Below are 71458 nucleotides of genomic sequence, written 5' to 3'. Positions count from 1 at the left end.
ATTCATAGGTGAGTTGGCTCAAAGTTATGATTTTGATTTTTGAGTTTAATTGCTATTAAACTTTCTAATAAGATGTGGCATGGGTACCACATCCAGCATGGTGGACTGTACACAACACACTGCAAAATAAAACTCCTGCTGGGGTCCACACGGTAAGAGGTTAAACACATTACAGCAGAATGTAAAATCTTTCTCTGATCTTCACATCTGATCACAATTTAACTTTTTACTGTTTTCATCAGATTGAGACAGTTTCTCATGTTTGGGACACACAGCTGCTGTTTCCATGGTTTCCTGACAAACTATGCAAATGCATCAAAATGCAGTTGGTGATTATTGATATTTCCCAGTATAAATAAGAATATTACCCCCAGCATTCAGTATACAGACAGTAATAATACATAATGAGAGTATTTAAAGGGTTAAATTGTGAAAAGGACATCAGAGCGACTCTAAATGTGTGTGTGTGTGTGTGTGTGTGTGTGTGTGTGTGTGTGTGTGTGTGTGTGTGTGTCCAGCTGGAGGCGGCTCTGAGGGAGCTCAGGTATGTGAGCAGGGAGACGGATGTGGAGCTCCGCCCCCACGCCGCTCGACTCTTCACCTGCAGCAGAGATGACATCACACAGAGCTACCTGAGCATGGTGTTCTGTTAAAAATAGGATGAAATAGATATATCATTATCTATCTATATATATATATATATATATATATATATATATACCTATATATGTATATATATAATATATATATATATATATATTATATATATATATATATACATATATATTTATATAGATATATATATATAATATATAATATAATATATATATATATCTATTATATATATATATATATATATATATATATATATATATATATATATATCTATATATATCAGTAAGTACCAGTATAACGTTCTGGACAGTGATTTGATAGAATACAGGATTTCTACTGTTCGAGCTGTCGAGTTGATGTTGTTCAATAACAGGAGGATCTGCAGAGTGTTAATGTCAGGAAGGAGCTGCCAGGTTTGTGTACAGAGTTCTGGTGTTTCTGAAGTTCACAACTGTGTCTCATGAGTGAAGATAATCTACTGTGTCATCACATATTATTGCAGTTTAACAGAGTGACTCCCTCTGGTGGATGTTATGGAGTATTGTATTGTCTTTGCTCCAATGGCTTGTGCAGAGTTCTGGTGTTTCCTGTCACTGTGGGCTGCAGAGCACAGTAGTACACAGCAGAGTCTGTCACTGCAGCAGAGGAGATCTGCAGATCCACACGACGCTTTTCTTCAGACAGTTCAGTAAAGAACCTGGTGTCCCATTTTAGAGACTTTGCTTTTTTGGTAAAGTTAAGTCCTGAGATAAACAAGATGAACTCTGGTGGTTTTCCTGGATATTGTCGATACCAGAAGAAATAATCACTAGATGACAGTTTGGAGTATTTGTAGGAGAGAGTAACAGAGCTGCCTTCTAAACTGTACTCTTCTTTCTTGTCAGCAGTCAGTTCTTCACAGCTGACACCTAAAGGAAGAAATAACTCTGTTACACCATTTTACAAAACTCATTTACTCAAAACATTCAGAAAACATTGGAATGAAACTTTTCTTAATGCAGAATCCAACAAACCTTTAAGAAGAAGTAGAAACATGAGAGAAGACACACAATGATGCAGTGACAGCATGTTGAATGAAGGTAATGTTGATGGTTTGTGTGTTGAACTCTGTTGAATATAGAAGTTCCTCTCTCTTCTATAGTTCAGTAACATCTGAGCTCCTCCCTGAATCTCTCCGTCTCCTCTTAGATCTGTATTTTCACTTCTCTCAGTTACACTTCCTCCTGGTTAACAGACTGGTAGCAGCATTGTGTACCAGCTGGAGGTCAGAAGGTTTTCTTTATGTGGATTCCTTTGTCACCTAACTGTTGAAAGGTATGGACATTGATGTTGTATTAAAAAAATATTTGATCCAAAGACATAATGAGAGGACCTAGGATTGAACCAGAGAACAGAGAAACTTATTTTATAAAGAAAAGAACAAAACAAGCAACACCTGAGTCTGTGATTGTAAGGGTTCCTGCTGTCTGTTAAATGTTTATTGTTGTTTGTACTTCCTGTTTTATTTTGTCGTTTACCTGTTCTCTCTCGTTTCAGTTGTGTCTACTTCCTGCCTCAATCTGTTCGTTAGTGTCCCCACCTGTGTCTTGTTACCCCGCCCACTTCCTGGTGTATATAGTCTGTGTGTTTTGTTCCCCTTTGTGCTTCCTGTTCCTGTTCCCTGCGGTGGTACCAGTTCAAGAGGATGTTCCTCCTGTCGACGTCGTCCAGATGTCTTCACACCCGGCTCTAAACCTCTCCAGGCCTGCGCGTTTTTCTGGGGACTTGGAGAACTGTAGGGCTTTTCTGACCCAGTGTGGATTACATTTTGAATTACAGGCAGCCTCCTTTCCCACGGAGCGTGCTAAAGTAGCCTATGTAATATCCTATCTATCGGGCAGAGTGGAGGCATGGGCTACGGCTGAATGGGCCAGGGATTCTTCTATCTGCTACTCCCTGGAGACCTTTACAAATACTCATGGGGGGATTTTTGATCACACAGCTCCAGGTCGTGAGGCTACCAGATCGTCAGGGGAAACGGCCTGTTTCTGACTATGCGCTGGAATTCCGGATCTTGGCTGCTGATAGTGGTTGGAACGCCAAGTCTCTTTTTGATGCCTTTTTACATGGACTCGCTGACCCCATTAAGGACCTATTGGCTCCACTCGAGCTTCCGTCAGGTTTTGATCCTCTTATCGCCATGTCCATTCGCATCGACAACCGTATCCGAGAGACAGAATGGGAGAAGACTGGGAACAAGGGTTCTTCGTTCGGGCAGTGGGCCGAGTCAAGATCACTCCATTCCTCCTCGGGGCACTCTGTCCGCCAACAATCTCCATTACTGGTTTCTCCTACGCCGACAGCTGGATTAGAGGAGTCGATGTAGCTTGGCAAGACCAGGCTGTCTCCTGAGGAGCGACAGCGGCGGTTACGTGAAGGCAGATGCATTTACTGTTCAGAGTTGGGTCATTTCATCTCTAGATGTCCGGTAAAAGGCAGGGCTCACCAGTAAGGAAGAGGGTACTGGTGAGCCGAACAATCTCTGCTAGCAGTCCCTCTCACACCCGCTCAGCTAGTATCTCCATGTGGAGCTCTCTGCCATCCTGCGTTAGTGGATTCCGGAGCGGAGGCGAGCTTTATGGATTGGGGACTAGCTTGGAGATTGGGTCTGAAGTTGATTCCTCTACCCCAAGTATTAGAGGCGAAGGCTTTAGACGGTTGATTGTTGTGCCGAGTTTCTCATCGCACACAGCCGATGTGCTCCTCGTCCTCTGTTTTCCCTGTGTGTCACGGTGGAGAAAAGGTGAGGACCCAACAACAAAAACAACAACACAAGGTTTTAAGTAAAGGTTATTTTAAAAAGAAAGGTTTTTAGGCCCTTCTTGAAGGAGTCGGTGGAGCCCTCAGGTGTTCTGGGAGGGAATTCCACAGGAGCGGTGAGGAGGAGCGGCTGAACAGGAGGCCCGATCCCCCATGGTGCGGAGCTTGGTCCTGGAGGGGTGGAGCAAAGTTTTTTTTTTTTAGAGGAGCGGAGGTTGTGTGTGGAGGTTTGTTGGGGGAGGAGTTCCTTGAGGTACGGAGGAGCATTTCCATGTATGCACTGATGGGTGAGGAGGGAGATTTTGTATTCGATCCTGAATGAGACAGGAAGCCAGTGGAGGGAGTGGAGAATGGGTGTGATGTGATTATATTTTCACACCCTCATCAGGATCCTAGTGGCGCTGTTTTGGAGATTTTGAAGGCTCCCGCTTGGAGTCCCGATGAAGAGAGCATTGCAGTAGTACAAACTTGAGGAGACAAAGACGAGTTGTTCAGCATCTGACAGGGAGAGTGTGGGACGGAGCTCTGCAATGTTCCTGAGGTGGTAGAAGGAGGTCTTGCACAGATGTTTGATGTGGGTGTCAAAGGTCAGATGAGGGTCAAATCTTACACCTAGGTTGGTAACTGATGGTGATAGGGGGATGTTTTGACCAGAAAAAGTGATATGGGTTATGTGGTAGACTGGACCTGGTGTGGTATGCCAACTAAAATAGCCTCTGTTTTGGAGCTATTCAATTGAAGGAAGTTTTCTTTCATCCAAGCTTTTATTTCCTCAAGGCAGGTGTTTAATGATGTTGATGAAGGTGATGATGAAGATGTCGACAGTGAGGTTGCATGTGGCATAGGGTCGGTTTTTATATATAGCTGTGTGTCATCAGCGTAGCAATGGAATGGTATTCCATGCTGGCTGATGACACGGCCAAGGGGCAGAGTGTAGAGGGTGAACAGAGTGGGGTCGAGAACCGACCCTTGAGGGACACCACAGGTCACTGGGTGTATCTGGGAACTTGTAACTCCCAAGGATACGTACTCTGTTCTTCCAGAAAGGTAGGACTGGAACCAGCTCAGGGTGGAGTCAGAGAGTACGATGGTGTAGTGGAGGTGCTGAAGGAGGATCTGATGGTCGACCGTGTCGAATGCAGCAGTCAGATACAGGAAGATGGGGAGCCAGCGTCAGCCACCATCAGCAGGTCCTTTGTGACCCTGACCAGAGCTGTTTCGGTGCTGTGGGCGGAACGGAAACCGGACTGGAATTTTTCAAAGAGGCAATTGGCTTTGAGATGGTCCTGTAGCTGGGCTGCAAATACTTTTTCCAATACCTTGAATAAAAATGGCAGGTTGGAAATGGGCCTCTAGTTGGTGAGGACATCCGGGTCTAAGGTGGGTTTTTTAAGAAGTGGTCTTGGAGAAAGGCAAAGACGCAACGGCAGGGTGAATGGACACAGGAGGATCAAATCAACAATTATAGGGGGAGGGAAACACACAAGGACAGGAAGTAAAACAAGACATGACACAAGGGGCCAGTGAACATTTCAAAATAAAACAGGAAACAGAAAATCAAGATCATGACACCGTGCCAAATTTCAAGCGGCTCAGGATGAATTTGGGGCTGTTGTTTTCATCCTGTTTGTACCAGAAGAGATAATCATTTGATGAAGTGCTGTTACAATGACAGGTGAGTGTTACTGCCTGCCCTTCAGTAGCAGTCTCTTCTCCTTTTGGTTGCAGCACGTTGTCTTTTTGTGCTCTGCATTCTGCAAAACGGCAACAAACAGTATCAGGGTGCATTTAAAGAATCACGTCCATGTTGGATTCATATCAAAGAGACAGAGTTGTGTTCATACTAAGGCTCATAGTAGCCAGCAACACTGAGATGAACATTGGGGTCATATCTGCAGCGTTGAGTAACTCTGAGCTACATCTAGTATAAAGCCACAGGGTGCAAAGAGGATTTAATAAGTGTCAGTGTCTATTTATTTCTTGTCATGGTGTCTTGTGTTTGAACCCTCCTACAGTTGGTTTGTCATTGTTGTGGATGTGCTGCTCATGTGAATCCTCCCACAGTGTTTCATTAGTAGCTGTAAGCACAGTGACTCCATCTGATATGAAGCTGTGGTTTGAATCCCACTTCCCTCCTCTTTGAAGAGCGGTCACATATCTGTGTTGAGCTTTTTGTACAGCCTCTTCTACACTTTGTATCACTGTGTTGCTAGAGCACAGTAGTAGAGACCTGTGTCTGCCAGGGTTAGTCTCCATATGGTCACTTTAGTTGTCTTCTCTGTGGTTGTGGATTCATATCGATGATCAGGAACATATTCATTTGGGTTATCTCTTGCTCCTTTCCAGAGTATAAACTGAGGTGCCTGAAGGTCAGAATGATGTCTGTACCAATAAAGGTAAACTTGCTTTGAATCCGTCTCATATTCACATGTGAGTGTGACAGATTCTCCTTCTCTTTCAGTGACTTCATCTTCTACCGGAGAGATTCTGACTCCAGCTATTAGTCCTGGAAAAAGACAATGAATCCATTAGACTAACATTGTTCATGAGGCTGAGAGGAGAAGACAGTGGGAAATATCAACTGTACAGAGTGACTGTGTGCACAGAAAAAGCTCAACTGTTCAGACATTTCTGCTCTGAACTCCAGTTTATATAAATCTTTAGAAAAGAATAAAAACATGTTGTTTGTATGTTACCAAAGAAAAGAGCAGCAAGAATAATCCACAGCCAATGTTCCATCTGTACAACAAAGTTTAAATCAACAGGAGAAACTATCTGATGTTCAACATTCAGTCTGAGAATTGTGCTCTTCACAGCAGCACTTATTATTCACTGGATGGTTGAACACAGTGCAGAAGTAGTGCACCGCCTACTTGATAATGTGGCCCTCTAGTGGAGGGAAGAAGTTCAGATCTGCCATGTTGTGTTGTGTTGTCTTTGCTCCAAAGGTTTTGTACAGAGTTCTGGTGTTTCCTGTCACTGTGGGCTGCAGAGCACAGTAGTACACAGCAGAGTCTTTAGCTGAGATGATCTCCAGATCAACACGTTTCTGTGTCTTGTCAATGTGAGCTGAGAAATCAGAAACAGTTGAATGAATCAATCCTCCCTCTGTGATGTAGAGCAGGAACTCTGGTCTGGATCTCTGGTATTGTCGGTACCACTGGATACTGTAGATAGTACCATCATATCTACAGGTCAGGTTGATGTTTCTGCCCTCTGCAACAAGTTCTTCACTACTCTCTGGCTTTATGCTGTCCATGGAGCCCAGGGCTGCAAAATGAGAATAATTCATGTCAGTCAGTCTGCAGGAGATTCTAACATCAAGAGACTCAACAAGGGTCTTCACTTTTTCTTTCATCTCATTGTGAAATAAAACATGACCAAATGTCTTTTTCTATCATATAAATTGTTGTCTTACATAGATAAACCTCTAGTTACGAACTATCTGGTTAATACAGCCGGTTAAATGAGACTTTATCTCTGTTCTAACACTCACCTATAAAGTGAGAGAAAAGTAAAAAGAGGTAAAGCAACATGTCTTTGGAGTTGTTAAAGCCAAACAGCCACAGATGAGCAAAGTTATTCCACTGCAGTAGAAAGAAACAGTAAAGTGCCTTTCTGCTGCACAGGCCTTCTCCTCAACATCAAGCTGATTGTGCTTCTCGTTCCTCAAACATTTCTGCTCTGCAGACAGAACTCATCTCATTGGTTGACAGACATCAGTGGGCGGGGCCAGAGAATCACCTTTTGCTCACTTTGATGGTGATTGAGTTGTTTGAGCATTAACCGTGATCGTCTTAAAGTTTAACAGAGTGACTCCCTCTGGTGGAATTTGTGGAGTATTGTGATGTGTGTCTTTGCTTCAAAGGTTTGTGTACAGAGTTCTGGTGTTTCCTGTCACTGTGGGCCTCACAGCACAGTAGTACACAGCAGAGTGTGTCACTGCAGCAGAGGAGATCTGCATCAGGATTCTGGTTTTATCTTCACTCACTTCAACAGACAGTCCAGAAATTTGATCATTTAGTTTTACTCCACTTCCTAAATAAGAGATGATGAACTCTGGTGGTTTTCCTGGATATTGTCGATACCAGAAGAAATAATCACTAGATGACAGTTTGGAGTATTTGTAGGAGAGAGTAACAGAGCTGCCTTCTAAACTGTACTCTTCTTTCTTGTCAGCAGTCAGTTCTTCACAGCTGACACCTAAAGGAAGAAATAACTCTGTTACACCATTTTACAAAACTCATTTACTCAACACATTCAGAAAACATTGGAATGAAACTTTCCATAATGCAGAATCCAACAAACCTTTTAGAAGAAGTAGAAATATGAGAGAAGACACACAATGATGCAGTGACAGCATGTTGAATGAAGGTAATGTTGATGGTTTGTGTGTTGAACTCTGTTGAATATAGAAGTTCCTCTCTCTTCTATAGTTCAGTAACATCTGAGCTCCTCCCTGAATCTCTCCGTCTCCTCTTAGATCTGTATTTTCACTTCTCTCAGTTACACTTCCTCCTGGTTAACAGACTGGTAGCAGCATTGTGTACCAGCTGGAGGTCAGAAGGTTTTCTTTGGTGATTCTTTTATCACTAATTGATTCAAAGTGTTTGATCTGTCATTAGAAGAGTTAAATATAACAGTACCATATTGTTCTGATATTAAATATTTAGTTCGCATCATTAAAATTGTTTCTTATTTAGGCAGCTATGCATTTGTAAGGGTGTCACCATTCTGGCCTTGTGTTTCCTGTTTTATTTTGTAAAGTTCACTCCCCTCTCAAAATGACTTCATGAAAAAAAGGGAAAGGAAAGGAGAGACCCTGCCCGGAGGAAGCCCGGGGCCCCCATCTGGAGCCAGGCCCAGAGGGAAGGCCCGACAGTGACCGCCTGGTGGCCGGGTTTGCCACGGAGCCCGGTCGGGCACAGGCCGAAGAAGCTACGTGGTGCCTCCCATCCATCCATCCTGTGGGCCCACCACTCATGGGAAAAACCGCTGGGGTCGGGTGCGCTGTCACACGGGTGGCAGTGATGGTCAGGGACCTCGACGGACCAGACCCTGGCAGCAGAGGCTGGCTCTGGGGACGTGGAACGTCACCTCTCTGTGGGGGAAGGAGCCGGAACTAGTGCGAGAGGTGGAGCGCTACCAGTTGGATCTGCTGGGGCTTACCTCCACGCACAGTCTTGGCTCTGGAACCGTACTCCTGGAGAGGGGTTGGACTCTATTAGTTTCCAGTGTTGCCCAAGGTGTGAGGCGTCGGGTGGGTGTGGGGATACTCACAAGTCCCCGGCTGAGCGCCGCTACGTTGGAGTTCACCCCTGTGGACGAGAGGGTCGCCTCCCTACGCCTTCGGGTTATGGGAGGGAAAACTCTTACTGTTGGTTGTGCCTATGCCCCATACTCGGCAGTAAGTCGGACTCGTTCCCAGTGAATGTTGGCCTCCGCCAGGGCTGCGCTTTATCACCAGCCCTGTTTGTAATTTTCATGGACAGGATATCGAGGCGTAGTCGTGGAGGAGAGGGGTTGCAGTTCGGTGACCTGAGGATCTCATCGCTGCTCTTTGCAGATGATGTGGTCCTGATGGCATCATCGGTCTGTGACCTTCAGCAGTCACTAGATCGGTTCGCAGCCGAGTGTGAAGCGGTTGGGATGAGGATCAGCACCTCAAAATCTGAGGCCATGGCTCTCAGCAGGAAACCGGTGGATTGCCTACTCCGGGTAAGGAATGAGCCATTACCCCAAGTGAAGGAGTTCAAGTACCTCGGAATCTTGTTCGCGAGTGATGGGACGATGGAGCGAGAGATTGGCCGGAGAATCGGAGCAGCGGGGGCGGTACTGCAGTCGCTTTACCGCACCGTTGTGACGAAAACAGAGCTGAGCCAGAAGGCAAAGCTCTCAATCTACCGGTCGATCTTCGTTCCTACCCTCACCTATGGTCATGAAGGCTGGGTCTTCACCAAAAGAACGAGATCACGGGTACAAGCAGCCGAAATGGGTTTTCTCAGATGGGTGGCTGGCGTCTCCCTTAGAGATAGGGTGAGAAGCTCAGCCATCAGGAGAGAAACGGAGTAGAGCCGCTGCTTTACGTTGAAAGGAGCCAGTTGAGGTGGTTCGGGCATCTAGTAAGGATGCCACCTGGGCGCCTCCCTAGGGAGGTGTTCCAGGAACGTCCAGCTGGGAGGAGACCCCGGGGAAGACCCAGGACTCGGTGGAGAGATTATATCTCCTCACTGGCCTGGGAACGCCTCGGGATTCCCCAGTCGGAGCTGGAGGATGTGGCCCGGAGAAGGGAAGATTGGGGTTCCTTACTGGAGCTGCTGCCCCCGCGACCCGACCCCGGATAAGCGGTAGACGATGGATGGACTCCCCTTGTGTCATGTCTAGATGTACTTACTGTCTGTGTGTTGTTGATTTGATCCTCCTGTGTCCATTTACCCTGCCTTTGTGTCTTTGCCTTTCTACCCAGCTGTGTCTCATTTCCTCGTGTTGTGTCTGTGTGTATATATATATCACTGCATGTCTCATTGTTCCTTGTCGTTACTTCACCCTTGTTCATTGATGTTACCTGGTATGCTTTCTCGTGTCTTCCTCGCGTCTTCCCTGGTTTCTTCCGTTCAGTTTACTTTGTACCTTGTTTTGTTGTATTTTAAGCTTTTTATGAATAAAGCTCTACTTTGTTAAACCTCTCGTCTGGCGTGCTGCATTTTGGTTCTTCCCTGTACCACCCCGTGACAAAGGGAGTGCTTCACAAAGATAATTCACCATCAAAGTTTAATCTTAGGTCTATAAGATGTGAAAGTATTTGATGTTACACTCAGTTATCATTCAAGGATAATTTATTGTCATTCTGAAACACAGGCTTGCAAAATAGAATTATGTTGTTTCCTAGTCCATTAATGCTACGTTCATTTTTGGGATAATAAATAATTTATTCATACTTAATGATGACATTGTCAAAAATAGTTTAACATTTAGGCAGTTATGAACATGTTTGAGAGTTCATCACAAAAACAATTGACCTACAGAGTTGAATTTGAGGAGGACTGGCTGTTACATTCAGTTATGATGAGGCATTATTACATATAGTCAAATTGTGTCACTATATTTATCGTTATATTTAACTACACTATTGACCAATCACACAATTTGAATCAAGTATCTCCATAAACATGTTGGTATTACAGGCTCAGATGTTTAATGCTTTTCTTCTTTTCATTAGAAAATAGGTTTCTGTGTTCTGTCAGGTTGTGATTTCTTGTGGTGTACCACAGGGTTCAATCCTAGGTCCTCTCATTTTATATTTACATGCTGTCTTTTCTAACACACAAGCTTCCATATTTTTTTATATGTTACTTAAATATATTCAATGCATTGTTGAAATGGTATCATAGTTTAACAGAGTGACTCCCTCTGGTGGATGATGTGGAGTATTGTGTTGTCTTTGCTCCAAAGGTTTGTGTACAGAGTTCTGGTGTTTCCTGTCACTGTGGGCCTCACAGCACAGTAGTACACAGAAGAGTCTGTCACTGCAGCAGAGGAGATCTGCAGATCGACTCGATTTCTCTCCTCATTCAGTTCAGCAGTCAGTCGAGGGTGTGGAGGTTTTGCTTCCACCACTGAAGGCTGTTTTGTATCAGTGATCAGGAGAAGGAACTGAGGAGCTGATCCAGGATCTTGTCTATACCACTGGAGATTATTGGCTTTAACTGAATATTGACAGGACAGATTAACAGTCTGGCCCTCTGATGAAAACTCTTCAGTTCTGCTGGCAGTAATATCATCTTCCAAGGTGTTACCTAGTGAGGAAAACAACATGTTATATTTGCAGTTCTGTTCCAAAGGGACAAATCCACCAGTTTATCCATCATTTAATGACATTTCTTCGTGAAAACAAATGATGCAGTTATTAGGATACATGTATATTTCAGGTCCTATTGTTAAAGACAAACGTACCTACGAGAGTTGAAAAGAGCAGAATGGCAGCGAGTTTTTCCATGTTTGCAGAGATGAAATGCTGTAATTGAATGTTCGGTATGAATAAGGTTTGTGAGTTGTGTTTGGTCTGATGCTCACTGCTGGAATCAAACAGTTCTGTCATGAAGCCATCTCTGCAGTCAGTAGGAGGAGACTCAAATGTCCAAATAGTTTCATTTCTGAAGTCAACTGTGTCTCATGAGTGAAAATAATCTACTGTGTCATCACATATTATTGCAGTTTAACAGAGTGACTCCCTCTGGTGGATGTTATGGAGTATTGTGTTGTCTTTGCTCCAAAGGTTTGTGTACAGAGTTCTGGTGTTTCCTGTCACTGTGGGCTGCAGAGCACAGTAGTACACAGCAGAGTCAGACAGCTGAAGCTTCTGGATCTTCAGAGGAACTGATGTCTTGTTGATTGTAGCATCAAATCTGTCTTTCTTGAACTCAGCAGCATTATCTTCTGTTTTTGAGTAACGCTTCAGAATGTACTTTGGGAAATCATTTACTTCTTGCTTGTACCAGAACAGATAGGGATATGTGTCACTGGTCTCAAATGTGCAGCCAAGTGTAACTGTGTGTCCTTCAGTAGCGATGACATCTCCTGTTGGCTGGTTCACTTTGTCTTCTCCTTTACACTCTGGGAAGAAGAGGACATGCAGAGGAAGAGATGAATCAATAAAGATGATTGATTAAAGCAGAACAATCAGTAGCTGTAAAGAGTTACCTAGACAGAGAGTCAGACACACACATGTAGAATAGTCTGGATTCTCACTGGCTGCTGTCTGATGTCAGATTTAAGTTATTTAGAAAGTTCTAGATACCAACAGAAATGATCTGTTTTACTTTTCTTTATGATGAACATTAAAAGATCTCACAGCTCAGTTATTTGTGAAATGTGTTGAAAGAGGAAACATATTGTTTGTATGTTACCAAAGAAAAGAGCAGCAAGAATAATCCACAGCCAATGTTCCATCTGTACAACAAGGTTTAAATCAACAGGAGAAACTATCTGATGTTCAACATTCAGTCTGAGAATTGTGCTCTTCACAGCAGCACTTATTATTCACTGGATGGTTGAACACAGTGCAGAAGTAGTGCACCGCCTACTTGATAAGGTGGCCCTCTAGTGGAGGGAAGAAGTTCAGATCTGCCATGTTGTGTTGTGTTGTCTTTGCTCCAAAGGTTTTTGTACAGAGTTCTGGTGTTTCCTGTCACTGTGGGCCTCACAGCACAGTAGTACACAGCAGAGTCTGTCACTGCAGCAGAGGAGATCTGCATCAGGATTTGCTTTTGCGCCACTTCAATCTTCAGTCCAGGGATCATACGATTCATTATTGTTCCTGTACCAACATGAGAGATGATGAACTCTGGTGGTTTTCCTGGATATTGTCGATACCAGAAGAAATTATCACCACCAGCTGCAGTTCTGGAGTATTTGTAGGACAGAGTAACAGAGCTGCCTTCTAAACTGTACTCTTCTTTCTTGTCAGCAGTCAGTTCTTCACAGCTGACACCTAAAGGAAGAAATAACTCTGTTACACCATTTTACAAAACTCATTTACTCAACACATTCAGAAAACATTGGAATGAAACTTTCCTTAATGCAGAATCCAACAAACCTTTTAGAAGAAGTAGAAACATGAGAGAAGACACACAATGATGCAGTGACAGCATGTTGAATGAAGGTAATGTTGATGGTTTGTGTGTTGAACTCTGTTGAATATAGAAGTTCCTCTCTCTTCTACAGTTCAGTAACATCTGAGCTCCTCCCTGAATCTCTCCATCTCCTCTTAGATCTGTATTTTCACTTCTCTCAGTTACACTTCCTCCTGGTTAACAGACTGGTAGCAGCATTGTGTACCAGCTGGAGGTCAGAAGGTTTTCTTGGTGATTCTTTTATCATTTAATGGTGGAAATGTCTGGAACACTTTACAAGTAATAAAACAGCTGCTATATTTCCTGAATTATACCGGACTTTATAATAAATTATTGTCAGTAGAACATTGGACATTTATTTAAAAAATAATGTGATCCAAAGACAACATGTAAATATAAAATGAGAGGACCTAGGACTGAACCCTGTGGTACACCACAAGAAATCACAGCCTGACAGAACAACAGAAACTTCTTTTATAAAGAAAAGACCAAAAACAATCAACACCTGAGTCTGTGATGCCAACATGTTTATGGAGATAATTGATTCAAATTTCGTGATCTTTCAAATGTGGAGTTATTTGTAACTGAAAATATAATCAAAAACTATCATATATGATTATCGAATTTCTTATTTTTTAAAATATTTTATTCAAATATATTATTTGCATTATAGAAATGGTTTACATTTAGTCAGTTATTGATATGAGTTCCTCACAAAATATTTGTCCTATAGAGTTGAATTCTACTAGATGTCAGAGGAATTGCTTTTAAACTCCATTATGATGATATTGGTCATATAAATTATATCTCACAACACCTCATTATTATCAGAGTATGTGACCTATGTTGTTTTATCAGCACTATAAATAAAATAGACCAGAGGTTTTCAACAGGGGGTCGTGACATTTTTGGCTAATTAGATTAGATTTAGATTAGATTTTCTTTTTTTAAACTAATTTTTTTCCCCACAAATTTAAATGTCTTTAAATAAACATTAACATGAATCCAACATATTGTAGCGAACGGATAAATGGAGGCAGAAGACGTTATCTTTCAGTCAGCAACGCACACATTCAGTATTAGTTAAATAGCTTAGTATTGAATGCACAATAACAGGGTAGCTATGTGTATACACGGCACTAGGCCCAGTTTAACATAAAACACAAGTTTAAACAATATATATACAGTTATGTCCATAAATATTTGGACATTGACACAATTTTGATCATTTTGGTTCTGTACACGACCACAATGGACTTGAAATTAAACAATCAATATGTGCTTTAAGTGCAGACTTTGATCTTTTAATTTGAAGGTATTTAAATCCAAATCGGATGAATGGTGGAGGAATTGCAACACATTTTATACGTGGTATCCCCTTTTTAAGGGACCAAAAGTAACAATTTACTGCTCAGCTGTTCCATGGCCAGGTGTGTGTTGCTTCCTCGTTAGCTCATTGACAAGGAGCAGATAAAAGGTCTAGAGTTCATTTCAAGTGTGGTATCTGCTTTTGGAATTTGTTGAGGTCAACTCTCAATATGAAGTCTAAAGAGCTGTCACTATCAGTGAAGCAAGACATCATTAGGCTGAACCATCAAAACAAACCCATCAGAGAAATAACAAAAACATTAGGTGTGGCCAAATCAGCTGTTTGGTACATTCTTAAAAAGAAAGAACACACTGGTGAGCTCAGCAACACCAAAAGACCTGGAAGACCACGGAAGACAACTGTGGTGGATGACAGAAGAATTATTTTCCTTCACAACAGTTCAGATCAAGAACATCTCTCCAGGAGGTACAGTGGGTGTATCTGTGTCAAAGTGAACAATCAAGAGAAGACTTCACCAGAGTAAATACAGAGGGTTCACCACACCATGTCAACCATTGGTGAGCCTCAACAACAGGAAGACCAGATTAGAGTTTGCTAAAACGCATCTAAAAAAGCCTGTAAAGTTCTGGAACAACATCCTGTGGACAGATGAGACAAAGATCAACTTGTACCAGAATGATGGGAAGAGAAGAGTATGGAGAAGGGAAGGAACTGCTCATGATCCAGAGCACACCACCTCATCAGTGAAACATGATGGTGGTAGTGTTATGGCGTGGACATGTATGGCTGCCAATGGAACTGGTTCCCGTGTATTTATTGATGATGTGACTGCTGATAAAAGCAGCAGGATGAACTCTAAAGTATTTCTGGAAATATTATCTGCTCATATTCAGCCAAATGCTTCAGAACTCATTGGACGGCGCTTCACAGTGCAGATGGACAATGACCCAAAGCATACTGCGAAAGCCACCAAAGAGTTTTTTAAGGCAAAGAAGTGGAATGTTCTGCAACAGCCAAGTCAATCACCTGACCTGAATCCAATTGAGCATTTCACTTGCTGAAGACAGAACTGAAGGGAAACTGCCTAAAGAACAAGCAGGAAGTGAAGACAGCTGCAGTCGAGGCCTGGCAGAGCATCACCAGGGACCAAACCCAGCGTCTGCTGATGTCTATGGGTTCCAGACTTCAGGCTGTCATTGACTGCAAAGGATTTGCAACCAAATATTAAAACTGACTTATGTGATTTATGATTATGTTACTTTGTCCAATTACTTTTGGTCCTTTAAAAAGGGGATACCACGTATACAATGTGTTGTAATTTCCACCGTTCATCTGATCTGGATGTAAATACTTTCAAATTAAAAGATCAAAGTCTGCACTTAAAGCACATATTGATTGTTTAATTTCAAGTCCATTGTGGTCGTGTACAGAGCGAAAATTATGAAAATTGTGTCAATGTCCAAATATTTATGGACCTAACTGTAGTAGGGGGTCCCTGCTCCATCTCTCCATCAGTTTGGTGGTCCTTGCCCTGAAAAACATTGAAGACCCCTGATCTACAATGTGTCAGCACATATTATTGCAGTTTAACAGAGTGACTCCCTCTGGTGGATGTTATGGAGTATTGTGTTGTCTTTGCTCCAAAGGTTTGTGTACAGAGTTCTGGTGTTTCCTGTCACTGTGGGCCTCATAGCACAGTAGTACACAGCAGAGTCAGACAGCTGAAGCTTCTGGATCTTCAGAGGAACTGATGTCTTGTTGATTGTAGCATCAAATCTGTCTTTCTTGAACTCGGCAGCATTATCTTCTGTTTTTAAGTAACGCTTCAGAATGTACTTTGGGAAATCATTTACTTCTTGCTTGTACCAGAACAGATAGGGATATGTGCCACTGGTCTCAAATGTGCAGCCAAGTGTAACTGTGTGTCCTTCAGCAGCGATGACATCTCCTGTTGGCTGGTTCACTTTGTCTTCTCCTTTACACTCTGGGAAGAAGAGGACATGCAGAGGAAGAGATGAATCAATAAAGATGATTGATTAAAGCAGAACAATCAGTAGCTGTAAAGAGTTACCTAGACAGAGAGTCAGACACACACATGTAGAATAGTCTGGATTCTCACTGGCTGCTGTCTGATGTCAGATTTAAGTTATTTAGAAAGTTCTAGATACCAACAGAAATGATCTGTTTTACTTTTCTTTATGATGAACATTAAAAGATCTCACAGCTCAGTTATTTGTGAAAAGTGTTGAAAGAGGAAACATGTTGTTTGTATGTTACCAAAGAAAAGAGCAGCAAGAATAATCCACAGCCAATGTTCCATCTGTACAACAAGGTTTAAATCAACAGGAGAAACTATCTGATGTTCAACATTCAGTCTGAGAATTGTGCTCTTCACAGCAGCACTTATTATTCACTGGATGGTTGAACACAGTGCAGAAGTAGTGCACCGCCTACTTGATAAGGTGGCCCTCTAGTGGAGGGAAGAAGTTCAGATCTGCCATGTTGTGTTGTCTTTGCTCCAAAGGTTTGTGTACAGAGTTCTGGTGTTTCCTGTCACTGTGGGCCTCACAGCACAGTAGTACACAGCAGAGTCTGTCACTGCAGCAGAGGAGATCTGCATCAGGATTTGCTTTTGCGCCACTTCAATCTTCAGTCCAGGGATTTGGTAATTTCCAACTGCTCCTGAAGCAGAGTGAGAGATGATGAACTCTGGTGGTTTTGCTGGATATTGTCGATACCAGAAGAAATAATCATTAGATGACAGTTTGGAGTATCTGTAGGAGAGAGTAACAGAGCTGCCTTCTAAACTGTACTCTTCTTTCTTGTCAGCAGTGAGTTCTTCTCCGCAGACACCTAAAAGAAGAGAAATATGTTTTGTTTTTTGTTGCAAATCTCAGTAAAATAGTAACATTTAAAAATAACTTAAGTTACGGTTTTATGAAATTCAGAATGTAACAAACCTTTTAGAAGAAGTAGAAACATGAGAGAAGACACACAATGATGCAGTGACAGCATGTTGAAATGAAGGTAATGTTGATGGTTTGTATGTTGAACTCTGTTGAATATAGAAGTTCCTCTCTCTTCTACAGTTCTATAACATCTGAGCTCCTCCCTGAATCTCTCCATCTCCTCTTAGATCTGTATTTTCACTTCTCTCAGTTACACTTCCTCCTGGTTAACAGACTGGTAGCAGCATTGTGTACCAGCTGGAGGTCAGAAGGTTTTTTTTGATTCTTTTATCATTTAATGGTGGAAATGTCTGGAACACTTTACAAGTAATAAACCAGCTGCTATATTTCCTGAATTATACCGGACTTTATAATCATTATTGTCAGTAAAATAATGGAAATTGATTTTAAAAATAATGTGATCCAAAGACAACATGTAAATATAAAATGAGAGGACCTAGGATTGAACCCTGTGGTACACCACAAGAAATCACAGCCTGACAGAACAACAGAAACTTATTTTATAAAGAAAAGACCAAAAACAATCAACACCTGAGTCTGTGATGCCAACATGTTTATGGAGATAATTGATTCAAAGTGTTTGATCTGTCAATAGAAGAGTTAAATATAACAGTACCATATTGTTCTGATATCAAATATTTTGTTCGCATCATTAAAGATCAGCTATGCATTTGTAAGGGTGTCACCATTCTGGCTTTGTGTTTCCTGTTTTATTTTGTTAAGTTCACTCCCCTTGTGTCATGTCTAGATGTACTTACTGTCTGTGTGTTGTTGATTTGATCCTCCTGTGTCCATTTACCCTGCCTTTGTGTCTTTGCCTTTCTACCCAGCTGTGTCTCATTTCCTCGTGTTGTGTCTGTGTGTATATATATCACTGCATGTCTCATTGTTCCTTGTCGGTACTTCACCCTTGTCCATTGATGTTACCTGGTATGCTTTCTCGTGTCTTCCTCGCGTCTTCACTGGTTTCTTCCGTTCAGTTTACTTTGTACCTTGTTTTGTTGTATTTTAAGCTTTTTATGAATAAAGCTCTACTTTGTTAAACCTTCTCGGCTGGCGTGCTGCATTTGGGTCCTTCCCTGTACCACCCCGTGACAGAAAAACCGACCAGGTATGGACCCAGCAGATATTTTGGACAGTGAACTCTATGATCTGTCCTACACTCTAGTGTGTATCCATGTTTAATGGAAAAGAGCCCCCTCTTCATGGACTCAACAGGATGCTCTAGGGTTGGCTCAAGAGGAAATGGCTAAGAAGCCCGGGTTAAAGGATCTTTTGCCTGAGTGGCTTCAAGACTTTTTGAATCTTCCTCATTACCCGCCTTGTCCTCAGTCAACATCCGGGCCGCGAGAGATCCGGTTTCTTACTGCCAGGATGCGACAGACCCCCGTTCCTGCTGCTGGGCCATGACAGACTCATGTTTTTGCTGCCACCGGACCTCTGCAGACCCCAGTTCCCGTGTTCCCCCTGACTCTCGGGCCTCCAGTTCCAGTGTTACCCCCGGCCTCTCGAGACCCCAGTGACTCTAGCCCGGCCTCCAGAGCGTCTTCAACGGCCTTTCCGCTGGCCTCCAGCCAGGACTCCTGATTGGCTCCGCCCGCCTCCACTCCGATCTCTCCGCCTGCCTCAGCCCGGCCTCCTGAGCAACCTCATCTTTCTCCAGAGCGGCTCCGCCTGCCTCCAGCCAGGCCTCCTGAGTGGCTCCGCCCGTCTCGTCTGCCTCCAGAACGGCCCTGCCCGCTTTGACGGCCTTAAGTCCCGTCTCACCAGCCTCCTGCTCGGCCTCCCCCGTCCAGCTGCCCCATTCTTAGTTCCCTGGCCATGTTTGACCCCTCCATGTTTAATGGAAAAGAGCCCCCTCTTCATGGACTCAACAGGATGCTCTAGGGTTGGCTCAAGAGGAAATGGCTAAGAAGCCCGGGCTAAAGGGTCTTTTGCCTGAGTGGCTTCAAGACTTTTTGTATCTTCCTCATTACCCCGCCTTGTCCTCAGCCAACATCCGGGCCCCGAGAGATCCCGTTTTTTACTGACAGGATGCGACAGACCCCCGTTCCTGCTGCTGGGCCACGACAGACTCATGTTTTTGCTGCCGCCAGACCTCTGCAGATCTCAGTTCTTTCTGCTGCCGGACCGCTGCAAACACCTGTTCCCGCTGCTGCCGGACCTCTGCAGACCCCCAGTGCTCCCCCTGTGCCTCGAGACCCCAACTGTCCCCCTGCTACCTCTTGAGACCCCCGTATTCCCCCTGAGTCTCTGGACTCATTCACTATGCACAGGCAACACAACATAAGTTCCAATAAAGTTCCAGAGTTACCCCGTCCTCTCGAGACCCCAGTGACTCTGGCCCAGCTTCCTGAGCGGTTCCTCCCGCCTCCAGCCTGGCCTCTCCACCGGCCTCTTCCCTGGCCTCTCCCCTGGCCTCCTGAACGGCTCTGCCTGCCTCCACACCGGCTTCCTGAGTGGCTCCGCCTGCCTACAGCCAGGCCTCCTGAGTGGCCCCGCCCGTCTCGTCTGCTTCCAGAGTGGCCCTGCCCGCTTTGACGGCCTCAAGTCCCGTCTCACCAGCCTCCTGCTCGGCCTCCCCCATCTAGCTACCCATTCTTAGTTCCCTGGCTATGTTTGCCCACTCCTGTGTCCATTCACCCTGCCCTTGTGTCTTTGCCTTTCTCCCCCAGCTGTGTCTCTTTCCCTCGTTTACTGTCTGTGTGTATATATCCCTGCCTGTCTCATTGTTCCATGTCAGTTCTTCACCCTTGTTCATTGATGTTACCTGGTATGCTTCCTCGTGTCTTCCCTGGTTTGTTCCGTTCAGTTTACTTTGTACCTTGTTTTGTCGTATTTTTTGCTTTTTAGGAATAAAGCTCCACTTTGTTAAACCCACTGGTCTGGCGTGCTGCATTTGGGTCCTTCCCTGTACCACCCCGTGACAAAGGGAGTGCTTCACAAAGATAATTCACCATCAAAGTTTAATCTTAGGTCTATAAGATGTGAAAGTATTTGAGGTTACACTCAGTTGTCATTCAAGGATCATTTATTGTCATTCTGTAAACAGGCTTGCAAAATAAAATTATGTTGTTTCCTAGTCCATTAATGCTACGTTCTTTTTTGGGATAATAAATAATTTATTCAAACTTAATGATCATATTGTCAAAAATAGTTTAACATTTAGGCAGTTATGAACAAGTTTGAGAGTTCATCACAAAAACAATTGACCTACAGAGTTGAATTTGAGGAGGACTGGCTGTTACATTCAGTTATGATGAGGCATTATTACATATAGTCAAATTGTGTCACTATATTTATCGTTATATTTAACTACACTATTGACCAATCTCACAATTTGAATCAAGTATCTCCATAAACATGTTGGTATTACAGGCTCAGATGTTTAATGCTTTTCTTCTTTTCGTTAGAAAATAAGTTTCTCTGTTCTGTCAGGTTGTGATTTCTTGTGGTGTACCACAGGGTTCAATCCTAGGTCCTCTCATTTTATATTTACATGCTGTCTTTTCCAACACACAAGCTTCCATATTTTTCTGGATTTTTTACATGTTACTCAAATATATTATTTGCATTGTTAAAATGGTATCATAGTTTAACAGAGTGACTCCCTCTGGTGGATGATGTGGAGTATTGTGTTGTCTTTGCTCCAAAGGTTTGTGTACAGAGTTCTGGTGGTTCCTGTCACTGTTGGCTGCAGAGCACAGTAGTACACAGAAGAGTCTGTCACTGCAGCAGAGGAGATCTGCAGATCGACTCGATTTCTCTCCTCATTCAGTTCAGCAGTCAGTCGAGGGTGTGGAGGTTTTGCTTCCACCACTGAAGGCTGTTTTGTATCAGTGATCAGGAGAAGGAACTGAGGAGCTGATCCAGGATCTTGTCTATACCACTGGAGATTATTGGCTTTAACTGAATATTGACAGGACAGATTAACAGTCTGGCCCTCTGATGAAAACTCTTCAGTTCTGCTGGCAGTAATATCATCTTCCAAGGTGTTACCTAGTGAGGAAAACAACATGTTATATTTGCAGTTCTGTTCCAAAGGGACGAATCCACCAGTTTATCCATCATTTAATGACATGTCTTAGTGAAAACAAATGATGCAGTTATTAGGATACATGTATATTTCAGGTCCTATTGTTAAAGACAAACGTACCTACGAGAGTTGAAAAGAGCAGAATGGCAGCGAGTTTTTCCATGTTTGCAGAGATGAAATGCTGTAATTGAATGTTCGGTATGAATAAGGTTTGTGAGTTGTGTTTGGTCTGATGCTCACTGCTGGAATCAAACAGTTCTGTCATGAAGCCATCTCTGTAGTCAGTAGGAGGAGACTGTCCAAATAGTTTCATTTCTGAAGTCAACTGTGTCTCATGAGTGAAAATAATCTACTGTGTCATCACATATTATTGCAGTTTAACAAAGTGACTCCCTCTGGTAGATGTTGTGGAGTATTGTGTTGTCTTTGCTCTAAAGGTTTGTGTACAGAGTTCTGGTGTTTCCTGTCACTGTGGGCCTCACAGCACAGTAGTACACAGCAGAGTCAGACAGCTGAAGCTTCTGGATCTTTAGAGGAACTGATGTCTTGTTGATTGTAGCATCAAATCTGTCTTTCTTGAACTCGGCAGCATTATCTTCTGTTTTTAAGTAACGCTTCAGAATGTACTTTGGGAAATCATTTACTTCTTGCTTGTACCAGAACAGATAGGGATATGTGTCACTGGTCTCAAATGTGCAGCCAAGTGTAACTGTGTGTCCTTCAGTAGCGATGACATCTCCTGTTGGCTGGTTCACTTTGTCTTCTCCTTTACACTCTGGGAAGAAGAGGACATGCAGAGGAAGAGATGAATCAATAAAGATGATTGATTAAAGCAGAACAATCAGTAGCTGTAAAGAGTTACCTAGACAGAGAGTCAGACACACACATGTAGAATAGTCTGGATTCTCACTGGCTGCTGTCTGATGTCAGATTTAAGTTATTTAGAAAGTTCTAGATACCAACAGAAATGATCTGTTTTACTTTTCTTTATGATGAACATTAAAAGATCTCACAGCTCAGTTATTTGTGAAAAGTGTTGAAAGAGGAAACATGTTGTTTGTATGTTACCAAAGAAAAGAGCAGCAAGAATAATCCACAGCCAATGTTCCATCTGTACAACAAGGTTTAAATCAACAGGAGAAACTATCTGATGTTCAACATTCAGTCTGAGAATTGTGCTCTTCACAGCAGCACTTATTATTCACTGGATGGTTGAACACAGTGCAGAAGTAGTGCACCGCCTACTTGATAAGGTGGCCCTCTAGTGGAGGGAAGAAGTTCAGATCTGCCATGTTGTGTTGTGTTGTCTTTGCTCCAAAGGTTTTGTACAGAGTTCTGGTGTTTCCTGTCACTGTGGGCTGCAGAGCACAGTAGTACACATCAGAGTCTTTAGCTGAGATGATCTCCAGATCAACACGTTTCTGTGTCTTGTCAATGTGAGCTGAGAAATCAGAAACAGTTGAATGAATCAATCCTCCCTCTGTGATGTAGAGCAGGAACTCTGGTCTGGATCTCTGGTATTGTCGGTACCACTGGATACTGTAGATAGTACCATCATATCTACAGGTCAGGTTGATGTTTCTGCCCTCTGCAACATGTTCTACACTACTCTCTGGCTTTATGCTGTCCATGGAGCCCAGGGCTGCAAAATGAGAATAATTCATGTCAGTCAGTCTGCAGGAGATTCTAACATCAAGAGACTCAACAAGGGTCTTCACTTTTTCTTTCATCTCATTGTGAAATAAAACATGGCCAAATGTCTTTTTCTATCATATAAATTGTTGCCTTACATAGATAAACCTCTAGTTACGAACTATCTGGTTAATACAGCCGGTTAAATGAGACTTTATCTCTGTTCTAACACTCACCTATAAAGTGAGAGAAAAGTAAAAAGAGGTAAAGCAACATGTCTTTGGAGTTGTTAAAGCCAAACAGCCACAGATGAGCAAAGTTCTTCCACTGCAATAGAAAGAAACAGTAAAGCGCCTTTCTGCTGCACAGGCCTTCTCCTCAACATCAAGCTGATTGTGCTTCTCGTTCCTCAAACATTTCTGCTCTGCAGACAGAACTCATCTCATTGGTTGACAGACATCAGTGGGCGGGGTCAGAGAATCACCTTTTGCTCACATTGAACCTTCAATGTTCAGGTCACTGAAAGGAATTTTCCCCCAAATGTAATGTCATTTAATAATGTCTTAAACCTTAGGCTAAGTGATCACGTACCAGTAAAATCATTATGTATTGTATTTGTTCAATAACTGGGAAACATTGTCAACTAACCCAGAAGCACATTAAGTGTCAGTAAAAGTAATTAGGTTCATTATATGTCTTGTAATGTGTCCTCTGGATCAAACTGTCAGGTCGTGAGAATCAGTATACAGAAAGAGAACCTTTACTGGAAGCTTCTCTGATGGTGATTGAGTTGTTTGAGCATTAACCGTGATCGTCTTAAAGTTTAACACAGTGACTCCCTCTGGTGGATGTTGTGGAGTATTGTTTTGTCTTTGCTTCAAAGGTTTTTGTACAGAGTTCTGGTGTTTCCTGTCACTGTGGGCCTCACAGCACAGTAGTACACAGCAGAGTCTGTCACTGCAGCAGAGGAGATCTGCATCAGGATTTGCTTTTGCGCCACTTCAATCTTCAGTCCAGGGATCAGACTATTCATTATTGTTCCTGTACCAACATGAGAGATGATTAACTCTGGTGGTCTTCCTGGATATTGTCGATACCAGAAGAAATAATCACCACCAGCTGCAGTTCTGGAGTATTTGTAGGACAGAGTAACAGAGCTGCCTTCTAAACTGTACTCTTCTTTCTTGTCAGCAGTCAGTTCTTCACAGCTGACACCTAAAGGAAGAAATAACTCTGTTACACCATTTTACAAAACTCATTTACTCAACACATTCAGAAAACATTGGAATGAAACTTTCCTTAATGCAGAATCCAACAAACCTTTTAGAAGAAGTAGAAACATGAGAGAAGACACACAATGATGCAGTGACAGCATGTTGAATGAAGGTAATGTTGATGGTTTGTGTGTTGAACTCTGTTGAATATAGAAGTTCCTCTCTCTTCTACAGTTCTATAACATCTGAGCTCCTCCCTGAATCTCTCCGTCTCCTCTTAGATCTGTATTTTCACTTCTCTCAGTTACACTTCCTCCTGGTTAACAGACTGGTAGCAGCATTGTGTACCAGCTGGAGGTCAGAAGGTTTTCTTGGTGATTCTTTTATCATTTAATGGTGGAAATGTCTGGAACACTTTACAAGTAATAAACCAGCTGCTATATTTCCTGAATTATACAGGACTTTATAATCATTATTGTCAGTAAAATAATGAAAATTGATTTTAAAAATAATGTGATCCAAAGACAACATGTAAATATAAAATGAGAGGACCTAGGATTGAACCCTGTGGTATACCACAAGAAATCACAGCCTGACAGAACAACAGAAACTTATTTTATAAAGAAAAGACCAAAAACAATCAACACCTGAGTCTGTGATGCCAACATGTTTATGGAGATAATTGATTCAAAGTGTTTGATCTGTCAATAGAAGAGTTAAATATAACAGTACCATATTGTTCTGATATCAAATATTTTGTTCGCATCATTAAAGATCAGCTATGCATTTGTAAGGGTGTCACCATTCTGGCTTTGTGTTTCCTGTTTTATTTTGTAAAGTTCACTCCCCTTGTGTCATGTCTAGATGTACTTACTGTCTGTGTGTTGTTGATTTGATCATCCTGTGTTCATTTACCCTGCCTTTGTGTCTTTGCCTTTCTACCCAGCTGTGTCTCATTTCCTCGTGTTGTGTCTGTGTGTATATATATCACTGCATGTCTCATTGTTCCTTGTCGGTACTTCACCCTTGTTCATTGATGTTACCTGGTATGCTTTCTCGTGTCTTCCTCATGTCTTCCCTGGTTTCTTCCGTTCAGTTTACTTTGTACCTTGTTTTCTTGTATTTTAAGCTTTTTATGAATAAAGCTCTACTTTGTTAAACCCTCTCGTCTGGCGTGCTGCATTTGGGTCCTTCCCTGTACCACCCCGTGACAGAAGAACGGACCAGGTATGGACCCAGAAGATATTTTGGACAGTGAACTTTATGATCTCTCCTACACTCTAGTGCAGTGGTCTTCACTATTTTTTACGCGAGAGCCAAATTGATAGGACAAAGTCAATAGGAGAGACACTTTTACCGCAAAGTATGAAAAGCTACATCCAGTCATAAAAAGCATGTCTGCTCATCCCACCCAGAACATACAATATGCAATGCCGCCAATAATGCATTCAATAAAAGCAGGATTATCTTAATACTGGGATGAGGTTGTCAAACTCTGCAAACAATATTTCTGTTGAAGCCACAAAGCAGTTTCACAATGTTTGAGTCTGAGAAGGTTTTTTTGTCCGAGCCAAAATCCATGAGATCTCAAAGGATGCCTCAGTGAATCGTTCAGCTGTATTAGTTGTCCTGTGTTTGAGCCTTTGTTGTCCAGAAACAGAAGAAAGCGGCTCTATTTTTTTATTTAATTTTTAGTAATTTCTCTTCCGGTTGCGTAAGTTTCGTTGAATTTTGGATGCGTCGTTTGGAAATGCGGCTCCAAATGACTTCGCTTGAAACCAGAGCCGGTTTGTTTGCATATGAAGCACGAAGGGTTCGACTCGTGGAGGACAAATACAAATTCCTCTGTCCACTTGTCTTGAATGTTCCTTTACTCGTCTTGTATGAGCCATATGTATGAGTACCTTTCTTTTTTAACGGGAGCAGCTGTTGTCTGTCCACAAACCACATCTCCAGCATCTTCCTCTCGACTCCGCTGTGGTTTGATGCTCCAAAGACGAAGCTTAATTTTCCTCGTTTGTCACGCTTTGTTTCTGTCCACCTGTTGTATAACTCTTTAATAAGAAATGGATCCATTGTCCATCTGTAGAAAGACACGCTAACTAGCACGTAATGGTGAAACGAGTGGACCGGAGCCAAACTAACGCGAGTATGAAGTGCCAGGTTGGTCGTAGCATCGTCCAATTTAAATGTTCAAATTTAGCGATATAAATATTTTTTTAGAAAATGTCCATATTCGTAAGCATGCTTATGTTAACATATTGTTAATGAGCTTAAGTTTATTTATTTCTATACTAGCCCACCACGTATCTACCCGTCCAAGAGCACATTCACCATGTAGCGCTGATAGACCGCCAGAACTGGCAGCTCCGCAGTGAGTCAGTGTTCCGCTGAGCAGGTTTAAAGATCTTGTTTCTGTCTATATTTGCATCTTTTATCAATTATTATTATTATTATTATTATTATTATTATTATTATTATTATTATTATTATTATTATTATTATTATTATTATTTGTAGGCTAATAGAGCAGACACTGTGTTTTAATGGGTTGTATGTAATAGCCCTGCTTGTGTTTATGAAACATCTGTATTGACTGCATAATCATATCTATCACACCTTTATTTAGCCCACTGCCACGCGAGCCACCAATTAAAGCTTGGCGAGCCGCAGGAGGCTCGTGAGCCGCACAATGAGTAACACTGCTCTAGTGTGTATCCATGTTTAATGGAAAAGAGCCACCTCTTCATGGACTCAACAGGCTGCTTTAGGGTTGGCTCAAGAGGAAATTTCTAAGAAGCCCCGGCTAAAGGGTCTTTTGCCTGAGTGGCTTCAAGACTTTTTGAATCTTCCTCATTACCCGCCTTGTCCCCAGCCAACATCCGGGCCACGAGAGATCCCATTTTTTACTGCCAGGATGCGACAGACCCCCGTTCCTGCTGCTGGGTCGCGATAGACTCATGTTTTTCCTGCCGCCGGACCTCTGCAGACCCCCAGTGCACTCCCTGTGCCTCGAGACCCCAGCTGTCCCCCTGCTACCTCTAGAGACCCCAGTGTTCCCCCTGACTCTCGGAACCCCAGTTCCCGTGTTCCCCCTGACTCTCTGGACTCCAGTTCGAGTGTTACCCCATCCTCTCGAGACCCCAGTGACTCTGGCCCGGCCTCCTGAGCGGTTCCTCCCGCCTCCAGCCTGGCCTCTCCACCGGCCTCTCCCCTGGCCTCCTGAATGGCTCTGCCTGCCTCCAGCCCGGCCTCCTGAGCGGCCTCTCAACCGGTCTCCTGAGCGGCTCCGCCTGCCTACAGCCAGGCCTCCTGAGTGGCTCCGCCCGTCTCGTCTACTTCCAGAGCGGTCCCTGCCCGCTTTGGCGGCCTCAAGTCCCGTCTCACCAGCCTCCTGATCGGCCTCCCCCATCCAGCTATCCCATTCTTAGTTCCCTGGCCATGTTTGCCCACTCCTGTGTCCATTCACCTTGCCCGTGTGTATTTGCCTTTCTCCCCCAGCTGTGTCTCTTTCCCTCGTTTACTGTCTGTGTGTATATATCCCTGCATGTCTCATTGTTCCATGTCAGTTCTTAATCCTTGTTCATTGATGTTACCTGGTATGCTTCCTCGTGTCTTCCCTGGTTTGTTCCGTTCAGTTTACTTTCTACTCTGTTTTGTAGTATTTAGTAGACAAAGGGAGTGCTTCACAAAGATAATTCACCATCAAAGTTTAATCTTAGGTCTATAAGATGTGAAAGTATTTGAGGTTACACTCAGTTATCATTCAAGGATCATATATTGTCATTCTGAAACACAGGCTTGCAAAATAAAATTATGTTGTTTCCTAGTCCATTAATGCTACGTTCTTTTTTGGGGTAATACATAATTTATTCATACTTAATGATGACATTGTCAAAAATAGTTTAACATTTAGGCAGTTATGAACATGTTTGAGAGTTTATCACAAAAACAATTGACCTACAGAGTTGAATTTGAGGAGGACTGGCTGTTACAGTCAGTTATGATGAGGCATTATTACATATAGTCAAATTGTGTCACTATATTTACCGTTATATTTAACTACACTATTGACAAATCACACAATTTGAATCAAGTATCTCCATAAACATGTTGGTATTACAGGCTCAGATGTTTAATGCTTTTCTTCTTTTCATTAGAAAATAGGTTTCTCTGTTCTGTCAGCTTGTGATTTCTTGTGGTGTACCACAGGGTTCAATCCTAGGTCCTCTCATTTTATATTTACATGCTGTCTTTTCCAACACACAAGCTTCCATATTTTTCCGGATTTTTTATATGTTACTCAAATATATTCAATGCATTGTTAAAATGGTATCATAGTTTAACAGAGTGACTCCCTCTGGTGGATGATGTGGAGTATTGTGTTGTCTTTGCTCCAAAGGTTTGTGTACAGGGTTCTGGTGTTTCCTGTCACTGTGGGCCTCACAGCACAGTAGTACACAGCAGAGTCTGTCACTGCAGCAGAGGAGATCTGCAGATCCATTCTGGTTTTATCCTCGCTCACTTCAACAGATAGTCCAGAAACTGGATTTGCTAGTATTTTTCCTGATTCCAGATGAGAGATGATGAACTCTGGTGGTTTTCCTGGATATTGTCGATACCAGAAGAAATAATCTGTAGCACCTTTGGAGTATTTGTAGGACAGAGTAACAGAGCTGCCTTCTAAACTGTACCCTTCTCTTTTGACTGGAGTGAGTACGTCACAGCTGACACCTGAAATAAAAAAATAACTACGTTATTTCATTTTGCAAAAGATTGAACAAATTATTCACCTTCAGATGTTACTGGAATTAAACTTTTTCATGCTGAAAACAAAAATATGTTTTGTTTTGTGTTGCAAATCTCAGGAAAATAGTAAAATCTTAAAAGCATTTGAGTTACAGTTTTAAGAAATTCAGAATCTAACAAACCTTTTAGAAGAAGTAGAAACATGAGAGAAGACACACAATGATGCAGTGACAGCATGTTGAATGAAGGTAATGTTGATGGTTTGTATGTTGAACTCTGTTGAATATAGAAGTTCCTCTCTCTTCTACAGTTCTATAACATCTGAGCTCCTCCCTGAATCTCTCCATCTCCTCTTAGATCTGTATTTTCACTTCTCTCAGTTACACTTCCTCCTGGTTAACAGACTGGTAGCAGCATTGTGTACCAGCTGGAGGTCAGAAGGTTTTCTTTGGTGATTCCTTTATCATTTAATGGTGGAAATGTCTGGAACACTTTACAAGTAATAAACCAGCTGATATATTTCCTGAATTATACCGGACTTTATAATCATTATTGTCAGTAAAATAATGGAAATTGATTTAAAAAAATAATCTGATCCAAAGACAACATGTAAATATAAAATGAGAGGACCTAGGATTGAACCCTGTGGTACACCACAAGAAATCACAGCCTGACAGGACAACATAAACTTCTTTTATAAAGAAAATAACAAAAACAATCAACACCTGAGTCTGTGATGCCAACATGTTTATGGAGATAATTGATTCAAATTGTGTGATCTTTCAAATGTGGAGTTATTTGTAACTGGAAATATAATCGAAAACTATCATATATGATCATCAAATTTCTTATTTTCTAAATATTTTATTCAAATTTATCATTTGCATTATAGAAATGGTTTCACATTTAGTCAGTTATTGATATGAGTTCCTCACAAAATATTTGTCCTATAGAGTTGAACTCTACTAGATGTCAGAGGAATTGCTTTTAGACTCCATTATGATGATATTGGTCATATAAATTATATCCCACAACACCTCATTATTATCAGAGTATGTGACCTATGTCGTTTTATCAGCACTATAAATAAAATAGACCAGAGGTTTTCAACAGGGGGTCGTGACATTTTTGACTAATTCTTTTTTTAAACCAATTTTTTTCCCGACAAATTTAAATGTCTTTAAATAAACATTAACATGAATCCAACATATTGTAGCGAACGGATAAATGGAGGCAGAAGACGTTATCTTTCAGTCAGCAACGCACACATTCTGTATTAGTTAAATAGCTTAGTATTGAATGCACAATAACAGGGTAGCTATGTGTATACACGGCACTAGGCCCAGTTTAACATAAAACACAAGTTTAAACAATATATATACAGTTATGTCCATACATATTTGGACATTGACACAATTTTGATCATTTTGGTTCTGTACACGACCACAATGGACTTGAAATTAAACAATCAATATGTGCTTTAAGTGCAGACTTTGATCTTTTAATTTGAAGGTATTTAAATCCAAATCGGATGAATGGTGGAGGAATTGCAACACATTTTATACGTGGTATCCCCTTTTTAAGGGACCAAAAGTAACAATTTACTGCTCAGCTGTTCCATGGCCAGGTGTGTGTTGCTTCCTCGTTAGTTCATTGACAAGGAGCAGATAAAAGGTCTAGAGTTCATTTCAAGTGTGGTATCTGCTTTTGGAATTTGTTGAGGTCAACTCTCAATATGAAGTCTAAAGAGCTGTCACTATCAGTGAAGCAAGACATCATTAGGCTGAACCATCAAAACAAACCCATCAGAGAAATAACAAAAACATTAGGTGTGGCCAAATCAGCTGTTTGGTACATTCTTAAAAAGAAAGAACACACTGGTGAGCTCAGCAACACCAAAAGACCTGGAAAACCACGGAAGACAACTGTGGTGGATGACAGAAGAATTCTTCTCCTTCACAACAGTTCAGATCAAGAACTCTCTCCAGGAGGTACAGTGGGTGTATCTGTGTCAAAGTGAACAATCAAGAGAAGACTTCACCAGAGTAAATACAGAGGGTTCCCCACACCATGTCAACCATTGGTGAGCCTCAACAACAGGAAGACCAGATTAGAGTTTGCTAAAACGCATCTAAAAAAGCCTGTAAAGTTCTGGAACAACATCCTGTGGACAGATGAGACAAAGATCAACTTGTACCAGAATGTTAGGAAGAGAAGAGTATGGAGAAGGGAAGGAACTGCTCATGATCCAAAGCACACCACCTCATCAGTGAAACATGATGGTGGTAGTGTTATGGCGTGGACATGTATGGCTGCCAATGGAACTGGTTCCATTGTATTTATTGATGATGTGACTGCTGATAAAAGCAGCAGGATGAACTCTAAAGTATTTCTGGAAATATTATCTGCTCATATTCAGCCAAATGCTTCAGAACTCAGAGTGACTCCCTCTGGTGGATGTTGTGGAGTATTGTGTTGTCTTTGCTCCAAAGGTTTGTGTACAGAGTTCTGGTGTTTCCTGTCACTGTGGGCTGCAGAGCACAGTAGTACACAGCAGAGTCAGACAGCTGAAGCTTCTGGATCTTCAGAGGAACTGATGTCTTGTTGATTGTAGCATCAAATCTGTCTTTCTTGAACTCGGCAGCATTATCTTCTGTTTTTAAGTAACGCTTCAGAATGTACTTTGGGAAATCATTTACTTCTTGCTTGTACCAGAACAGATAGGCATATGTGCCACTGGTCTCAAATGTGCAGCCAAGTGTAACTGTGTGTCCTTCAGCAGCGATGACATCTCCTGTTGGCTGGTTCACTTTGTCTTCTCCTTTACACTCTGGGAAGAAGAGGACATACAGAGGAAGAGATGAATCAATAAAGATGATTGATTAAAGCAGAACAATCAGTAGCTGTAAAGAGTTACCTAGACAGAGAGTCAGACACACACATGTAGAATAGTCTGGATTCTCACTGGCTGCTGTCTGATGTCAGATTTAAGTTATTTAGAAAGTTCTAGATACCAACAGAAATGATCTGTTTTACTTTTCTTTATGATGAACATTAAAAGATCTCACAGCTCAGTTATTTGTGAAAAGTGTTGAAAGAGGAAACATGTTGTTTGTATGTTACCAAAGAAAAGAGCAGCAAGAATAATCCACAGCCAATGTTCCATCTGTACAACAAGGTTTAAATCAACAGGAGAAACTATCTGATGTTCAACATTCAGTCTGAGAATTGTGCTCTTCACAGCAGCACTTATTATTCACTGGATGGTTGAACACAGTGCAGAAGTAGTGCACCGCCTACTTGATAAGGTGGCCCTCTAGTGGAGGGAAGAAGTTCAGATCTGCCATGTTGTGTTGTCTTTGCTCCAAAGGTTTTGTACAGAGTTCTGGTGTGTCCTGTCACTGTGGGCTGCAGAGCACAGTAGTACACAGCAGAGTCTTTAGCTGAGATGATCTCCAGATCAACACGTTTCTGTGTCTTGTCAATGTGAGCTGAGAAATCAGAAACAGTTGAATGAATCAATCCTCCCTCTGTGATGTAGAGCAGGAACTCTGGTCTGGATCTCTGGTATTGTCGGTACCACTGGATACTGTAGATAGTACCCTCATATCTACAGGTCAGGTTGATGTTTCTGCCCTCTGCAACATGTTCTTCACTACTCTCTGGCTTTATGCTGTCCATGGAGCCCAGGGCTGCAAAATGAGAATAATTCATGTCAGTCAGTCTGCAGGAGATTCTAACATCAAGAGACTCAACAAGGGTCTTCACTTTTTCTTTCATCTCATTGTGAGATAAAACATGGCCAAATGTCTTTTTCTATCATATAAATTGTTGCCTTACATAGATAAACCTCTAGTTACGAACTATCTGGTTAATACAGCCGGTTAAATGAGACTTTATCTCTGTTCTAACACTCACCTATAAAGTGAGAGAAAAGTAAAAAGAGGTAAAGCAACATGTCTTTGGAGTTGTTAAAGCCAAACAGCCACAGATGAGCAAAGTTCTTCCACTGCAGTAGAAAGAAACAGTAAAGTGCCTTTCTGCTGCACAGGCCTTCTCCTCAACATCAAGCTGATTGTGCTTCTAGTTCCTCAAACATTTCTGCTCTGCAGACAGAACTCATCTCATTGGTTGAGTCAGACATCAGTGGGCGGGGCCAGAGAATCACCTTTTGCTGACTTTGAACCTTCAATGTTCAGGTCACTGAAAATCATTTTTTAATAATGTCTTAAACCTTAGGCTAAGTGATCACATACCAGTAAAATCATTATGTATTGTATTTGTTCAATAACTGGGAAACATTGTCAACTAACCCAGAAGCACATTAAGTGTCAGTAAAAGTAATTAGGTTCATTATATGTCTTGTAATGTGTCCTCTGGATCAAACTGTCAGGTCGTGAGAATCAGTGGACTGAAAGAGAACCTTTACTGGAAGCTTCTCCGATGGTGATTGAGTTGTTTGAGCATCAACTGTGATCGTCTTAAAGTTTAACAGAGTGACTCCCTCTGGTGGATGTTGTGGAGTATTGTTTTGTCTTTGCTTCAAAGGTTTGTGTACAGTGTTCTGGTGTTTCCTGTCACTGTGGGCCCCACAGCACAGTAGTACACAGCAGAGTCTGTCACTGCAGCAGAGGAGATCTGCATCAGGATTTGCTTTTGCGCCACTTCAATCTTCAGTCCAGGGATTTGGTAATTTCCAACTGCTCCTGAAGCAGAGTGAGAGATGATGAACTCTGGTGGTTTTGCTGGATATTGTCGATACCAGAAGAAATAATCACTAGATGACAGTTTGGAGTATTTGTAGGAGAGAGTAACAGAGCTGCCTTCTAAACTGTACTCTTCTTTCTTGTCAGCAGTCAATTCTTCACAGCTGACACCTAAAGGAAGAAATAACTCTGTTACACCATTTTACAAAGCTCATTTACTCAAAACATTCAGAAAACATTGGAATGAAACTTTTCTTAATGCAGAATCCAACAAACCTTTTAGAAGAAGTAGAAACATGAGAGAAGACACACAATGATGCAGTGACAGCATGTTGAATGAAGGTAATGTTGATGGTTTGTATGTTGAACTCTGTTGAATATAGAAGTTCCTCTCTCTTCTACAGTTCTATAACATCTGAGCTCCTCCCTGAATCTCTCCGTCTCCTCTTAGATCTGTATTTTCACTTCTCTCAGTTACACTTCCTCCTGGTTAACAGACTGGTAGCAGCATTGTGTACCAGCTGGAGGTCAGAAGGTTTTCTTGGTGATTCTTTTATCATTTAATGGTGGAAATGTCTGGAACACTTTACAAGTAATAAACCAGCTGCTATATTTCCTGAATTATACAGGACTTTATAATCAATTATTGTCAGTAAAATAATGGAAATTGATTTTAAAAATAATGTGATCCAAAGACAACATGTAAATATAAAATGAGAGGACCTAGGATTGAACCCTGTGGTACACCACAAGAAATCACAGCCTGACAGAACAACAGAAATTTCTTTTATAAAGAAAATAACAAAAACAATCAACACCTGAGTCTGTGATGCCAACATGTTTATGGAGATAATTGATTCAAAGTGTTTGATCTGTCAATAGAAGAGTTAAATATAACAGTACCATATTGTTCTGATATCAAATATTTTGATCGCATCATTAAAGATCAGCTATGCATTTGTAAGGGTGTCACCATTCTGGCTTTGTGTTTCCTGTTTTATTTTGTTAAGTTCACTCCCCTTGTGTCATGTCTAGATGTACTTACTGTCTGTGTGTTGTTGATTTGATCCTCCTGTGTCCATTTACCCTGCCTTTGTGTCTTTGCCTTTCTACCCAGCTGTGTCTCATTTCCTCATGTAGTGTCTGTGTGTATATATATCACTGCATGTCTCATTGTTCCTTGTCGGTACTTCACCCTTGTCCATTGATGTTACCTGGTATGCTTTCTCGTGTCTTCCTCATGTCTTCCCTGGTTTGTTCCGTTCAGTTTACTTTGTACCTTGTTTTGTTGTATTTTAAGCTTTTTATGAATAAAGCTCTACTTTGTTAAACCCTCTCGGCTGGCGTGCTGCATTTGGGTCCTTCCCTGTACCACCCAAGTGACAGAAGAACCGACCAGGTATGGACCCCGCAGATATTTTGGACAGTGAACTCTATGATCTCTCCTACACTCTAGTGTGTATTCATGGTGAATGGAAAAGAGCCCCCTCTTCATGGACTCAACAGGCAGCTTTAGGGTTGGCTCAAGAGGAAATGGCTAAGAAGCCCGGGTTAAAGGATCTTTTGCCTGAGTGGCTTCAAGACTTTTTGAATCTTCCTCATTACCCGCCTTGTCCTCAGCCAACATCCGGGCCGCGAGAGATCCGGTTTCTTACTGCCAGGATGCGACAGACCCCCGTTCCTGCTGCTGGCCCGCGACAGACTCATGTTTTTGCTGCCACCGGACCTCTGCAGACCCCAGTTCCCGTGTTCCCCCTGACTCTCGGGCCTCCAGTTCCAGTGTTACCCCGGCCTCTCGAGATCCCAGTGACTCTAGCCCGGCCTCCAGAGCGTCTTCAACGGCCTTTCCGCTGGCCTCCAGCCAGGACTCCTGATTGGCTCCGCCCGCCTCCACTCCGATCTCTCCGCCTGCCTCCAGCCCGGCCTCCTGAGCAACCTCATCTTTCTCCAGAGCGGCTCCGCCTGCCTCCAGCCAGGCCTCCTGAGTGGCTCCGCCCATCTCGTCTGCCTCCAGAACGGCCCTGCCCGCTTTGACGGCCTCAAGTCCCGTCTCACCAGCCTCCTGCTCGGCCTCCCCCGTCCAGCTGCCCCATTCTTAGTTCCCTGGCCATGTTTGCCCCCTCCTGTGTCCATTCACCCTGCCCTTGTGTCTTTGCCTTTCTCCCCCAGCTGTGTCTTGTTCCCTCGTTTACTGTCTGTGTGTATATATCCCTGCCTGTCTCATTGTTCCATGTCAGTTTGAGTTTTAATGATAAAACTTCAGTGGACAGAAAGAGAACCTTTACTGGAAGCTTCTCTGATGGTGATTGAGTTGTTTGAGCATTAACTGTGATCGTCTTAAAGTTTAACAGAGTGACTCCCTCTGGTGGAAGTTGTGGAGTATTGTGTTGTCTTTGCTCCAAAGGTTTTTGTACAAACTTCTGGTGTTTCCTGTCACTGTGGGCCTCACAGCACAGTAGTACACAGCAGAGTCTGTCACTGCAGCAGAGGAGATCTGCATCAGGATTTGCTTTTGCGCCACTTCAATCTTCAGTCCAGGGATTTGGTAATTTCCAACTGCTCCTGAAGCAGAGTGAGAGATGATGAACTCTGGTGGTTTTGCTGGATATTGTCGATACCAGAAGAAATAATCACTAGATGACAGTTTGGAGTATCTGTAGGAGAGAGTAACAGAGCTGCCTTCTAAACTGTACTCTTCTTTCTTGTCAGCAGTGAGTTCTTCTCCGCAGACACCTAAAAGAAGAGAAATATGTTTTGTTTTTTGTTGCAAATCTCAGTAAAATAGTAACATTTAAAAATAACTTAAGTTACGGTTTTATGAAATTCAGAATGTAACAAACCTTTTAGAAGAAGTAGAAACATGAGAGAAGACACACAATGATGCAGTGACAGCATGTTGAATGAAGGTAATGTTGATGGTTTGTATGTTGAACTCTGTTGAATATAGAAGTTCCTCTCTCTTCTACAGTTCAGTAACATCTGAGCTCCTCCCTGAATCTCTCCATCTCCTCTTAGATCTGTATTTTCACTTCTCTCAGTTACACTTCCTCCTGGTTAACAGACTGGTAGCAGCATTGTGTACCAGCTGGAGGTCAGAAGGTTTTCTTTGATTCTTTTATCATTTAATGGTGGAAATGTCTGGAACACTTTACAAGTAATAAACCAGCTGCTATATTTCCTGAATTATACAGGACTTTATAATCATTATTGTCAGTAAAATAATGGAAAATGATTTTAAAAATAATGTGATCCAAAGACAACATGTAAATATAAAATGAGAGGACCTAGGATTGAACCCTGTGGTACACCACAAGAAATCACAGCCTGACAGAACAACAGAAACTTATTTTATAAAGAAAATAACAAAAACAATCAACACCTGAGTCTGTGATGCCAACATGTTTATGGAGATAATTGATTCAAAGTGTTTGATCTGTCAATAGAAGAGTTAAATATAACAGTACCATATTGTTCTGATATCAAATATTTTGTTCGCATCATTAAAATAGTTTCTTATTTAGGCAGCTATGCATTTGCATTTGCATTTGTCACCATTCTGGCTTTGTGTTTCCTGTTTTATTTTGTAAAGTTCACTCTCCTTGTGTCATGTTTAGATGTACTTACTGTCTGTGTGTTGTTGATTTGATCATCCTGTGTCCATTTACCCTGCCTTTGTGTCTTTGCCTTTCTACCCAGCTGTGTCTCATTTCCTCGTGTTGTGTCTGTGTGTATATATATCACTGCATGTCTCATTGTTCCTTGTCGTTACTTCACCCTTGTTCATTGATGTTACCTGGTATGCTTTCTCGTGTCTTCCTCATGTCTTCCCTGGTTTCTTCCGTTCAGTTTACTTTGTACCTTGTTTTGTTGTATTTTAAGCTTTTCATGAATAAAGCTCTACTTTGTTAAACCCTCTCGTCTGGCGTGCTGTATTTGGGTCCTTCCCTGTACCACCCCGTGACAGAAAAACCGACCAGGTATGGACCCAGCAGATATTTTGGACAGTGAACTCTATGATCTCTCCTACACTCTAGTGTGTATCCATGTTTAATGGAAAAGAGCCCCCTCTTCATGGACTCAACAGGATGCTCTAGGGTTGGCTCAAGAGGAAATGGCTAAGAAGCTCGGGCTAAAGGGTCTTTTGCCTGAGTGGCTTCAAGACTTGTCCTCAGCCAACATCCGGGCCCCGAGAGATCCCGTTTTTTACTGACAGGATGCGACAGACCCCCGTTCCTGCTGCTGGGCCACGACAGACTCATGTTTTTGCTGCCGCCAGACCTCTGCAGATCTCAGTTCTTTCTGCTGCCGGACCACTGCAAACACCTGTTCCCGCTGCTGCCGGACCTCTGCAGACCCCCAGTGCTCCCCCTGTGCCTCGAGACCCCAACTGTCCCCCTGCTACCTCTTGAGACCCCCGTATTCCCCCTGACTCTCTGGACTCATTCACTATGCACAGGAAACACAACATAAGTTCCAATAAAGTTCCAGTGTTACCCCGTCCTCTCGAGACCCCAGTGACTCTGGCCCAGCTTCCTGAGCGGTTCCTCCCGCATCCAGCCTGGCCTCTCCACCGGCCTCTTCCCTGGCCTCCTGAACGGCTCTGCCTGCCTCCACACCGGCTTCCTGAGTGGCTCCGCCTGCCTACAGGCAGGCCTCCTGAGTGGTTCCGCCCGTCTCGTCTGCTTCCAGAGCAGCCCTGCCCGCTTTGACGGCCTCAAGTCCCGTCTCACCAGCCTCCTGCTCGGCCTCCCCCATCTAGCTACCCATTCTTAGTTCCCTGGCTATGTTTGCCCACTCCTGTGTCCATTCACCCTGCCCTTGTGTCTTTGCCTTTCTCCCCCAGCTGTGTCTCTTTCCCTCGTTTACTGTCTGTGTGTATATATCCCTGCCTGTCTCATTGTTCCATGTCAGTTCTTCACCCTTGTTCATTGATGTTACCTGGTATGCTTTCTCGTGTCTTCCCTGGTTTGTTCCGTTCACTTTACTTTGTACCTTGTTTTGTTGTATTTTTTGCTTTTTAGAAATAAAGCTCCACTTTGTTAAACCCACTGGTCTGGCGTGCTGCATTTGGGTCCTTCCCTGTACCACTCCGTGACAAAGGGAGTGCTTCACAAAGATAATTCACCATCAAAGTTTAATCTTAGGTCTATAAGATGTGAAAGTATTTGATGTTACACTCAGTTATCATTCAAGGATCATTTATTGTCATTCTGTAAACAGGCTTGCAAAATAAAATTATGTTGTTTCCTAGTCCATTAATGCTACGTTCTTTTTTGGGATAATACATAATTTATTCATACTTAATGATCATATTGTCAAAAATAGTTTAACATTTAGGCAGTTATGAACATGTTTGAGAGTTCATCACAAAAACAATTGACCTACAGAGTTGAATTTGAGGAGGACTGGCTGTTACATTCAGTTATGATGAGGCATTATTACATATAGTCACATTGTGTCACTATATTTACCGTTATATTTAACTACACTATTGACCAATCTCACAATTTGAATCAAGTATCTCCATAAACATGTTGGTATTACAGGCTCAGATGTTTAATGCTTTTCTTCTTTTCATTAGAAAATAAGTTTCTCTGTTCTGTCAGCTTGTGATTTCTTGTGGTGTACCACAGGGTTCAATCCTAGGTCCTCTCATTTTATATTTACATGCTGTCTTTTCCAACACAGAAGCTTCCATATTTTTAATATGTTTCCTAAATATATTCAATGCATTGTTTAAATGGTATCATAGTTTAACAGAGTGACTCCCTCTGGTGGATGATGTGGAGTATTGTGTTGTCTTTGCTCCAAAGGTTTGTGTACAGAGTTCTGGTGTTTCCTGTCACTGTGGGCTGCAGAGCACAGTAGTACACAGCAGAGTCTGTCACTGCAGCAGAGGAGATCTGCAGATCGACTCGATTTCTCTCCTCATTCAGTTCAGCAGTCAGTCGAGGGTGTGGAGGTTTTGCTTCCACCACTGAAGGCTGTTTTGTATCAGTGATCAGGAGAAGGAACTGAGGAGCTGATCCAGGATCTTGTCTATACCACTGGAGATTATTGGCTTTAACTGAATATTGACAGGACAGATTAACAGTCTGGCCCTCTGATGAAAACTCTTCAGTTCTGCTGGCAGTAATATCATCTTCCAAGGTGTTACCTAGTGAGGAAAACAACATGTTATATTTGCAGTTCTGTTCCAAAGGGACGGATCCACCAGTTTATCCATCATTTAATGACATGTCTTAGTGAAAACAAATGATGCAGTTATTAGTATACATGTATATTTCAGGTCCTATTGTTAAAGACAAACGTACCTACGAGAGTTGAAAAGAGCAGAATGGCAGCGAGTTTTTCCATGTTTGCAGAGATGAAATGCTGTAATTGAATGTTCGGTATGAATAAGGTTTGTGAGTTGTGTTTGGTCTGATGCTCACTGCTGGAATCAAACAGTTCTGTCATGAAGCCAGCTCTGCAGTCAGTAGGAGGAGACTCAAATGTCCAAATAGCTTTCATTTCTGAAGTTCACAACTGTGTCTCATGAGTGAAGATAATCTACTGTGTCATCACATATTATTGCAGTTTAACAGAGTGACTCCCTCTGGTGGATGTTATGGAGTATTGTATTGTCTTTGCTCCAATGGCTTGTGCAGAGTTCTGGTGTTTCCTGTCACTGTGGGCTGCAGAGCACAGTAGTACACAGCAGAGTCTGTCACTGCAGCAGAGGAGATCTGCAGATGAAATTCGTTTTTTTTTGTCTTGTCGAATAGACAACCCTGCTGTTTTCTCTGAATATTCCATGATGAGAAGCTGTGGAGATGAACTGGACTTCTGTTGATACCAGGAGAGGATTTGTACAGAGCCTGAATATTTGCAGGAGAGAGTCACATTGTCTCCTTCCAAAGCCAGCTTTAAATCTTCAAATGGTTTCACTAAATCCTCAGAGGATCCTGAAAAGAACAAACATATATTTCACCATGACATTTGTATGTTTATCAAACTAAGTTTAATGATATAAAAATATTTATAAATTCTCAAAAATCACCACAAAACATGTGTTGTTACAGTTGACTTACCAACGTGAAGCATGAACATCATCCAATCTAAAAAGAGCTGCATTATTTCCACTTGCTGTGAATTAACAGAGAGAGCAGAGCAGCTCTTCAGTTCTTATTCAGTTGTGTAGCTCCTCCTCTTGCTGTGTTCGGTTTACATTCAGGCTGATGGAAGCTTTAGAAATGACCTTGATGCTTCAGATCATCGTCATCCAAGAAGGTCCGACTGAAGGAGGAATCTGCAGGAACTTCTCCTGAATCCTTCTGTAGAGAAGCAACTTCATGAAAAATACAAACTGCTTAGTGTGCAGCGACTACAGCTGTTGTGAGAGTATAAATGTACAGAGCCCCCCGTGGGTCATATGGTAGGATATACAGAGCCCCCCTGGGTTATATGTTAGGATCTACAGAGACCACCGTGGGTCATATGTTAGGAAAGAATATATTGCAATGTAAACCTGTGTGCACTGATTGTGAGAAGTGGAAGATATTTGAGGACCTCACATGTGTACATGATGCACAACTCTTCCGGACAACATGTTTGTGATGCAAACTGAATCATTTGGTCTGTACAATGCTCTTGTGTTTGAACCCTCCTACAGTTGGTTTGTCATTGTTGTGGATGTGCTGCTCATGTGAATCCTCCCACAGTGTTTCATTAGTAGCTGTAAGCACAGTGACTCCATCTGATATGAAGCTGTGGTTTGAATACCACTTCCCTCCTCTTTGAAGAGCGGTCACATATCTGTGTTGAGCTTTTTGTACAGCCTCTTCTACACTTTGTATCACTGTGTTGCTAGAGCACAGTAGTAGAGACCTGTGTCTGCCAGGGTTAGTCTCCATATGGTCACTTTAGTTGTCTTCTCTGTGGTTGTGGATTCATATCGATGATCAGGAACATATTCACCTGGGATATCTCTTGCTCCTTTCCAGAGTATAAACTGAGGTGCCTGAAGGTCAGAATGATGTCTGTACCAATAAAGGAAAACTTGCTTTGAATCCGTCTCATATTCACATGTGAGTGTGACAGATTCTCCTTCTCTTTCAGTGACTTCATCTTCTACCGGAGAGATTCTGTCTCCAGCTATTAGTCCTGGAAAAAGACAATGAATCCATTAGACTAACATTGTTCATGAGGCTGAGAGGAGAAGACAGTGGGAAATATCAACTGTACAGAGTGACTGTGTGCACAGAAAAAGCTCAACTGTTCAGACATTTCTGCTCTGAACTCCAGTTTATATAAATCTTTAGAAAATAATAAAAACATGTTGTTTGTATGTTACCAAAGAAAAGAGCAGCAAGAATAATCCACAGCCAATGTTCCATCTGTACAACAAAGTTTAAATCAACAGGAGAAACTATCTGATGTTCAACATTCAGTCTGAGAATTGTGCTCTTCACAGCAGCACTTATTATTCACTGGATGGTTGAACACAGTGCAGAAGTAGTGCACCGCCTACTTGATAATGTGGCCCTCTAGTGGAGGGAAGAAGTTCAGATCTGCCATGTTGTGTTGTGTTGTCTTTGCTCCAAAGGTTTTGTACAGAGTTCTGGTGTTTCCTGTCACTGTGGGCTGCAGAGCACAGTAGTACACAGCAGAGTCTTTAGCTGAGATGATCTCCAGATCAACACGTTTCTGTGACAGTTGAATGAATCAATCCTCCCTCTGTGATGTAGAGCAGGAACTCTGGTCTGGATCTCTGGTATTGTCGGTACCACTGGATACTGTAGATAGTACCCTCATATCTACAGGTCAGGTTGATGTTTCTGCCCTCTGCAACATGTTCTACACTACTCTCTGGCTTTATGCTGTCCATGGAGCCCAGGGCTGCAAAATGAGAATAATTCATGTCAGTCAGTCTGCAGGAGATTCTAACATCAAGAGACTCAACAAGGGTCTTCACTTTTTCTTTCATCTCATTGTGAAATAAAACATGACCAAATGTCTTTTTCTATCATATAAATTGTTGCCTTACATAGATAAACCTCTAGTTACGAACTATCTGGTTAATACAGCCGGTTAAATGAGACTTTATCTCTGTTCTAACACTCACCTATAAAGTGAGAGAAAAGTAAAAAGAGGTAAAGCAACATGTCTTTGGAGTTGTTAAAGCCAAACAGCCACAGATGAGCAAAGTTCTTCCACTGCAGTAGAAAGAAACAGTAAAGTGCCTCTCTGCTGCACAGGCCTTCTCCTCAACATCAAGCTGATTGTGCTTCTAGTTCCTCAAACATTTCTGCTCTGCAGACAGAACTCATCTCATTGGTTGAGTCAGACATCAGTGGGCGGGGCCAGAGAATCACCTTTTGCTCACATTGAACCTTCAATGTTCAGGTCACTGAAAGGAATTTTTCCCCAAATGTAATGTCATTTAATAATGTCTTAAACCTTAGGCTAAGTGATCACGTACCAGTAAAATCATTATGTTTTGTATTTGTTCAATAACTGGGAAACATTGTCAACTAACCCAGAAGCACATTAAGTGTCAGTGAAAGTAATTAGGTTCATTATATGTCTTGTAATGTGTCCTCTGGATCAAACTGTCAGGTCGTGAGAATCAGTATACAGAAAGAGAACCTTTACTGGAAGCTTCTCTGATGGTGATTGAGTTGTTTGAGCATCAACTGTGATCGTCTTAAAGTTTAACAGAGTGACTCCCTCTGGTGGATGATGTGGAGTATTGTGATGTGTGTCTTTGCTCCAAAGGTTTGTGTACAGAGTTCTGGTGTTTCCTGTCACTGTGGGCCTCACAGCACAGTAGTACACAGCAGAGTGTGTCACTGCAGCAGAGGAGATCTGCATCAGGATTCTGGTTTTATCTTCACTCACTTCAACAGACAGTCCAGAAATTTGATCATTTAGTTTTACTCCACTTCCTAAATGAGAGAAGATGAACTCTGGTGGTTTTCCTGGATATTGTCGATACCAGAAGAAATTATCACTAGATGACAGTTTGGAGTATTTGTAGGAGAGAGTAACAGAGCTGCCTTCTAAACTGTACTCTTCTTTCTTGTCAGCAGTCAGTTCTTCACAGCTGACACCTAAAGGAAGAAATAACTCTGTTACACCATTTTACAAAACTCATTTACTCAACACATTCAGAAAACATTGGAATGAAACTTTTCTTAATGCAGAATCCAACAAACCTTTTAGAAGAAGTAGAAACATGAGAGAAGACACACAATGATGCAGTGACAGCATGTTGAATGAAGGTAATGTTGATGGTTTGTATGTTGAACTCTGTTGAATATAGAAGTTCCTCTCTCTTCTATAATTCAGTAACATCTGAGCTCCTCCCTGAATCTCTCCGTCTCCTCTTAGATCTGTATTTTCACTTCTCTCAGTTACACTTCCTCCTGGTTAACAGACTGGTAGCAGCATTGTGTACCAGCTGGAGGTCAGAAGGTTTTCTTGCTGATTCTTTTATCATTTAATGGTGGAAATGTCTGGAACACTTTACAAGTAATAAACCAGCTGCTATATTTCCTGAATTATACCGGACTTTATAATCAATTATTGTCAGTAAAACAATGGAAATTGATTAAAGAATTTATTTGATTCAAAAACAACATGTAAATATAAAATGAGAGGACCTAGGATTGAACCCTGTGGTACACCACAAGAAATCACAGCCTGACAGAACAACAGAAACTTCTTTTATAACGAAAAGAACAAAAACAATCAACACCTGAGTCTGTGATGCCAACATGTTTATGGAGATAATTGATTCAAATTGTGTGATCTTTCAAGTACTCAAAAACTATCATATATGATTATCACATTTCTAATTTTCTAAATATTTTATTCAAATTTATCATTTGCATTATAGAAATGGTTTCACATTTAGTCAGTTATTGATATGAGTTCCTCACAAAATATTTGTCCTATAGAGTTGAACTCTACTAGATGTCAGAGGAATTGCTTTTAGACTCCATTATGATGATATTGGTCATATAAATTATATCCCACAACACCTCATTATTATCAGAGTATGTGACCTATGTCGTTTTATCAGCACTATAAATAAAATAGACCAGAGGTTTTCAACAGGGGGTCGTGACATTTTTGGCTAATTAGATTATATTTAGATTATATTTTCTTTTTTTAAACCAATTTTTTTCCCCACAAATTTAAATGTCTCTAAATAAACATTAACATGAATCCAACATATTGTAGCGAACAGATAAATGGAGGCAGAAGACGTTATCTTTCAGTCAGCAACGCACACATTCAGTATTAGTTAAATAGCTTAGTATTGAATGCACAATAACAGGGTAGCTATGTGTATACACGGCACTAGGCCCAGTTTAACATAAAACACAAGTTTAAACAATATATATACAGTTATGTCCATACATATTTGGACATTGACACAATTTTGATCATTTTGGTTCTGTACACGACCACAATGGACTTGAAATTAAACAATCAATATGTGCTTTAAGTGCAGACTTTGATCTTTTAATTTGAAAGTATTTACATCCAAATCGGATGAATGGTGGAGGAATTGCAACACATTTTATACGTGGTATCCCCTTTTTAAGGGACCAAAAGTAACAATTTACTGCTCAGCTGTTCCATGGCCAGGTGTGTGTTGCTTCCTCGTCAGTTCATTGACAAGGAGCAGATAAAAGGTCTAGAGTTCATTTCAAGTGTGGTATCTGCTTTTGGAATGTGTTGAGGTCAACTCTCAATATGAAGTCTAAAGAGCTGTCACTATCAGTGAAGCAGGACATCATTAGGCTGAACCATCAAAACAAACCCATCAGAGAAATAACAAAAACATTAGGTGTGGCCAAATCTACTGTTTGGTACATTCTTAAAAAGAAAGAACACACTGGTGAGCTCAGCAACACCAAAAGACCTGGAAGACCACGGAAGACAACTGTGGTGGATGACAGAAGAATTCTTCTCCTTCACAACAGTTCAGATCAAGAACTCTCTCCAGGAGGTACAGTGGGTGTATCTGTGTCAAAGTGAACAATCAAGAGAAGACTTCACCAGAGTAAATACAGAGGGTTCACCACACCATGTCAACCATTGGTGAGCCTCAACAACAGGAAGTCCAGATTAGAGTTTGCTAAAACGCATCTAAAAAAGCCTGTACAGTTCTGGAACAACATCCTGTGGACAGATGAGACAAAGATCAACTTGTACCAGAATGTTAGGAAGAGAAGAGTATGGAGAAGGGAAGGAACTGCTCATGATCCAAAGCACACCACCTCATCAGTGAAACATGATGGTGGTAGTATTATGGCGTGGACATGTATGGCTGCCAATGGAACTGGTTCCCGTGTATTTATTGATGATGTGACTGCTGATAAAAGCAGCAGGATGAACTCTAAAGTATTTCTGGAAATATTATCTGCTCATATTCAGCCAAATGCTTCAGAACTCATTGGACGGCGCTTCACAGTGCAGATGGACAATGACCCAAAGCGTACTGCGAAACAACCAAAGAGTTTTTTAAGGCAAAGAAGTGGAATGTTCTGCAACAGCCAAGTCAATCACCTGACCTGAAGCCAATTGAGCATTTCACTTGCTGAAGACAGAACTGAAGGGAAACTGCCCAAAGAACAAGCAGGAAGTGAAGACAGCTGCAGTCGAGGCCTGGCAGAGCATCACCAGGGACCGAACCCAGCGTCTGCTGATGTCTATGGGTTCCAGACTTCAGGCTGTCATTGACTGCAAAGGATTTGCAACCAAATATTAAAACTGACTTATGTGATTTATGATTATGTTACTTTGTCCAATTACTTTTGGTCCTTTAAAAAGGGGATACCACGTATACAATGTGTTGTAATTTCCACCGTTCATCTGATCTGGATGTAAATACGCTCAAATTAAAGCTGAAAGTCTGCACTTAAAGCACATATTGATTGTTTAATTTCAAGTCCATTGTGGTCGTGTACAGAGCGAAAATTATGAAAATTGTGTCAATGTCCAAATATTTATGGACCTAACTGTAGTAGGGGGTCCCTGCTCCATCTCTCCATCAGTTTGGTGGTCCTTGGCCTGAAAAACATTGAAGACCCCTGATCTACAATGTGTCAGCACATATTATTGCAATTTAATAGTGACTCCCTCTGGTGGATGTTGTGAAGTATTGTGTTGTCTTTGCTCCAAAGGTTTGTGTACAGAGTTCTGGTGTTTCCTGTCACTGTGGGCCTCACAGCACAGTAGTACACAGCAGAGTCAGACAGCTGAAGCTTCTGGATCTTCAGAGGAACTGATCTTAAGGTGAAATTCACTGTGGATGAAAATCTTTGCCTGAACTCTTCTGGTGTGTTCCCTTCGTCCCCTTGAAAGCGGCTCAGGATGAAGGTAGGGCTGTTGTTTCCATCCTGTTTGTACCAGAACAGATCAGGATATGAAGAAGTTGTCTCAAATGTGCAGCCAAGTGTAACTGTGTGTCCTTCAGTAGCGATGACATCTCCTGTTGGCTGGTTCACTTTGTCTTCTCCTTTACACTCTGGGAAGAAGAGGACATGCAGAGGAAGAGATGAATCAATAAAGATGATTGATTAAAGCAGAACAATCAGTAGCTGTAAAGAGTTACCTAGACAGAGAGTCAGACACACACATGTAGAATAGTCTGGATTCTCACTGGCTGCTGTCTGATGTCAGATTTAAGTTATTTAGAAAGTTCTAGATACCAACAGAAATGATCTGTTTTACTTTTCTTTATGATGAACATTAAAAGATCTCACAGCTCAGTTATTTGTGAAAAGTGTTGAAAGAGGAAACATGTTGTTTGTATGTTACCAAAGAAAAGAGCAGCAAGAATAATCCACAGCCAATGTTCCATCTGTACAACAAGGTTTAAATCAACAGGAGAAACTATCTGATGTTCAACATTCAGTCTGAGAATTGTGCTCTTCACAGCAGCACTTATTATTCACTGGATGGTTGAACACAGTGCAGAAGTAGTGCCTACTTGATAAGGTGGCCCTCTAGTGGAGGGAAGAAGTTCAGATCTGCCATGTTGTGTTGTGTTGTCTTTGCTCCAAAGGTTTTTGTACAGAGTTCTGGTGTTTCCTGTCACTGTGGGCTGCAGAGCACAGTAGTACACAGCAGAGTCTGTCACTGCAGCAGAGGAGATCTGCATCAGGATTTGCTTTTGTGCCACTTCAATCTTCAGTCCAGGGATCAGACGATTCATTATTGTTCCTGTACCAACATGAGAGATGATGAACTCTGGTGGTTTTCCTGGATATTGTCGATACCAGAAGAAATGATCACCACCAGCTGCAGTTCTGGAGTATTTGTAGGACAGAGTAACAGAGCTGCCTTCTAAACTGTACTCTTCTTTCTTGTCAGCAGTCAGTTCTTCACAGCTGACACCTAAAGGAAGAAATAACTCTGTTACACCATTTTACAAAACTCATTTACTCAACACATTCAGAAAACATTGGAATGAAACTTTTCTTAATGCAGAATCCAACAAACCTTTTAGAAGAAGTAGAAATATGAGAGAAGACACACAATGATGCAGTGACAGCATGTTGAATGAAGGTAATGTTGATGGTTTGTATGTTGAACTCTGTTGAATATAGAAGTTCCTCTCTCTTCTATAATTCAGTAACATCTGAGCTCCTCCCTGAATCTCTCCATCTCCTCTTAGATCTGTATTTTCACTTCTCTCAGTTACACTTCCTCCTGGTTAACAGACTGGTAGCAGCATTGTGTACCAGCTGGAGGTCAGAAGGTTTTCTTGGTGATTCTTTTATCATTTAATGGTGGAAATGTCTGGAACACTTTACAAGTAATAAACCAGCTGCTATATTTCCTGAATTATACAGGACTTTATAATCAATTATTGTCAGTAAAATAATGGAAATTGATTTTAAAAATAATGTGATCCAAAGACAACATGTAAATATAAAATGAGAGGACCTAGGATTGAACCCTGTGGTATACCACAAGAAATCACAGCCTGACAGAACAACAGAAACTTCTTTTATAAAGAAAAGACCAAAAACAATCAACACCTGAGTCTGTGATGCCAACATGTTTATGAAAATAATTTATTCAAAGTGTTTGATCTGTCAATAGAAGAGTTAAATATAACAGTACCATATTGTTCTGATATCAAATATTTTGTTCGCATCATTAAAATAGTTTCTTATTTAGGCAGCTATGCATTTGTAAGGGTGTCACCATTCTGGCTTTGTGTTTCCTGTTTTATTTTGTAAAGTTCACTCCCCTTGTGTCATGTCTAGATGTACTTACTGTCTGTGTGTTGTTGATTTGATCCTCCTGTGTCCATTTACCCTGCCTTTGTGTCTTTGCCTTTCTACCCAGCTGTGTCTCATTTCCTCGTGTTGTGTCTGTGTGTATATAAATCACTGCATATCTCATTGTTCCTTGTCGTTACTTCACCCTTGTCCATTGATGTTACCGGGTATGCTTTCTCGTGTCTTCCTCATGTGTTCCCTGGTTTCTTCCGTTCAGTTTACTTTGTACCTTGTTTTCTTGTATTTTAAGCTTTTTATGAATAAAGCTCTACTTTGTTAAACCCTCTCGTCTGGCGTGCTGCATTTGGGTCCTTCCCTGTACCACCCCGTGACAGAAGAACGGACCAGGTATGGACCCAGAAGATATTTTGGACAGTGAACTTTATGATCTCTCCTACACTCTAGTGCAGTGGTCTTCACTATTTTTTACGCGAGAGCCAAATTGATAGGACAAAGTCAATAGGAGAGATACTTTTACCGCAAAGTATGAAAAGCTACATCCAGTCATAAAAAGCATGTCTGCTCATCCCACCCAGAACATACAATATGCAATGCCGCCAATAATGCATTCAATAAAAGCAGGATTATCTTAATACTGGGATGATGTTGTCAAACTCTGCAAACAATATTTCTGTTGAAGCCACAAAGCAGTTTCACAATTTATGAGTCTGAGAAGGTTTTTTTGTCCGAGCCAAAATCCATGAGATCTCAAAGGATGCCTCAGTGAATCGTTCAGCTGTATTAGTTGTCCTGTGTTTGAGCCTTTGTTTTCCAGAAACAGAAGAAAGCGGCTCTATTGTTTTTACTAAGTTCTCTTCCAGGTGTGTCAGTTTCGTTGAATTTTGGATGCGTCGTTTGGAAATGCGGCTCCAAATGACTTCGCTTGAAACCAGAGCCGGTTTGTTTGCATATGAAGCACGAAGGGTTCGACTCGTGGAGGACAAATAAAAATTCCTCTGTCCACTTGTCTTGAATGTTCCTTTACTCGTCTTGTATGAGCCATATGTATGAGTACCTTTCTTTTTTAACGGGAGCAGCTGTTGTCTGTCCACAAACCACATCTCCAGCATCTTCCTCTCGACTCCGCTGTGGTTTGATGCTCCAAAGACGAAGCTTAATTTTCCTCATTTGTCACGCTTTGTTTCTGTCCACCTGTTGTATAACTCTTTAATAAGAAATGGATCCATTGTCCATCTGTAGAAAGACACGCTAACTAGCACGTAATGGTGAAACGAGTGGACCGGAGCCAAACTAACACGAGTATGAAGTGCCAGGTTGGTCGTAGCATCGTCCAATTTAAATGTTCAAATTTAGCGATATAAATATTTTTTTAGAAAATGTCCATATTCGTAAGCATGCTTATGTTAACATATTGTTAATGAGCTTAAGTTTATTTATTTCTATACTAGCCCACCACGTATCTACCCGTCCAAGAGCACATTCACCATGTAGCGCTGATAGACCGCCAGAACTGGCAGCTCCGCAGTGAGTCAGTGTTCCGCTGAGCAGCTTTAAACATCTTGTTTCTGTCTATATTTGCATCTTTTATCAATTATTATTATTATCTATTATTATTATTATTATTATTATTATTATTATTATTATTATTATTATTATTATTATTTGTAGGCTAATAGAGCAGACACTGTGTTTTAATGGGTTGTATGTAATAGCCCTGCTTGTGTTTATGAAACATCTGTATTGACTGCATAATCATATCTATCACCCCTTTATTTAGCCCACTGCCACGCGAGCCACCAATTAAAGCTTGGCGAGCCGCAGGAGGCTCGTGAGCCGCGCAATGAGTAACACTGCTCTAGTGTGTATCCATGTTTAATGGAAAAGAGCCACCTCTTCATGGACTCAACAGGCTGCTTTAGGGTTGGCTCAAGAGGAAATTTCTAAGAAGCCCGGGCTAAAGGGTCTTTTGCCTGAGTGGCTTCAAGACTTTTTGAATCTTCCTCATTACCCGCCTTGTCCTCAGCCAACATCCGGGCCACGAGAGATCCCATTTTTTACTGCCAGGATGCGACAGACCCCCGTTCCTGCTGCTGGGTCGCGATAGACTCATGTTTTTCCTGCCGCCGGACCTCTGCAGACCCCCAGTGCACTCCCTGTGCCTCGAGACCCCAGCTGTCCCCCTGCTACCTCTAGAGACCCCCCGTGTTCCCCCTGACTCTCTGGACTCCAGTTCCAGTGTTACCCCATCCTCTCGAGACCCCAGTGACTCTGGCCCGGCCTCCTGAGCGGTTCCTCCCGCCTCCAGCCTGGCCTCTCCACCGGCCTCTCCCCTGGCCTCCTGAATGGCTCTGCCTGCCTCCAGCCCGGCCTCCTGAGCGGCCTCTCAACCGGTCTCCTGAGCGGCTCCGCCTGCCTACAGCCAGGCCTCCTGAGTGGCTCCGCCCGTCTCGTCTACTTCCAGAGCGGTCCTGCCCGCTTTGGCGGCCTCAAGTCCCGTCTCACCAGCCTCCTGATCGGCCTCCCCCATCCAGCTATCCCATTCTTAGTTCCCTGGCCATGTTTGCCCACTCCTGTGTCCATTCACCTTGCCCGTGTGTATTTGCCTTTCTCCCCCAGCTGTGTCTCTTTCCCTCGTTTACTGTCTGTGTGTATATATCCCTGCATGTCTCATTGTTCCATGTCAGTTCTTCATCCTTGTTCATTGATGTTACCTGGTATGCTTCCTCGTGTCTTCCCTGGTTTGTTCCGTTCAGTTTACTTTGTACTCTGTTTTGTAGTATTTTAAGCTTTTTATGAATAAAGCTCCACTTTGTTAAACCCACTGGTCTGGCGTGCTGCATTTGGGTCCTTCCCTGTACCACCCCGTGACAAAGGGAGTGCTTCACAAAGATAATTCACTGTCAAAGTTTAATCTTACGTCTATAAGACTCGAAAGTATTTGATGTTACACTCAGTTATCATTTAAGGATCATATATTGTCATTCTGTAAACAGGCTTGCAAAATAAAATTATGTTGTTTCCTAGTCCATTAATGCTACGTTCTTTTTTGGGATAATAAATAATTTATTCATACTTAATGATCATATTGTCAAAAATAGTTTAACATTTAGGCAGTTATGAACATGTTTGAGAGTTCATCACAAAAACAATTGACCTACAGAGTTGAATTTGAGGAGGACTGGCTGTTACATTCAGTTATGATGAGGCATTATTACATATAGTCAAATTGTGTCACTATATTTACCGTTATATTTAACTACACTTTAAACAAATCACACAATTTGATTCAAGTATCTCCATAAACATGTTGGTATTACAGGCTCAGATGTAATGCTTTTCTTCTTTTCATTAGAAAATAAGTTTCTCTGTTCTGTCAGCTTGTGATTTCTTGTGGTGTACCACAGGGTTCAATCCTAGGTCCTCTCTTTTTATATTTACATGCTGTCTTTTCCAACACAGAAGCTTCCATATTTTTCCGGATTTTTTATATGTTACTCAAATATATTCAATGTATTGTTAAAATGGTATCATAGTTTAACAGAGTGACTCCCTCTGGTGGATGATGTGGAGTATTGTGTTGTCTTTGCTCCAAAGGTTTGTGTACAGGGTTCTGGTGTTTCCTGTCACTGTGGGCCTCACAGCACAGTAGTACACAGCAGAGTCTGTCACTGCAGCAGAGGAGATCTGCAGATCCATTCTGGTTTTATCCTCGCTCACTTCAACAGATAGTCCAGAAACTGGATTTGCTAGTATTTTTCCTGATTCCAGATGAGAGATGATGAACTCTGGTGGTTTTCCTGGATATTGTCGATACCAGAAGAAATAATCTGTAGCACCTTTGGAGTATTTGTAGGACAGAGTAACAGAGCTGCCTTCTAAACTGTACCCTTCTCTTTTGACTGGAGTGAGTACGTCACAGCTGACACCTGAAATAAAAAAATAACTACGTTATTTCATTTTGCAAAAGATTGAACAAATTATTCACCTTCAGATGTTACTGGAATTAAACTTTTTCATGCTGAAAACAGAAATATGTTTTGTTTTGTGTTGCAAATCTCAGGAAAATAGTAAAATCTTAAAAGCATTTGAGTTACAGTTTTAAGAAATTCAGAATCTAACAAACCTTTTAGAAGAAGTAGAAATATGAGAGAAGACACACAATGATGCAGTGACAGCATGTTGAATGAAGGTAATGTTGATGGTTTGTGTGTTGAACTCTGTTGAATATAGAAGTTCCTCTCTCTTCTACAGTTCTATAACATCTGAGCTCCTCCCTGAATCTCTCCGTCTCCTCTTAGATCTGTATTTTCACTTCTCTCAGTTACACTTCCTCCTGGTTAACAGACTGGTAGCAGCATTGTGTACCAGCTGGAGGTCAGAAGGTTTTCTTGGTGATTCTTTTATCATTTAATGGTGGAAATGTCTGGAACACTTTACAAGTAATGAACCAGCTGCTATATTTCCTGAATTATACAGGACTTTATAATCAATTATTGTCAGTAAAACAATGGAAATTGATTAAAAAAAATAATTTGATCCAAAGACAACATGTAAATATAAAATGAGAGGACCTAGGATTGAACCCTGTGGTACACCACAAGAAATCACAGCCTGACAGGACAACATAAACTTCTTTTATAAAGAAAAGACCAAAAACAATCAACACCTGAGTCTGTGATGCCAACATGTTTATGGAGATAATTGATTCAAATTGTGTGATCTTTCAAATGTGGAGTTATTTGTAACTGAAAATATAATCAAACACTATCATCTATGATTATCGAATTTCTTATTTTCTAAATATTTTATTCAAATTTATCCTTTGCATTATAGAAATGGTTTCACATTTAGTCAGTTATTGATATGAGTTCCTCACAAAATATTTGTCCTATAGAGTTGAACTCTACTAGATGTCAGAGGAATTGCTTTTAGACTCCATTATGATGATATTGGTCATATAAATTATATCCCACAACACCTCATTATTATCAGAGTATGTGACCTATGTCGTTTTATCAGCACTATAAATAAAATAGACCAGAGGTTTTCAACAGGGGGTCGTGACATTTTTGACTAATTAGATTTTATTTTGATTTTCTTTTTTTAAACCAATTTTTTTCCCCACAAATTTAAATGTCTCTAAATAAACATTAACATGAATCCAACATATTGTAGCGAACGGATAAATGGAGGCAGAAGACGTTATCTTTCAGTCAGCAACGCACACATTCAGTATTAGTTAAATAGCTTAGTATTGAATGCACAATAACAGGGTAGCTATGTGTATACACGGCACTAGGCCCAGTTTAACATAAAACACAAGTTTAAACAATATATATACAGTTATGTCCATAAATATTTGGACATTGACACAATTTTGATCATTTTGGTTCTGTACACGACCACAATGGACTTGAAATTAAACAATCAATATGTGCTTTAAGTGCAGACTTTGATCTTTTAATTTGAAAGTATTTACATCCAAATCGGATGAATGGTGGAGGAATTGCAACACATTTTATACGTGGTATCCCCTTTTTAAGGGACCAAAAGTAACAATTTACTGCTCAGCTGTTCCATGGCCAGGTGTGTGTTGCTTCCTCGTAAGTTCATTGACAAGGAGCAGATAAAAGGTCTAGAGTTCATTTCAAGTGGGGTATTTGCTTTTGGAATGTGTTGAGGTCAACTCTCAATATGAAGTCTAAAGAGCTGTCACTATCAGTGAAGCAGGACATCATTAGGCTGAACCATCAAAACAAACCCATCAGAGAAATAACAAAAACATTAGGTGTGGCCAAATCTACTGTTTGGTACATTCTTAAAAAGAAAGAACACACTGGTGAGCTCAGCAACACCAAAAGACCTGGAAGACCACGGAAGACAACTGTGGTGGATGACAGAAGAATTATTTTCCTTCACAACAGTTCAGATCAAGAACTCTCTCCAGGAGGTACAGTGGGTGTATCTGTGTCAAAGTGAACAATCAAGAGAAGATTTCACCAGAGTAAATACAGAGGGTTCCCCACACCATGTCAACCATTGGTGAGCCTCAACAACAGGAAGACCAGATTAGAGTTTGCTAAAACGCATCTAAAAAAGCCTGTACAGTTCTGGAACAACATCCTGTGGACAGATGAGACAAAGATCAACTTGTACCAGAATGTTAGGAAGAGAAGAGTATGGAGAAGGGAAGGAACTGCTCATGATCCAAAGCACACCACCTCATCAGTGAAACATGATGGTGGTAGTGTTATGGCGTGGGCATGTATGGCTGCCAATGGAACTGGTTCCCGTGTATTTATTGATGATGTGACTGCTGATAAAAGCAGCAGGATGAACTCTAAAGTATTTCTGGAAATATTATCTGCTCATATTCAGCCAAATGCTTCAGAACTCATTGGGCGGCGCTTCACAGTGCAGATGGACAATGACCCAAAGCATACTGCGAAAGCCACCAAAGAGTTTTTTAAGGCAAAGAAGTGGAATGTTCTGCAACAGCCAAGTCAATCACCTGACCTGAATCCAATTGAGCATTTCACTTGCTGAAGACAGAACTGAAGGGAAACTGCCCAAAGAACAAGCAGGAAGTGAAGACAGCTGCAGTCGAGGCCTGGCAGAGCATCACCAGGGACCAAACCCAGCGTCTGCTGATGTCTATGGGTTCCAGACTTCAGGCTGTCGTTGACTACAAAGGATTTTCAACCAAATATTAAAACTGACTTATGTGATTTATGATTATGTTACTTTGTCCAATTACTTTTGGTCCTTTAAAAAGGGGATACCACGTATACAATGTGTTGTAATTTCCACCGTTCATCTGATCTGGATGTAAATACGCTCAAATTAAAGCTGAAAGTCTGCACTTAAAGCAGATATTGATTGTTTAATTTCAAGTCCATTGTGGTCGTGTACAGAGCGAAAATTATGAAAATTGTGTCAATGTCCAAATATTTATGGACCTAACTGTAGTAGGGGGGTCCCTGCTCCATCTCTCCATCAGTTTGGTGGTCCTTGCCCTGAAAAACATTGAAGACCCCTGATCTACAATGTGTCAGCATATATTATTGCAATTTAACAGAGTGACTCCCTCTGGTGGATGTTGTGAAGTATTGTGTTGTCTTTGCTCCAAAGGTTTGTGTACAGAGTTCTGGTGTTTCCTGTCACTGTGGGCCTCACAGCACAGTAATACACAGCAGAGTCTGTCACTGCAGCAGAGGAGATCTGCATCAGGATTTGCTTTTGCGCCACTTCAATCTTCAGTCCAGGGATCAGACGATTAATTATTGTTCCTGTACCAACATGAGAGATGATGAACTCTGGTGGTTTTCCTGGATATTGTCGATACCAGAAGAAATAATCACTAGATGACAGTTTGGAGTATTTGTAGGACAGAGTAACAGAGCTGCCTTCTAAACTGTACTCTTCTTTCTTGTCAGCAGTCAGTTCTTCACAGCTGACACCTAAAGGAAGAAATAACTCTGTTACACCATTTTACAAAACTCATTTACTCAACACATTCAGAAAACATTGGAATGAAACTTTCCTCAATGCAGAATCCAACAAACCTTTTAGAAGAAGTAGAAACATGAGAGAAGACACACAATGATGCAGTGACAGCATGTTGAATGAAGGTAATGTTGATGGTTTGTGTGTTGAACTCTGTTGAATATAGAAGTTCCTCTCTCTTCTATAATTCAGTAACATCTGAGCTCCTCCCTGAATCTCTCCGTCTCCTCTTAGATCTGTATTTTCACTTCTCTCAGTTACACTTCCTCCTGGTTAACAGACTGGTAGCAGCATTGTGTACCAGCTGGAGGTCAGAAGGTTTTCTTGGTGATTATTTTATTATATAATGGTGGAAATGTCTGGAACACTTTACAAGTAATAAAACAGCTGCTATATTTCCTGAATTATACAGGACTTTATAATCATTATTGTCAGTAAAATAATGGAAATTGATTTTAAAAATAATGTGATCCAAAGACAACATGTAAATATAAAATGAGAGGACCTAGGATTGAACCCTGTGGTACACCACAAGAAATCACAGCCTGACAGAACAACAGAAACTTCTTTTATAAAGAAAATAACAAAAACAATCAACACCTGAGTCTGTGATGCCAACATGTTTATGGAGATAATTGATTCAAAGTGTTTGATCTGTCAATAGAAGAGTTAAATATAACAGTACCATATTGTTCTGATATCAAATATTTTGTTCGCATCATTAAAATAGTTTCTTATTTAGGCAGCTATGCATTTGTAAGGGTGTCACCATTCTGGCTTTGTGTTTCCTGTTTTATTTTGTAAAGTTCACTCCCCTTGTGTCATGTCTAGATGTACTTACTGTCTGTGTGTTGTTGATTTGATCATCCTGTGTCCATTTACCCTGCCTTTGTGTCTTTGCCTTTCTACCCAGCTGTGTCTCATTTCCTCGTGTTGTGTCTGTGTGTATATATGTCACTGCATGTCTCATTGTTCCTTGTCGTTACTTCACCCTTGTTCATTAATGTTACCTGGTATGCTTTCTCGTGTCCTCCTCGCGTCTTCCCTGGTTTCTTCCATTCTGTTTACTTTGTACCTTGTTTTGTTGTATTTTAAGCTTTTTATGAATAAAGCTCTACTTTGTTAAACCCTCTCGTCTGGCGTGCTGCATTTGGGTCCTTCCCTGTACCACCCAAGTGACAGAAGAACCGACCAGGTATGGACCCAGCAGATATTTTGGACAGTGAAATATATGATCTCTCCTACACCCTAGTGTGTATCCATGTTTAATGGAAATGAGCCCCCTCTTCAAGGACTCAACAGGCAGCTTTAGGGTTGGCTCAAGAGAAAATCATTATGAAACCCGGGCTAAAGGGTCTTGCCTTTGCCTGAGTGGCTTCAAGATTTTTGAATCTTCCTCATTACCCGCCTTGTCCTCAACCAACATCCGGGCCGCGAGAGATCCGTTTTTTTACTGCCAGGATTCGACAGACCCCCATTCCTACTGGGCCGCGACAGACCCCAGTTCCCGCTGCTGCTGGACCTGTGCAGACCCCAGTTCCCACTGCTGCCGGAACTCTGCAGACCCCCAGTGCTCCCCCTGTGTCTCGAGACCCCAGCTGTCCCCCTGCTACCTCTCGAGACCCCCGTGCTCCCCCTGACTCTCGAAACCCCAGTTCCCGTGTTCCCCCTGACTCTCTGGACTCTAGTTCCAGTGTTACCCCGTCCTCTCGAGACCCCAGTGACTCTGGCCCGGCCTCCTGAGCGGTTCCTTCCGCCTCCAGCCTGGCCTCTCCACCGGCCTCTCCCCTGGCCTCCTGAATGGCTCTGCCTGCCTCCAGCCCGGCCTCCTGAGCGGCCTCTCCCCTGACCTCCTGAATGGCTCTGCCTGCCTCCATCCAGGCCTTCTGAGTGGCCCCGCCCATCTCGTCTGCTTCCAGAGCGGCCCTGCCCGCTTTGACGACCTCAAATCCCATCTCTTCTGCTTCCTGCTCGGCCTCTCCCATCCAGCTACACCATTCTTAGTTCCCTGGCCATGTTTGCCCACTCCTGTGTCCATTCACCCTGCCCTTGTTTCTTTGCCTTTCTCCCCCAGCTGTGTCTCTTTCCCTCGTTTACTGTCTGTGTGTATATATCCCTGCCTGTCTCATTGTTCCATGTCAGTTCTTCACCCTTGTTCATTGATGTTACCTGGTATGCTTCCTCGTGTCTTTCCTGGTTTGTTCCGTTAAGTTTACTTTGTACTCTGTTTTGTAGTATTTTATGCTTTTTATGAATAAAGCTCCACTTTATTAAATCCACTGGTCTGGCGTGCTGCATTTTGGTCCTTCCCTGTACCACCCCGTGACAAAGTGAGTGCTTCACAAAGATAATTCACCATCAAAGTTTAATCTTAGGTCTATAAGATGTGAAAGTATTTGAGGTTACACTCAGTTGTCATTCAAGGATCATTTATTGTCATTCTGTAAACAGGCTTGCAAAATAGAATTATGTTGTTTCCTAGTTCATCAATGCTACGTTCTTTTTTAGGATAATAAATAATTTATTCAAACTTAATGATCATATTGTCAAAAATAGTTTAACATTTAGGCAGTTATGAACATGTTTGAGAGTTCATCACAAAAACAATTGACCTACAGAGTTGAATTTGAGGAGGACTGGCTGTTACATTCAGTTATGATGAGGCATTATTACATATAGTCACATTGTGTCACTATATTTATCGTTATATTTAACTACACTATTGACCAATCACACAATTTGAATGAAGTATCTCCATAAACATGTTGGTATTACAGGCTCAGATGTTTAATGCTTTTCTTCTTTTCATTAGAAAATAAATTTCTCTGTTCTGTCAGGTTGTGTTTTCTTGTGGTGTACCACAGGGTTCAATCCTAGGTCCTCTCTTTTTATATTTACATGCTGTCTTTTCCAACACACAAGCTTCCATATTTTTCTGGATTTTTTACATGTTACTCAAATATATTATTTGCATTGTTGAAATGGTATCATCGTTTAACAGAGTGACTCCATCTGGTGGATGTTGTGGAGTATTGTGTTGTCTTTGTTCCAAAGGTTTTTGTACAGAGTTCTGGTGTTTCCTGTCACTGTGAGCCTCACAGCACAGTAGTACACAGCAGAGTCTTTAGCTGAGATGATCTCCAGATCAACACGTTTCTGTGTCTTGTCAATGTGAGCTGAGAAATCAGAAACAGTTGAATGAATCAATCCTCCCTCTGTGATGTAGAGCAGGAACTCTGGTCTGGATCTCTGGTATTGTCAGTACCACTGGATACTGTTGATAGTACCCTCATATCTACAGGTCAGGTTGATGTTTCTGCCCTCTGCAACATGTTCTTCACTACTCTCTGGCTTTATGCTGTCCATGGAGCCCAGGGCTGCAAAATGAGAATAATTCATGTCAGTCAGTCTGCAGGAGATTCTAACATCAAGAGACTCAACAAGGGTCTTCCCTTTTTCTTTCATCTCATTGTGAGATAAAACATGGCCAAATGTCTTTTTCTATCATATAAATTGTTGCCTTACATAGATAAACCTCTAGTTACGAACTATCTGGTTAATACAGCCGGTTAAATGAGACTTTATCTCTGTTCTAACACTCACCTATAAAGTGAGAGAAAAGTAAAAAGAGGTAAAGCAACATGTCTTTGGAGTTGTTAAAGCCAAACAGCCACAGATGAGCAAAGTTCTTCCACTGCAGTAGAAAGAAACAGTAAAGTGCCTGTCTGCTGCACAGGCCTTCTCCTCAACATCAAGCTGATTGTGCTTCTACTTCCTCAAACATTTCTGCTCTGCAGACAGAACTCATCTCATTGGTTGAGTCAGACATCAGTGGGCGGGGTCAGAGAATCACCTTTTGCTCACATTGAACCTTCAATGTTCAGGTCACTGAAAGGAATTTTCCCCCAAATGTAATGTCATTTAATAATGTCTTAAACCTTAGGCTAAGTGATCACATACCAGTAAAATCATTATGTTTTGTATTTGTTCAATAACTGGGAAACATTGTCAACTAACCCAGAAGTACATTAAGTGTCAGTAAAAGTAATTAGGTTCATTATATGTCTTGTAATGTGTCCTCTGGATCAAACTGTCAGGTCGTGAGAATCAGTATACAGAAAGAGAACCTTTACTGGAAGCTTCTCTGATGGTGATTGAGTTGTTTGAGCATCAACTGTGATCGTCTTAAAGTTTAACACAGTGACTCCCTCTGGTGGATGTTGTGGAGTATTGTGATGTGTGTCTTTGCTTCAAAGGTTTGTGTACAGAGTTCTGGTGTTTCCTTTCACTGTGGGCCTCACAGCACAGTAGTACACAGCAGAGTCTGTCACTGCAGCAGAGGAGATCTGCATCAGGATTTGGTTTCCCTTCACTTTAATCTTTGGTCCAGGCAACATAGCATTCATAAAATTACCTAAATCAAAGATGATGAACTCTGGTGGTTTTCCTGGATATTGTCGATACCAGAAGAAATGATCACCACCAGCTGCAGTTCTGGAGTATTTGTAGGAGAGAGTAACAGAGCTGCCTTCTAAACTGTACTCTTCTTTCTTGTCAGCAGTCAGTTCTTCACAGCTGACACCTAAAGGAAGAAATAACTCTGTTACACCATTTTACAAAACTCATTTACTCAACATATTCAGAAAACATTGGAATGAAACTTTCCTTAATGCAGAATCCAACAAACCTTTTAGAAGAAGTAGAAACATGAGAGAAGACACACAATGATGCAGTGACAGCATGTTGAATGAAGGTAATGTTGATGGTTTGTGTGTTGAACTCTGTTGAATATAGAAGTTCCTCTCTCTTCTATAGTTCAGTAACATCTGAGCTCCTCCCTGAATCTCTCCGTCTCCTCTTAGATCTGTATTTTCACTTCTCTCAGTTACACTTCCTTTTGTCTGTGAAAAACTGGAGGAATGAGTCGCATAAAGCAGGAGTAGATGTAGTGAAGCTGTTGGCACGGGACTGGAGGAGGTTTTTGACTGTGGAGAAAAGGGATCTGGGATTCCGGGAGGGGTCATTGAAGATGGTCGAGAGTTAAGCAGACTTGGCAGCGGTGAGGGAGTTTGTAGGCTTCTTGGTGGACTGTAAGGGAGGTTTTTTTGTCAAGTTTGCGGCCAGTCTATTTCATTTTGCGAAGTGTGGGTGTGAACCAGGGTGAGGAGGTGTTGAAAGAGAGGTTTGTTGAGCAGACAAGGTCGATGATGTGTCCTTTGTCGTGGGTGGGGAAGGTGACATGTTGGGTGATAGAAAAATTGTCCAGTAGAGTAGAGAGTTCAGCTGAGAGTTTGCAGGTGGGGGAGTCCATGTGGATGTTAAGGTCACCGAGCAGTAACAGGCGTGGGGAGATGGATGAGGCTAGTGTGAGGAGTTCAGTAAAATCAGAGAGGAAGGAGGGATGAGTTTTAGAAGGCCGGTAAATGAGAATAACTGTCATTGAGGAGAAGGCTTTGAAGGCAAGGAACTCAAAGGATGGTACTGGGGGAGGGTGAGTTCTGTGATCCGGAAGTTCTGATTGTAGATAACAGCAAGGCCACCACCACGATGGGAGAGGCGGGGTTTAGTGATGTAGTTAAAACCCAGAGGGGATGTTTGATTGAGGGAGAAGAAATCATTGGGTTGTTGCCAGGTTTCAGTGAGCAGAAGAAAATCCAGGGTTTTGTCAAGGATGAGTTCGTGCAGGATGGGGACTTTATTGTTGATTGACTGGAGGTTGAGGAGGGCAAGGTTGGTTGAGAGGGAGGGTGGTGCGGTGGTGGCAGGCTGGAGAGGTCTGATGTTGTCTAGAATAGATGTTGTTGGTGTGAGACGGCGGAGAGAGGGAAAGTCAGTTTCAGGTTTTCTTTGCTGCCGGGAGTGCAGCAGTCAAGTGGTGTTCCCAGTATATGTTGTGGTAGAGGGTGCGCTCTGATGACGTGTCAGATGTGCGACGGTACGTGGAGCTGACCAGATGGTTCTAATGGATTGTCGGTGCTGGAAGTAAACAAACCTACTGCGAGTGCTACGGTGTATGTAGCGGGGTCGGCGTAGGAGTCCAAGTTGTTGTATAACAGAGATGCAGGATGGAATGGTGTAGTTGTTAAGTTGCAGAAGCTGTGAAGTTGAAAATGTGAGCATAATGAGCGATGTAGCGGCTAGCGTTAGCCACCAGCCACTCGTTGGCTGAGTGAGGGCAGCCAGTAAATCCCAGCCGTGGAGGTAGTCACAGCAGAAAAAGGTTGAACAGTTGGAATGAAAGACAGGTCAACACCTGACTTGGAGCTTGCTGGGGTGCAAAAAATAAATAATAATAAAAAAAGGTAGTAATTCAGACGGAGAAGCGGTGAACAAACAACGCCAGCGTCCTCTCCTCTCAAAGCATGCAGGAGTTCATTAGAGCTCGTCTTCACTGAACACATGAATACTTGCTGCAGTGTGTCGATGTGTTTCACAGAAGAAGTACTGCAGTATCTGGAAGGTGGAGCTCAATATTAAAGAGTGCACAAGTTATTGGATGCAGATTGTCAGTCATTAAAATAAGAAGCAGCAGGTGGAGCCAGACACACACACAGACTGACAGACAGTTCAACAGTCACTGCTCCTACTGTTGAAGCAGGTCAGTGAACGCACCTTGACCCCTCTGTGTTGATGCATCTGCTCCACCTGGATCCTCCTGCACACCAACACACAGACCAGAGAGCATGCTGGGAAACTACAGCAACACAAAGGTCCTTTAAATCCTTCAAACTGCACATTTCATGACTTTCATTTGTACGTTCTTTCATTTCCCCACTCGACAGACACAAAACATGTCTCCTTATTACTGTAGTGATAATATTGATCTGCAGTAATACAGTAGTTTCATATTCACAGCTGATCTATAAGACAACATTTGATCACCACGTCCTCCATGGCTCCACAGACAGAGGGAGTAGCTCCACCTAAACAAAGTCCCACATTACACAACGACTGATGACGTCAAGCACCGCCCACAATGTTTGAGTGACAGCTGAACAAACGCCACAACAATCAGCCGTCGGCACAAACACGGAGACGAAATACGTTTCAGAGTTTAAACACAGAGCTGAAGCCGCTTCCCTTAAATCACACGTTCACATTCATTTTAAAGGAAGAAGTCTTTTTAGTCTTAACATGTTTAATACAAACCCCACCCAGGATGAGGGTCATGTTCAACTTCACTGTTAACATCACAAGAACATTGTGTTCAAAGTAAATGTGATCTGTGATCAACATTCACAGGAAACTATCTGCTCACACTTCATCCTGGTGTCACACAAACCTCCTGCACTTATATTGGGATTATTATTCAGGTTCATTGTACAGCTGATCATCTGGAATATAATATGAAACATAGAACATGTCACTTAGTCCGGGGGGGTTAGTTTACTCACTGAGAGAAAAAGACTCCCTGAAGGAGAACCAGAGATTTACTTCTGTCTACTTGAGTTTACAGAACTCAGCAGTGGATCCAGGACTAACTCCAGCGTAGAGCGGCTGAGAGAATGTGTGGTGGACTCTGTGCAGGAGAGTCATGGTGTCAGAGACGCTGTAGAAGGACAGAACACCTGCTCTGTGATCCAGGTACACTCCGAGTCTGGAGGACGCAGGACCTGAGACGGGAGTTTGGACTTTGTTGTGATAAAATGTATAACTGCTATTGTTACAACGTAACATCCAGGATTTATCATTGAATCCAAATAAACATTCAACCCCCCCCCCTGCTCTGCTGATGTTCTTGTATGCGACTGCTACATAAACTCCCCCGCTCCACTCCACCTCCCAGTAACTACGTCCAGTCAGACTCTCTCTACTCAGCACCTGAAGATATCCAGTGAATCTGTCTGTGTGATGAGAATAAGACTGTTGTTCACTCATTAATGTCACCCCCCAGATAATAACAGCAGTGTGAATGCTGTGTTTGGATCCAGTGTGATGTCACGTGAATACTTTAAGAATCCAGCTCTGGTCTTGGGCTCTGCTGACAGTAAAACATCCACTTCAGTCCCAGTCTGTGAGATGTTTGTCCACTTCTCTCTCAGAACGTCCTGGAGTTCATCTGTGACTTGTGACACAGCCGCTGTCACTTCCTCAAAGTATCTGAGAGGGATGTTGATGCTGGAGGAGAGTGTAGACTCACTGAGTGGGGACAGTGAGGGGTAGTTGTGTAGAAACTGGTTGTGGTCCTCTGTGTGTGCGAGCTGCTTCAGATCAGCGTCTTTCCTCTTCAGCTCAGTGATCTCCTGCTCCTGCTTCTCCTGAAGCTCTTTGACTCGACTCACTTCACTTTCCTGCTGCGATCTGAGCTGCTGCTTCACATCAGAGCTTCTTTTCTGCATGAGACGGATCAGCTGAGTGAACATCTTCTCACTGTCCTCCACTGCTCTGTCAGCAGAGCGATTGATGACCTCCACCTCCTGCTGAAGCAGCTTCACATCTTTCTCTCCGTCCTGGATTCTCTGCTGGATGTTTAGTCGACTCCCCTCGAGCTCTCTCTGCCTCTCAGTCCTTTCTGCTGCAGCTGAGACTGTGTCGTGGCCTTTATGTTCCTCCAGAGAGCAGAGATAACAGATACACTGCTGATCAGTACGGCAGAACATCTTCATCACCTCATCGTGACGAGAGCACATGTTCTCCTGGAGCTTCTGGGAGGGTTCCACCAGCTTGTGTTTCTTTAATGGAGCCACATCATAATGAGTCTGGAGGTGTTTCTCACAGTAAGAGGCCACACACTGCACACAGGACTTGAAGGCTTTCAGTTTTCTCCCAGTGCAGACATCACATCCCACATCTTCAGGTCCAGCATAGCAGTGATCAGCAGGAGCAGCTTGGAGTCCAGTCTTCTTCAGCTCCTCCACTAAAGCTGCTAACATGGTGCTCTTCACCAGGACAGGCCTCGGTGTGAAGGTCTGCCTGCACTGAGGGCAGCTGTGGCTTCTCTTCTCGTCCTCTCATCCCAGAAGCTTTGAATACAGTTCTTGCAGTAGCTGTGTCCACAGGGAGTCGTCACCGGATCCTTCAGTAGATCCAGACAGATGGAACAAGAGAAGGTTTCCCGGTCCAGCTGAACTCCTTTCTGCGCCATTTCTCCTTCACTGCCAGCGACTGTGTGAGTCTCACTTCCTGAGAAGTGTAGGGTATAAAGGTCCTCCACATGATAGGAAGAGGAGGGAGGGGGGGGGGGAGAGCAGGGTGTGACAGATACTGTGTGAGTCTCACTTCCTGAGAAGTGAAACTAGTTTGAGCTGCGATCTCAAAGCATGTGTGTGTGCAGCGAGTGGAGCCTGTCAGCTGTGTGTGTGCAGCGCCATGTTGGTTAGACCCATCCACACAGCTGTAGATCTGCAGGGGAGGGACCAGGAAGTGTATATAACAAGCTCCACCACATTACAGGAAGAGGAGGGGGGGGGGGGGGGAGCAGGGTGTGACAGATACTGTGTGTTCAACATGTTTCACAAACACTCACTTCAGCTTCAGGAAACTTCTTACAGTCAGTTTAGACTTCAGCTGGAAAAACAAAGGAGTGGTCCTGTAGTGAAGTACAAATACTACAGTAATACTTCAGTACAAGTACAAATACTACAGTAATACTTCAGTACACGTAAAAATACTACAGTAATACTTCAGTACAAGTACAAATACTACAGTAATAATACTTCAGTACAAGTACAAATACTACAGTAATACTTCAGTGTAAGTACAAATACTACAGTAATACTTCAGTATAAGTACAAATACTACAGTAATACTTCAGTACAGGTACAAATACTACAGTAATACTTCAGTACAAATACTACAGTAATACTTCAGTACAAGTACAAATACTACAATAATACTTCAGTACAAGTACAAATACTACAGTAATACTTCAGTACAAGTACAAATACTACAGTAATATTTCAGTACATGCACAAATACTACAGTAATACTCTGGTACAAGTATAAATACTACAATAATATTTCAGTACACGTACAAATACTACAGTCATACTTCGGTACAAGTATAAATACTCCAGTAATACGTCGGTAGAAGTATAATTACTACAGTAATAATTCAGTACAAGTACAAATACTACAGTAATACTTCGGTACAATTATAAATACTACAGTAATACTCCAGTACAAGCACCAATACAACAGTAATACTTCGGTACAAGTATAAATACTACAATTATAAATACTACAGTAATACTTCGGTACAAGTATAAATACTACAAGTCTAAATACTGCAGTAATACTTCGGTACAAGTACAAATACCACAGTAATACTTCGGTACAATTATAATTACTACAGTAATACTCGAGTACAAGTACAAATACTACAGAAATACTTTGGTACAAGTACAAATACTACAGAAATACTTCGGTACAAGTACAAATACTACAGTAATACTTTAGTACAAGTATAAATACTACAAGTATAAATACTACAGTAATACTTCAGTACAAGTATAAATACTGCAGTAATACTTCGGTACAAGCACAAATACTACAGTAATACTCCGGTACAAGTACCAATACTACAGTAATACTTCGGTAGAAGTATAATTACTACAGTAATACTTCAGTACAAGTACAAATACTCCAGTAATACTTCGGTACAATTATAAATACTACAAGTATAAATACTACAGTAATACTTCGGTACAAGTACAAATACTGCAGTAATACTTCGGTACAATTATAAATACTACAGTAATACTTCGGTACAAGTACAAATACTACAATAATACTTCAGTACAAGTACAAATACTACAGTGATACTTCAGTACAAGTACAAACATACAGTAATACTTCAGTATACGTACAACTACTACAGTGATACTTCAGTACAAGTATAAATACTCCAGTCATACTTCGGTAGAAGTACAAATACTACAGTAATACTTCGGTACAATTATAAATACTACAGTAATACTCCAGTACAAGTACAAATACGACAGTAATACTTCAGTCCAAGTATAAATACTACAGTAATACTTCGGTACAAGTATAAATACTACAAGTATAAATACTACAGTAATACTTCGGTACAAGTACAAATACTGCAGTAATACTTCGGTACAATTATAAATACTGCAGTAATACTTCGGTACAAGTACAAATACTACAGTAATACTTCGGTACAAGTACAAATACTACAGTAATACTTCGTACAAGTATAAATACTCCAGTAATACTTCAGTAGAAGTATAATTACTACAGTAATACTTCAGTACAAGTACAAATACTACAGTACTACTTCGGTACAATTATAAATACTACAGTAATACTCCAGTACAAGTACAACCTCTACAATAATACTTCAGTACAAGTACAAATACTACAGTGATACTTCAGTACAAGTACAAACATACAGTAATACTTCAGTATACGTACAACTACTACAGTGATACTTCAGTACAAGTATAAATACTCCAGTCATACTTCGGTAGAAGTACAAATACTACAGTAATACTTCGGTACAATTATAAATACTACAGTAATACTCCAGTACAAGTACAAATACGACAGTAATACTTCAGTCCAAGTATAAATACTACAGTAATACTTCGGTACAAGTATAAATACTACAAGTATAAATACTACAGTAATACTTCGGTACAAGTATTAATACTAAAAGTATAAATACTACAGTAATACTTTGGTACAAGTACAAATACTACAGTAATACTTCAGTACAAGTATAAATACTGCAGTAATACTTCGATACAAGTACAAATACTACAGTAATACTTCGGTACAATTATAAATACTACCGTAATACTTCAGTACAAGTATAAATAATACAGTAATACTCCAGTACAAGTATAAATACTACAGTAATACTTCAGTACAAGCACAAATACTACAGTAATACTCCGGTAAAAGTACAAATACTACAGTAATACTTCAGTACAAGTACAAATACTATAGTAATACTTCAGTACAGTATAAATACTACAATAATACTTCAGTACAAGTACAAACATACAGTAATACTTCAGTACACGTACAAATACTACAGTAATACTTCAGTACAAGCACAAATACTACAGTAATACTCCGGTAAAAGTACAAATACTACAGTAATACTTCAGTACAAGTACAAATACTATAGTAATACTTCAGTACAGTATAAATACTACAATAATACTTCAGTACAAGTACAAACATACAGTAATACTTCAGTACACGTACAAATACTACAGTAATACTTCAGTACAAGTACAAATACTGCAGTAATACTTCAGTACAAGCACAAATACTACAGTAATACTCCGGTACAAGTACCAATACTACAGTAATACTTCGGTAGAAGTATAATTACTACAGTAATACTTCAGTACAAGTACAAATACTCCAGTAATACTTCGGTACAATTATAAATACTACAAGTATAAATACTACAGTAATACTCCAGTACAAGTACAAATACTACAGTAATACTTCAGTACAAGTACAAATACCACAGTAATACTTCGGTACAAGTACAAATACTACAGTAATACTTTAGTACAAGTATAAATACTACAGTCATACTTCATCCAAGTATAAATACTCCAGTAATACTTCAGTAGAAGTATAATTACTACAGTAATATTTCAGTACAAGTACAAATACTACAGTACTACTTCGGTACAATTATAAATACTACAGTAATACTCCAGTACAAGTACAACCTCTACAATAATACTTCAGTACAAGTACAAATACCATAGTAATACTTCAGTACAGTATAAATACTACAGTAATACTTCAGTATAAGTACAACCTCTACAATAATACTTCAGTACAAGTACAAATACTACAGTGATACTTCAGTACAAGTACAAACATACAGTAATACTTCAGTATACGTACAACTACTACAGTGATACTTCAGTACAAGTATAAATACTCCAGTCATACTTCGGTAGAAGTACAAATACTACAGTAATACTTCGGTACAATTATAAATACTACAGTAATACTCCAGTACAAGTACAAATACGACAGTAATACTTCAGTCCAAGTATAAATACTACAGTAATACTTCGGTACAAGTATAAATACTACAAGTATAAATACTACAGTAATACTTCGGTACAAGTATTAATACTAAAAGTATAAATACTACAGTAATACTTTGGTACAAGTACAAATACTACAGTAATACTTCAGTACAAGTATAAATACTGCAGTAATACTTCGGTACAAGTACAAATACTACAGTAATACTTCGGTACAATTATAAATACTACCGTAATACTTCAGTACAAGTATAAATAATAAAGTAATACTCCAGTACAAGTATAAATACTACAGTAATACTTCAGTACAAGCACAAATACTACAGTAATACTCCGGTAAAAGTACAAATACTACAGTAATACTTCAGTACAAGTACAAATACTACAGTAATACTTCAGTACAGTATAAATACTACAATAATACTTCAGTACAAGTACAAACATACAGTAATACTTCAGTACACGTACAAATACTACAGTAATACTTCAGTACAAGTACAAATACTGCAGTAATACTTCAGTACAAGTATAAATACTACAATAATACTTCGGTACAAGTACAAATACTACAGTAATACTTCAGTACAAGTATAAATACTACAGTAATACTTCGGTACAAGTACAAATACTACAGTAATACTTCAGTACAAGTATAAATACTCCAGTAATACTTCAGTAGAAGTATAATTACTACAGTAATACTTCAGTACAAGTACAAATACTACAGTACTACTTCGGTACAATTATAAATACTACAGTAATACTCCAGTACAAGTACAACCTCTACAATAATACTTCAGTACAAGTACAAATACCATAGTAATACTTCAGTACAGTATAAATACTACAGTAATACTTCAGTATAAGTACAACCTCTACAATAATACTTCAGTACAAGTACAAATACTACAGTGATACTTCAGTACAAGTACAAACATACAGTAATACTTTAGTATACGTACAACTACTACAGTGATACTTCAGTACAAGTATAAATACTCCAGTCATACTTCGGTAGAAGTACAAATACTACAGTAATACTTCGGTACAAGTACAAATACGACAGTAATACTTCAGTCCAAGTATAAATACTACAGTAATACTTCGGTACAAGTATAAATACTACAAGTATAAATACTACAGTAATACTTTGGTACAAGTATTAATACTAAAAGTATAAATACTACAGTAATACTTTGGTACAAGTACAAATACTACAGTAATACTTCAGTACAAGTATAAATACTGCAGTAATACTTCGGTACAAGTACAAATACTACAGTAATACTTCGGTACAATTATAAATACTACGGTAATACTTCAGTACAAGTACATATACCACAATAATACTTCAGTACAAGTATAAATACTACAATAATACTTCAGTACAAGTACAAACATACAGTAATACTTCAGTACACGTACAAATACTACAGTAATATTTCAGTACAAGTACAAATACTTCAGTAATACTTCAGTACAAGTATAAATACTACAATAATACATCAGGACACGTACAAATACTACAGTAATACTTCAATACAAGTTTAAATACTACAGTAATACTTCAGTACAAGTATAAATACTACAGTAATACTTCAGTACACATACAAATACTACAGTAATACTTCAGTACAAGTACAAATACTACAGTAATACTTCAGTATAAGTACAACTTCTACAATAATACTTCAGTACAAGTACAAATACTACAGTAATACTTCAGTATAGTATAAATACTACAGTAATACTTCAGAATAAGTACAACTTCTACAATAATACTTCAGTAAAAATACAAATACTACAGTGATACTTCAGTACATGTACAAATACTACGGTAATACTTCAGTACAAGTACATATACCACAATAATACTTCAGTACAAGTATAAATACTACACTAATACTTCAGTACACTTACAAATACTACAGTAATACTTCAATACAAGTACAAATACTACAGTAATACTTCAGTTCACGTACAACTACTACAGTAATACTTCTGTACAAGTATAAATACTACAGTAA

At 41.1% G+C, this 71458-nt stretch overlaps 2 protein-coding genes, 1 long non-coding RNA gene and 7 gene segments (V, D, J or C); all 10 read right to left on the bottom strand.

Annotated features, from left to right (window-relative positions):
* Positions 1 to 6103: 6103 nt before the first annotated feature.
* Positions 6104 to 7051, bottom strand: LOC115022491 (T cell receptor alpha variable 12-3-like). The segment is given in 2 exon segments: positions 6104 to 6684; positions 6911 to 7051. Coding segments are annotated over 2 exon segments (441 nt in total).
* Positions 7052 to 11853: 4802 nt separating this feature from the next.
* LOC115022217 (T cell receptor alpha variable 26-2-like) lies at positions 11854 to 17477 on the bottom strand. The segment is given in 4 exon segments: positions 11854 to 12027; positions 12498 to 12695; positions 17024 to 17229; positions 17337 to 17477. Coding segments are annotated over 4 exon segments (483 nt in total).
* Positions 17478 to 20405: 2928 nt separating this feature from the next.
* LOC115022215 (T cell receptor alpha variable 20-like) lies at positions 20406 to 21811 on the bottom strand. The segment is given in 2 exon segments: positions 20406 to 21344; positions 21502 to 21811. Coding segments are annotated over 2 exon segments (597 nt in total).
* Positions 21812 to 22021: 210 nt separating this feature from the next.
* LOC115022220 (T cell receptor alpha variable 12-3-like) lies at positions 22022 to 23388 on the bottom strand. The segment is given in 3 exon segments: positions 22022 to 22156; positions 22627 to 23023; positions 23250 to 23388. Coding segments are annotated over 3 exon segments (444 nt in total).
* Positions 23389 to 28241: 4853 nt separating this feature from the next.
* Positions 28242 to 34083, bottom strand: LOC115022271 (uncharacterized). Its single transcript, XM_029453243.1, has 6 exons — positions 33959 to 34083; positions 33535 to 33853; positions 32270 to 32700; positions 31502 to 31806; positions 29159 to 29288; positions 28242 to 28961 (listed from the first exon to the last, which is right to left on the bottom strand). Exons 1-6 carry the CDS (start codon positions 34011 to 34013, stop codon positions 28570 to 28572), a joined length of 1632 nt encoding a protein of 543 aa, XP_029309103.1. The 5' UTR covers positions 34014 to 34083; the 3' UTR covers positions 28242 to 28569.
* LOC115022219 (T cell receptor alpha variable 38-1-like) lies at positions 31190 to 32268 on the bottom strand. The segment is given in 2 exon segments: positions 31190 to 31806; positions 32100 to 32268. Coding segments are annotated over 2 exon segments (438 nt in total).
* A 1745-nt stretch (positions 34084 to 35828) lies between the features above and the next one.
* On the bottom strand, positions 35829 to 44004 carry LOC115022270 (uncharacterized). The gene is made up of 6 exons (XM_029453242.1): positions 43882 to 44004; positions 43487 to 43776; positions 40923 to 40998; positions 37961 to 38128; positions 36523 to 36732; positions 35829 to 36415 (listed from the first exon to the last, which is right to left on the bottom strand). The coding sequence occupies exons 1-6, from the start codon at positions 43934 to 43936 to the stop codon at positions 36027 to 36029; spliced, it is 1188 nt and encodes a 395-aa protein (XP_029309102.1). The 5' UTR covers positions 43937 to 44004; the 3' UTR covers positions 35829 to 36026.
* Positions 38803 to 40308, bottom strand: LOC115022214 (T cell receptor alpha variable 20-like). The segment is given in 2 exon segments: positions 38803 to 39839; positions 39997 to 40308. Coding segments are annotated over 2 exon segments (603 nt in total).
* A 3049-nt stretch (positions 44005 to 47053) lies between the features above and the next one.
* Positions 47054 to 48562, bottom strand: LOC115022216 (T cell receptor alpha variable 26-2-like). The segment is given in 3 exon segments: positions 47054 to 47207; positions 47673 to 48079; positions 48185 to 48562. Coding segments are annotated over 3 exon segments (570 nt in total).
* Positions 48563 to 58854: 10292 nt separating this feature from the next.
* Positions 58855 to 63537, bottom strand: LOC115023144 (uncharacterized). The gene is made up of 3 exons (XR_003833978.1): positions 61127 to 63537; positions 60854 to 61021; positions 58855 to 59816 (listed from the first exon to the last, which is right to left on the bottom strand). It is a non-coding gene; the product is annotated as an uncharacterized LOC115023144 (long non-coding RNA).
* Between the last annotated feature and the right edge of the window lie 7921 nt (positions 63538 to 71458).

This window comes from Cottoperca gobio, chromosome 17, assembly GCF_900634415.1.
Source record: "Cottoperca gobio chromosome 17, fCotGob3.1, whole genome shotgun sequence".
Taxonomy (NCBI): Eukaryota; Metazoa; Chordata; class Actinopteri; order Perciformes; family Bovichtidae; genus Cottoperca; species Cottoperca gobio.
This window is presented reverse-complemented; position numbering and strand designations above follow the sequence as displayed.

Bases quoted from the DNA above. Each gene is read 5' to 3' on its own strand.
- LOC115022271 (XM_029453243.1), bottom strand. From the start codon at position 34,013: ATGCTGTCACTGCATCATTGTGTGTCTTCTCTCATGTTTCTACTTCTT. The intron at 31,807-32,269 runs GTGCACTACTTC...TCTTCTTCCCAG, and splicing joins GCCACCTTATCAAGTAGGCG to AGTGTAAAGGAGAAGACAAA. The intron at 28,962-29,158 runs GTTTGTTAGATT...TTTTTATTTCAG, and splicing joins GTTTCTACTTCTTCTAAAAG to GTGTCAGCTGTGACGTACTC.
- LOC115022270 (XM_029453242.1), bottom strand. From the start codon at position 43,936: ATGCTGTCACTGCATCATTGTGTGTCTTCTCTCATGTTTCTACTTCTT. The intron at 43,777-43,881 runs GTTTGTTGGATT...TTCTTCCTTTAG, and splicing joins GTTTCTACTTCTTCTAAAAG to GTGTCAGCTGTGAAGAACTG. The intron at 36,416-36,522 runs GTTTGTTACATT...CTCTTCTTTTAG, and splicing joins GTTTCTACTTCTTCTAAAAG to GTGTCTGCGGAGAAGAACTC.